This window comes from Aulonocara stuartgranti (assembly GCF_965226115.1).
Source record: "Aulonocara stuartgranti genome assembly, chromosome: 2".
Taxonomy (NCBI): Eukaryota; Metazoa; Chordata; class Actinopteri; order Cichliformes; family Cichlidae; genus Aulonocara; species Aulonocara stuartgranti.
In genome coordinates, this window is record NC_138940.1 from 39,262,201 (window position 1) to 39,334,289 (window position 72,089).

General features: G+C 40.5%; 2 protein-coding genes across 5 annotated transcripts; both read right to left on the reverse strand.

Annotated features, from left to right (window-relative positions):
- Window positions 1–14,144: 14,144 nt before the first annotated feature.
- On the reverse strand, window positions 14,145–48,559 carry rab28 (RAB28, member RAS oncogene family). Of its 4 annotated transcripts, none has more exons than XM_082508562.1 (8): window positions 48,089–48,559; window positions 41,464–41,560; window positions 37,900–37,988; window positions 35,320–35,449; window positions 18,922–19,025; window positions 18,746–18,805; window positions 16,699–16,800; window positions 15,440–15,531 (listed from the first exon to the last, which is right to left on the reverse strand). In XM_082508562.1, exons 1-7 carry the CDS (start codon window positions 48,161–48,163, stop codon window positions 16,705–16,707), a joined length of 651 nt encoding a protein of 216 aa, XP_082364688.1. In that variant the 5' UTR covers window positions 48,164–48,559; the 3' UTR covers window positions 15,440–15,531; window positions 16,699–16,704. The 4 variants fall into 4 exon arrangements, with proteins under 4 accessions (XP_082364689.1, XP_082364687.1, XP_082364688.1 ...); XM_082508560.1 differs by having other exon boundaries at window positions 18,746–18,823; window positions 48,089–48,558; XM_082508563.1 differs by lacking the exon at window positions 16,699–16,800 and having other exon boundaries at window positions 14,145–15,531; window positions 48,089–48,558.
- Window positions 48,560–56,691: 8,132 nt separating this feature from the next.
- nkx3-2 (NK3 homeobox 2) lies at window positions 56,692–59,261 on the reverse strand. The gene is made up of 2 exons (XM_082543283.1): window positions 58,644–59,261; window positions 56,692–57,947 (listed from the first exon to the last, which is right to left on the reverse strand). The coding sequence occupies exons 1-2, from the start codon at window positions 59,014–59,016 to the stop codon at window positions 57,523–57,525; spliced, it is 798 nt and encodes a 265-aa protein (XP_082399409.1). The 5' UTR covers window positions 59,017–59,261; the 3' UTR covers window positions 56,692–57,522.
- Between the last annotated feature and the right edge of the window lie 12,828 nt (window positions 59,262–72,089).

Here is a 72,089-nt window from a genome sequence, read left to right on the forward strand (position 1 = left end):
ATACACCTGAGACAGGTGACTTTTGCGCTGCGAGGATTATCTGTTATGGAGTTTGAAGAGGTTCCCATTGTCCGAGGCCAAGAATATGAATAACCAAAGAGCTGGCGTCGCTAAAGGGGGAAGACATTGGCAGTGAGATGACACGAATACAAGATTAGCTCATCGAAATATATGAATTAGTAACACAGTGAAGACACTTTGGATGGTACCCTGCGGATTCGGCATCGGAGCCGCCCTTGATGATGAAACACTTTAATTGGTCCGTTTATGAAAAAGTGATTGAATTTCTGAAGCCGACTCAATAATTCAGCAGTTAATTGGCGCAGCTTAATTGGCAGTGGAGCATAAAAGATCCAGGGTGGCTCTTAAGTGCAGCACATCAGGTGCCACTTATAATGATGACAGATGGCTGTTTGTTGGGTTGGGTGTCAGATAGGGAAGGCTTTGTCATATTCACACTTCTCTCTTGTTCGGGGGCAGATCAGGTTTTTCCTCCCAGAGCGCTACACAGTTTCTCTTTTACATGCACCAACTGTGACTGTAGTGAATTATTGAAATCCAGCGATCCTCTGCCTGCACGACAGACATTTTGTTCGTTTCTTTAAATCAGCTTAATGGAAAATGTGTCATGTTACAAGAATTATTTTAGTTTAAGCTGTGTATGAGTTGCCCAATGGTTCTTCTATACATTATTTAGTATTCTTCAGACACCTCAACTGTGCAGTGGTTACTACATCACAAAGGGGTCAGCAACAATACTCAGGTAGGCTGTAGTTTAACCACTGTACAAACCACAGGGTGGTCTTCAGCTGTAGTTCACTGTGTCAGGTGCTCAGAGACGCTCTTCTGTATGACTGGTTGGAATGAGTGGTTATCTGAGGTCTTGCCTTCCTATCAGCAGGAAATAGTCTGGCCATTCTTGTATGACCTTTGGCATCAACAAGGTGGTTTCAGTCCACTGCCTACCTGTCTACGTAACTCCTTTATTTTGCAAACTGTAAACAAAGAATGTGAAAGACATTAAATAAACTATTAAAATTAAACATATTTACTTCCACTACCAGGCTTTATGTTATTCTCTCCATTACCTCACTGGTAAATGTTTCAATGTGGCCACTGCATGAGGCAGGTACATCTCTTAACTTCCAGTACTAGTTTACAGAAGCAGTGTCCACATTAAACCCTCACTCACTGACTTTTCAAGTGTTTTTGTTTGGTTTTTACTTTTGATAAAATTTTGCGATCTCATGTGAGCCATTGGAACTAGTTGTTGTCCCTCTTTGTACCACCAGATGTAAAGATTCCCTGATATCCTCATTATTTAGCCTCAGAAATATATAATGGTGAATTGTCTGTGGAGGTTCTCAGTGACTGTGACCCACACCTTGACTTGTGTGATTAGGTAGAGGATTAATAGAGGGTCCATGACCCTCTTGGGGACACTCTCATAGAACTTAAAATCTGGGATTCTCCACTTAGAACTGAAGAAGCTTCTCGGATGAGAGGTGAAACTTAAAGACACTTTAAGTGTCCAGACAATTTTCTTTCCACGCTCCTTATACAATAATGGTGATTACACAGCAGCAGTACATCAGCACAGTATTCAGTGTATCAGAAGCTGCTTGCACTTGTTCCCTATTGAGTTCTCTGTGCTGCAAATAGACATGCTGGGTGAGTGAACCAGTCTGGCCTCTGCTGACAAATAGCTGCAGTTGAACTAAAGGAAAAAACCAATACTGCATTTAGTTTCCCATAAATGTGTTTATTCTTCTTTAACTTTTACCCTACAAATTACAGAAACTCGAAATTAGAGCACCCGCTAACTTATGTTTTTATTCATTAGCACTAAATTAGAAAGAGGTTAATTAACATGAATCAATTTTGAGCAGAACAAACATCATTTTCAACTTTGTCATTTTTCATAATCACTAATGATATATTTAGCACTGAAAATACAAACCGAAAAAGCTTGCTGATTTTCTCCTAAATCACACAAGAAAACTCCCCATTGTACGAGTTAGCAGTGCGTGTACACACACCTAATGTCTTCCTGTGTTCGGTGTTCTCTACATTTCCCGTCCCTAATTGCCTAATAATTTAAGCACACTTAAGTTGGCTCATTAGACCTGTATGAAGACTTAAGGGGGGAAACACCTGTTCATTTACTTAATGAAGTCCAGAAAACACTGCACTGTGTTCCTGGGCAAGAAAACAAACCGAGACATAACATTGCGGTTTCAAGACATACAAACCTTTAATGGAACTGCAACAGTAAAATGTAAATATCAGCACTTATGCTTTTGTTAATCTACCTGCAGAGACATGCTGGAGCGGCGTTCTGGGACTGTAAATCAAGTGTTTCCTCCACTGGAAAAATAATGAAGGGATTCAGGTGACCTGGGGCCAAAATACAAAATGAGGTAAATATCCAAAAGAAACCATTTGGATTGCATTAATGATATTTCCTTGTGCACACACAAGTGAGTGAGTGCTGGTCATGAAAGAGAAAATTTGAACTACTGGAGCAAAGAGTGAAAAAAACTGTAAGGGACAGAGGAAAAGGTAGGCAGGTGCTCCTCATTTAAAGTACATTTAATGCATGTGAAGCCATTTAAAAAGTACACATTCCTGCAACTTTGATCACATGTGGCAACATTTTATTTTTAGTAACTTACTGTATAACTATGACTGACTTGTGCCAGTTGTTATTACAAGGCCTCAACACATTCATGGAATATTTACCATTATTGGGTTTTTTTAATGATACATTAAAACTCCTATAATCAGTTTTTATAATGGATCAGTGTTTACAGGAGGTGTATACACTCTCAGCTTAGATCCTGCAATACTGTTTTATTAACAAAGGATTGCCACATGTTTGATTTTGTTATTTCTTTGCACCTAAAGGGATTTATGTCTTCTCCCGAGACTGAACCAAGGATCTTTCACTTGTTAGGTAAATGTGTATGATGTAGGATGTGACGGTCGGTCAGAGCAGTATTCATTCCACGCCTCCTGCACTATGACACTGATGAGCACAGAGTTTCACCTCAAAATTACAATTTTACAGTTTTCAGCAACTTAAAATAAAATTCTTGCTGCTGTTTTTATTATTTTACAAAAATCACTGACAGACTATTTGGATGCCAACATGTTGGGTGTTTTTTGGAGCCAAAAGTTGGCTTAATTGAAGAAAGTCTTGAGTAAAAAAATATCACTTGCTAGAATTGAACTAATGACTAAATAACCACACAACCTGTGAACTACACAGCAAGCTGTTAAACTGTACTTCATGATAGTCCTTACAGCTGTGCTGATGATGTGCAGCTGTTAAGAACCTCAACAGCCTCTCCTGTCATTACTAGCAGTACAAAAAACACAAAAAACAACCCTTTGCATGCTCTCAAAGTACATACTTTGGTCGTCCTCTGTATCAATTAATGTAACTTACTTTTCACGTGCATTTCTCAGTGCACACCAGAATTCATTAAAATGTTTTATTAATTACATATAAAGCCCTATATGGCCAGGCTTCTATGTAGCAGACCTGCTGAGACCTTAGTCCAGCAGTCAGCCTCTGATCGAGATCCTGCTCCAATATAAAAGCCAGAGGTGCTGATCTGTGGTTTGTTTTAAATGACTGCTCAAAACGTATTTTTGTAGTTTAGCTTTTCCTTGATCTTTCTGAAAATATGAATGAATGCAAGACTGTGTGTTTGCATCTACTGTATCTCAACACACAGTACATGCAAATTCACAGTCTTGCATTTGAGATATGCAAACTTCCTTAACGTATGCTTTATCCATACTTTATAAGTACCTCTTAACAGTGCTAGCTATTATTTTTGTGCTATTTTTCTGTTATTAAAATGATTCAAAAGGCACTAACAGCACAGACGAGTGCAGAGAGGTCAAATTCACTGACTTTAATTAGCAGAGCTGAGGTCTAGTAGACACCAATCTGCTATAGCTACCTGTGACTGGACACCTGTTTAACACCAATATCCAGGCAGATGAGTAATAAAACAGAATTACCCCCCGAATACTTGTTAAGAAGGGGGAAACTATCCATAGAGGCCAATATGTGCACAGGGACATTTTTAATGCTTTTTAATGCTTCAACATGGGAATCTTTGGGGATTGTCTAGTTTTTGGAGCCAGCGTCAAGTTGCCTCAAGTTTCTGACAGATCTGACTTTAGTGTGCACACATGACATAGAACTGTCGCCCAATTCTGCAGCTGTCCCTGGCATGCCACATGCTTTTAGGCTGCTTCTGTGATAACTAAAAATGATGCCGACTGAGACCTAACTGCAATTAGGGCAATATACCATCCTCAAATGGAAATGGAGACTCACTCTGATCACCAGGCTATGCATTAGTCTTCTCTTGGTTTGCACTTGCATGTTCTAACAGTAGGACTGAGCCTGTGACAGCATGGTTTTCACGCAGAACTCACAGCTCCTGTCATCTGGTGATCAACGTGGCGACTTTAGGATGGAACTGGCCCGTGCAGTGTTAGTCTTTGCCATCTTCCAGCACTCTTTGCTCACACCTCTCTGTGCTGGAAACCCAAGACTACAGGACACAAAGGGCTATGTAAAGCATCTCACCCTTCCCTCTCAGTATAGTAATTAACCTGCCTCTCACCTCCCTGTCCAGCAGCGTCCTCAGAACAGCCTGGCAATCACCAGACACTTCACACAACAGCCTGCACACGGGAACTTGACCCTCACGGGTCCCTTTCTTCTTTTGTGACACTTTTCTCTGTGGCACTTCTCTTTCCAAATTACAGCGGCACGGCATACCTCGCACACATGCAATGTCATCACATTCTGTAATGACTTCATGTCTCCATTAAAACAGTTTGACAGATCACCGTGAATTAGTAGCAACTTGTAAGTGATTTCATATGTTTTAATACGAGGGGGAACAAAAAATTTCTTGATGTGCAGCTCAAGCAGCTGAAGTCAGTAAATCACAGGCTCCACTCTGTCCATAGGCAATTTTCAAAGTAGGAAAACATTAAAGACTTATTAACTTTTAGTGGACATTCAATGCAGGTCAAGAAATGGAAATAGACTGAAACAGCCAATGAAAGCATGAGACCTTCTTTGGCGCACGTCATGACAAAAGCAGCCCTTAAATCAGATTTGAACAACTCGGCCTTGTTCATAATGCAGCCTGTCTAGCGACTCAACATCTAGCAAATAAGTGTAAGGGAGAGCCACTGGGGCAGTCCAGCACCTTTATTTCCATCAATAATTTCCTCTCCTTGGCTGATGACCTTTGTGCCCCCACAACGGGCTGGTTTTGATTAGCACTGCTGTGTACCGAAGTGAGACCTGCAGGGTTTGCGATGCTGTGATGGATTCTCTGAAAAAAGTCACACCATCCAGGTTTTCCACACTGCCCACATTGTGTTGGACAGAGAGAGGAATTCTAACGTCACCTCACATTATATCAGCGCTTTCGTGCTTCTAAATATGAGCCAGCCACTTTTTCCATCATACAACTTTCTTACTGGCAATCCAGTGAGAGAACATTGTCTGTTACCACCAAGAAATGGCCCGGGCACTGTCGCAGGACATTTCTTTCAAACATTTCAAGAAATATTCTTTGATTTGAACATTTCGGCGCTGCTCTGTATCGTGCAAGTCCCTCATTTAACCATATATTGTTTTTGGCTGAACCAGCGGGGTGGTGTTGTGATTGGTGTCACAGTACTTCAGCCAGACGGCCTAGGCTCAATTCCCCTTGACAGCCAAAATCCACCCTGCTGAGGTGCCCTTCAGCAAGACTTGGAATTCCTTCCAGCTGCAGAGAGATGCAGCTCTGCAGCAGAACACGGTGGCTTTCCGACTGACAAAATGCAGCTCTCTCCTCCATTTCAGTGGGACCACTCGGTTTAGGGGGAAAAAGTTGGCCAATGAAATACAGCGCCAGTGGATAGCTTTGTAAAGTCAAGCTTTACCCCAGTTTACCTTATAAACAATGCAATGAAACATAAAATAGTTTCTCCCATAACATTCCCGAGCCATATAATCCTCTATTGCTGTCTCATGGGGATTAAAATGCTTAAATCTCTCACTCAAACTAGACTTTCCCGATCTTATCTTATAAAAAAATAGGGCTCTTTCAGTCTAAGGATCCTCTTATGCCGAGATGACATGATGTCAGCCAGACAAAAACCTGATCCAGCAGACAAACGGCATTAAGAGGAAGGGTTAGAATTGGTTGCTATTTAATCCAACGACTAAAGTTTTTAAGTGTGTCACCGAAGGTCACAGAATCTAACAGCATCTTGGACTTGAATGAATTTTTCAGCCACTCACAGTGACTTTGACAGCGTCTATAAATATAAAAGTAGAATGAACCCATTTAAATACACTGAACCCAAGTATTTAAACAAACCCGTGAGCATCTGGCACCCTCAGTTCTTTTTGACAACCATCCATCCACTGAGACCATTTCTGATGGAGCTTCAGTGAAACGCAAATGGGCTCTCAGATCACACAACATGCCTATTTAATTTTATGTTGTCAATCTGTGTGTCAATTTTGGTATTTGGTATTTTCGGTTACTTAATATACACTTACCCAATATTTTTGCACTCATTGTGTACTTTTACTGTTCTTTTGTCTACACTATGTCTTAGGGTGAAGAAAAACTGTGATGGTGCATGTGCTCCTTGTTGCCCCTAGAGGCCAGAATGAAAATGCATATCAGTTGCACCCCTGTGTTGAGTAAAGTCATCATTACATTATTATTATACATTATTATTATTATGTGCATTTATAATGTGCACTGAAATAAAAACCTTTTATTACTTGCTCAAATCTACTTTGAGTTCCTGAACCTGGATGTTTTTTCTGTCTTCTTTTTCACTAACCAAAACCTATTTTTACCAAACAGGGAAATAAAAGTCTGAACCACTCTCACCAAGTTATGACAAATGTGTCTAGATTCAGTTGTCTACATTAACCACAGCTGCATATGTTGTCAGGTGTCAGGGTCAAGTCATGAAATTTGGTGAGCTGTTATTGGTCGAGGTCCAACGTGTCATCCATCAGATATTCTCTGTTCTCAAATATAAATAATGCTGAACAGCATCTCATCACCCTCATACATTACATGTTCAGTTCAGATAGATGTAGCCTTCTATTTATTCATCTTCTCTGGGCTCACAATAATGTCTGACCATATGAAACCCTTTCAAATCCCTTTAGATAACATGAGGAATGCATTTGGCCTCAAGCCTCAAGCGTTTCTTGATTCCTGAAAAGTCGACACTGTGAAGGTTCACTGATGATATCTGCCCTCTGTAAAAATCGCAGGGCACGCCATTTCCAGAAAAACCTAATGGAAAGAAGGCATATTCCTGCACCCTTTGTTCTCTGGAAAAGGGTGGACCACATATGTTCATTCCACTTGAGCAGGGTTTCTGGGTTTGAGCAGTCATCCCTCTAGAGCAACGAACACCTGAAGCAGTCACTCATGGATGTCAATAAACACAGACTTGTTCTATCTTACATGTCATCCTCACACACTATTGTTTCTCCACTGAGGCCTGAACAAGAGGCTCATTTTTTGAGGCTTCGAGCTGAATGAATTTTCCAGTCAAACATGGAGTGAAAGTTCCAGTCCGTCGCATGTTAAATGGGACATAATTAGTGGCAGGCATCAATGTGGAATTATCATACTTGCACAAATCCAGAAGGGATATGCCCTCTGTAACTAACAATATTGCTCAATTCATTTTGGCTGTAACCGTTTTTGGTCCACAAAAGCATTTATTTAATCCAAGGGCCAAACTTTCCCACCTCAAAAAATTCCACAGTGGAAAAAAGTATACATATCTTCACACTTTTCAGCATCTCAAAGCACTGCAACATCTCCTAAGTAGTCTTTTGAAAAGCTTCAAAGAGTTATCTTTGGATAAATGCTATTTTCAGTAGCCTGTAATGAATAGCACTTATAAAAACTGAATGGCTCTCATATCAGGTTTTATAGCCAAAGTATTTTGGGGAACAATGAGGAAGACATTACAAAGCAAACGAGACATAGAGAAGCAGAACTGAGTAATGACTTTGTAATCCACCACCCTCCTTATATTTTCACTGCGATGATTAACTCTTATGTATATATATCTTCCAACAGATGCAGTAAGTACTGACACCCAACTCTAGCCCCACCCAGTCACTGTCTCTTTGTTGAAGGATGGCACAGGTTGGATTCAGGCACTGAGGAGAGGGTAAGTGCTCAGGTGCTGGATCATTGCTGTCATTTTTGCACGATGATATCATTGTGTTTTCTTCTGACTGAGCAGATCCTTTATCAAACATTTGATCTATACAAGCCTGGAAGTCAGGAGAGGTTTCAATTATCAGCACTGAAAAGACCGTGTTCATTCATCATCTGCTCTTTTTTGAAAGAGACGGCCTCTGACATATATTATGATGTGCACACATGTAGCATGTCTGCCGCTCTCACAGTGTTTGAGTAAGTAATCCAGCACATGATTATACTCAAAAGACACAGAACAAACACAGTTGACAATTCGAGGTCGCAAACACGCCTTAATTAAAGACCAATTTACAATTTGAGAATTTTTTTGTCACTGCCTAAAATAAATCTGACATCCATCCATTCGTGTCCGCTTCTCCTTTTCAGGGTCGCGGGGGGCGCTGGAGCCTATCCCAGCTGTCATAGGGCGAGAGGCGGGGTACACCCTGGACAGGTCGCCAGTCTGTCGCAGGGCCAACACACAGGGACAGACAACCATTCGCACTCTCATTCACTCCCACATTCACACCTATGGGCAATTTGGATTATCCAATTAACTTATCCTGACTAAGTGCATGTCTTTGGACGGTGGGAGGAAGCCGGAGTACCCGGAGGGAACCCACACAAACACGGGGAGAACATGCAAACTCCACACAGAAAGACCTGATGGTGGAATTGAACTCAGGACCTTCTTGCTGTGCGGCAACAGTGCGAACCACCGTGCTGCTAAATCTGACATTTCAAAAAAAATTTAAAGAGGCAAGGCTGAGACACTTTGGATTTGTACAGAGGAGAGATGGTGGATATATTGGGGTTAACTGGTGATTCTAAGCTGTTGGTGTGGATGTGAGTGTGAATGCTTATCTGTCTCTCCCTACAGGCCCCGTGATAGACTGCCAGCCTGTTGCTGATGATCATAGTTAGTGAGCAGTAAAGAAAATAGATTTATAGAATTAATAGAATTCATTTGTTGTAATTATTTGAGTATTATGGCAAATATCCTTTGCTTTGACCAAAATGACAACACACCAACCCAATAGTTGTAATCTTTGAAATTTTCACAACATTTAACTGCCAAACCTCAAATCTGATTAAAAAAGCCCTACATTCAACAATATTTCGATACAACTATCATGGCTTTAACCCTCGTAGCCACAGATAACACCGTGTCACAAAAACAGAAACATACAAGCTCAGAGGAGTCTCTGTTCACCTCGTTGATCTCTGGATCCACTTCAAGATAGTCTAACAGCTGTAATTTTGAGCTATTATCCACCTTACTTTCTTACTTACAAATAACCTTTGTTGCACATATAATAATAAAAGTTTTCCTGGGGAACACATAGACTGATCTCAGTTATTTAACAATAAATAAAGAAGCGGTTTAACACGTTTCTCTAGATGACATTTGTTGCCTAACACTTAGCCTCTGTTGGGATTCATTCTGTTGTATGTAAATAGCAAATTTTTCAAAGCTACCTAAAAGAAAATGTGGAATTAGATGCTTAAAAAATGAACTGCACTATTTAAACTGTTTTATTCTGAGGGGATTTAATTAAAGTACAATTTCTTGTTTGACCAACACTCAACTGGCATTTGTAATTTAAAAGGTTATGATTTCCTAATCAAAAGACCCTTTAATGTTTTTAGATTTGAAGACTATAACATGCACTACAAATATGCTTGTTTTGTTATTGTACTGGCTGCACTCCTCCTCTTTGCATCTAAAAGCCAATACTATAGCTATTTAGTTTTACGTGCTATTCACTACAGCCCACTGAAAATAGCATTCATCCATGGCCTCTGTAAAGAGAGAAAGACTTTCAGTTTTCTGTCCCCCGTGCCTCTTTTTCAGAATCTGCTTTTACTGGCAGGTCTTCTCACCAGACCAACAGACTATAAATATGACCCCTCTGAATGCCCACATCCTTGGCCCTAAAATAAATCATGTGCCTCTTGGCTGGAGCAGACACACGGCACCTACCAGGACAGTCCCGCCTGACTACACAAGCTGCAAATGAGACAAGCAGAGTTCTCAGATCACAATCTAACAACACACAGAGAAAACAGAGGAGAGAGCAATCCTCTAAAGCACCATGGGAACTAAGCACTGCTGGCTCACATCAGCGCTCTGATCAAATGGATGCCAGCTCGGGCCCAGAGCAAGCTCTGCCATGCCTTGCCTGTCACTCCAGTTGCTGCTGGCTGGCCGGGTGCACAGCGGCAAAGAATAGGAGCCAGTGTGGGGACCGAGGGGGACTGGAGCTCATCAGAGAGGGTTGACTCAGTCCTGCCTACTCCCTCAATGCTGTGGGTCTGGCACTGTGCACAGGTGGAAAACGGAAGAGGGTGAGTGGGTAATCATGAGGGTGTTGGCCCCATTCTGCCCGCACAAAAAAAGAGCGTAGCCCACAACTATGGCCCTCTTACCAGCTTGTCATATGTGGTTTTTTGAGACTGTCAACACAGAGTTTCAGCAATGAGAAACACAGACGGGGAGGAAGAGGAACGAGAAATACAAAAAAAGGGGGAAAAAGCAGGACTTGTGCCCACGGAGAAGATGTGTTTTGGTTTCTTGGAGGACCGAAACTTCGTCTGAGACGACAAAGTACTGAGCAAATTTAAAGTGTCAGAGTGGTTAACTAAATACCAACAAATACATCGTCCAGTTTGTCTGTTTACTTCTGGATCTTCTGGTATGTGTACCCAAACGGAAAGTGAGCAAACACCGAAACCAACCAACACACAAAGTGATTCACAAGAAGAAACAGTGAAAGCAGGTAGACAAATTCACTTTGACGCAAATCGGCCTTGACTTCTGCCTGTCTGTCAAAAAGCCTCACCCTTCTCAGGCATTATGCACTCCTTCCTTTCCTTTCGTCTTTAGGGGAACATTTGCTGTTGTGAGCGTCTATGATTGAAACAGAGCTGCAGTTGTTTTCTTTGCAAAAACACCTGTCTAAACAGCAGCAAAGCCAAGGGCAAGTCTCGCCTGTCAGCGACGGTGACAGCTCTTGACAAAAATTCAGCAGAGACAATTCCTAAGACGTCTACTCAAGCGAAACAATGCAAGTGCGCTGGAATGACCCCAGCTGGGCTGCCTCGCTCTCCTTTAGTGTTGTTTATAGTAGCTCTGCACCGCACAGTCGCACTTAACAACACCTGGAACAGGACAAAACGGAGGGCATCCCTGTATAGATACAGCATTTGTTTTGTTTGTCTCAGTGGTTTTGAAAGCGCTTAATCCTTCCAACCACGCCAGTGGATTCATTGACAATGACTCAGCAAATAAAAAGGCTAACAAAAGGCCAGAGAATTCAAGTCATTAATTAATAAAGTTTACAACCATTAAAAAGCCATTTGGATCATCTGTTCAGGGTGGATTTAGTCAACAAAGACCAGGTGGCTCATTAGCTACCAGAGACTTAGGTTCGTCTGTATGGATGGGGATCTCTGGGGTGGTCAAGTTTCCATCCTTATACTTAAATTTCAACACATGGGCTCTTACTCTGAACATCTTCATCAGCACTAGCCTTGCTCATATGAGCACCTCCAGGGCGTGTTCCTGTTGGTTTCTGTTAGCAGAATGAGGTGAAAAATTGCAGCGACACCAAGGTCCAAATGTGGTAGCAAGCTAACAAAGCCTGAGTAATGAGAATGTCTGCGCACATTCAGGCAGCTCATTCTGTGGTAACAATATTCCCCTCAAACTCACATCATTTGCTAAATCAGGGTTTCTGCAGGGTAAAGCTAATTACGTTTTAATACCACACATCATGCAGTAATTTCACGGTAATATAGGCCAAAGTACAAATGATGAAAACAACTATTATGATTATATCACATTTTTAGTGGAAGACACAGTAAACATTGGGCTTATTTCTAGCTCCACATTTTCATTCTTGGACTCCACTAGAGTTGTTTTAGCATCATGGTGTTGAAATTATCCTAATTTATCTTATACTGGGTTTCAGTTCATTCTCGTAATCTATACTCTGTTGGAAACAGCCTTTGCCTTTAGAATCAGCCTTTCTTTAACCCAAGGTTTGAATCACAGGTGGGTGGGGCTTATGTGCTCACGAAGCTATGTGTCTAAATTGATAATAGGGATGAGATTAAGGATTAAGAATTATATAAAGTGTCGATTTTCCACAGAAGTATAACTCTCACATTAGTTTTAAGTTCACAGGAATTATTCAAATCAAATCAAACCAAATCAAATCACTTTTATTGTCACATCACATGTGCAGGCACACTGGCACAGCACATGCGAGTGAAATTCTTGTGTGCGAGCCCCACAAGCAACAGAGATGTGCAAACACAACAACACAAACGAGCAAAATACAAGAATGGCCAACCTGAAACTAATAAGTAAGTAAGTAAGTAAAATTTATTTATATAGCACTTTTTAAATATATGTACATATGCAAACATTATTGGGATGTAAAAAAAAAAATTAAAAATTACACTTTCCCACTAATAATGGATTGGATTTATATAGCGCTTACAATGCCACTATTCATTCACTCTCACATTCTCACACTGGTGAAGGCAGCTACAGGTGTAGCCACAGCTGCCCTGGGGCAGACTGACAGAAGCGAGGCTGCCATATCGCGCCATCGGCCCCACTACGAACCATCAAGTGTCCTGCTCCAATTTTTAACTCCACGCTCAGTCCAAATCCCACTCTTTATTCAAGACATTGGCTGCTTTTTTAACTTAATATCAGTTCAGTCTTTGTACCTGACCACTCAGAGCAATGCTTTTTAAAAGCATAAAACTGTAACTAAAGACATGAATCAGTGGTGTGTCTACACATAACAGACGACTTACTAAAGAAGCAATTTTAAATTGTATCCTTGGACAATTTGTTTACTAGCAATCTGTTGGAAATTAGCAGAATCTATGAAAAATATAACAGCTTGACAGGCATTAAATTGTATTCTGCCACCCTCCCAAAAAGCTATAAGTCAAAAAACTTGATCTGAAATTCATGTTCTTAGAAAAAAAGGAGAAAAAAATCTAGCAAAATCTAGGGTCCTTTGTCCCTCTGTGGGGGGAAACTCCCACTAGGTTTAAATCTGGGACTCCCCACCATTTGGACTTAGAGCTGAAGAAGCTTCTCGGATGAGAGGTGAAACGTCTTCAAGCAACTTAAACGGACGCTTTTCTTTGCAAGCTCCTTTGACTAGCAAATACTTGAGAAATAATTTAAGATGTGCATCTGACCTTCAGTTGATCCATCTACTGTTCGTGAAGTGTCATCAGAACTTGTTGTAATGCAGAGGTGCCTGTCAAGAAGCTATTCTTAAGGGAGGCAAATGGGGAGAAAACACTGAGGTTTGCCAAATTACACAAGAACTGGGCTGGAAATCAGCAGTGACAGGTGGAGGCTCTGTAGAGGCTCTGTCATGGTTTGGGGGCTGCATATCAGCCGGTGATGTTGGAGATCTTGTCAAAATTGATGGAATTATGAACCAAGAAAAGTACCATCAGATGGTATCCATCATGTAATACCATCTGGCAATGGCTTCCTTTCTCAGCTTTTCTGACAATGACCCAAACACATTTCTAGCGCACGGAAAGCGGACGTGGACAGAAAAACGCCCAATGCAACACCATCAGTCATGACTCCCCCAGAGCGCAGACCTCAGCATTATTGAAGCAGTGAGGGATCCTCTTGACAGAACAGAAGGCAGCAAATCTAAAGAAGAGTCTCCTTCAGGAATAACTATCCCTGATGACTACCATAAAGACATTTAAATAAAACTTAAATAAATGTCTGTTTCCCATTTTCCAGGCAAGACCTGCAAAGTCTTGCTGTACACACAAGATTAATTAATTAACTTCACAAATCACTTCTTTTTCCATGTAGCATTTATTTAAAAACACAAATATGTGTCACTGTATATCTAAACATTCACTTTTCACTGTACATTTTTTTCATTTCTAAAGAGTACATCTTCTTAGCATGATCAGAATTTACAGTGATGCCTTGTGATGATTTCTAATCATTGAAAGCTGCTTTGAAATGGAGCAGGGATAGCTTTTCATATACAAATACACATTTTACACATATGATGGCTGTTTAGTTGTGACCACCTAAACAAATCTGGTAGTATCTCAGACACACAAACTAAAGAACAGGTTGCTGTGCATCAAACTCATTCTCCAATTCAAACCGCTGTTCTAGACAGTCGAAGAGAAATCTAATCAAAACGTATATTTTTAGCTTAGCTGATGCTCAACTTGATACTCAGAACCTCTTCAGTCATATTCATCTAATGTCATTAACACTTTACCAAAGGAGCATCTAACAAAATTACATGAACTCTAATCATAAATATAAAACTACATTTTCGAAATGGATAATATAATCTACAAGGAACACCTGAAGAAGAGACGCTGTTTAAACAGATGGAAATCATTTGTATGTTTGTTTTGTGGAAAATGTAAATCCTAATTTACGACTAAAATTTAAATATGTCTATGCAAAAATAACACAACATACGGTAGTTCACATCACATTACTGCTAGTGGAGGCCCTTACTTGGCAAAAACAAAGCAGAGATTCATTTCACTCCACTCGCTAAAACATTTTCTACACCTACTTCCCCTCTCTTCAACTGATGAGCACCACAGGCATAAAAAGAAAATCAGAAAATCACATTTGCTTTCATCTTCCCGTTTATGTCCCGTGAACATCCACCCTGCAGTCGTAGTTACAGCCACAGATTAAACAGGGGTTACTGTTTAAACAAACGTCTCTAACAGCAATGGTAGAAGAAAATATGCTCATGTATAAAAATATTCTCAACTAGCAGACTGAAAAACCAGCTTTGTACTAACATAGAGCTAGTAATCGATGTAAGAGTCATTTTTAAATATAAATCTAAGATGAAATGAAAGAATAGCTGCGTGTAAACTTGGAAAAAAAGAAAAGTGAGGTCCCGTATCCTTTTTGGTGAACCACCAATGAAATTATTCGTGCTAAATATCTGAACTACAGACCAAGGCCTCGAAACCGCACGGTCTGTTCTCCTCACCCACAAAGAGAAACACTTTTCATCCAGTCATCAAAAAAATCTGGAAAGAGTAACACTGTAAACAAGCTTTGTGTGTGTTTGTGTGTGTTTGTGTGTTTCGGAGGGGATCACTGCACCACACACATGGAGCTGCGAGGGGGGTTGACTGTCCTGGCTACAGTGTCCTGACTGTAGTTCACAATGTCCGCCTTCACCACGCGCTGAAAAAGATGGAAAGGTGTCTTTTTAGTTTGAAAGCTGCAACAAGAATTCCTTTGAAATACCAGAAACCTCCAGTTAGGCCACAGATTAAATTAAGCCTCGCCTATTAAAGAGTTAAACTGCTGAAAAGTGCGATAAACGACACTGTGAATGAGATCTTGAGAAACAGAAGTGTTTGCTTTCATGCAGCTTTGAATGAAAAGACTGATACGACTCTTATGTCTTGACTATAAATTCAAAGCCACAGCCAGCAGCAGACTAGCTTAATTTAGCCCAAAAACCATTATCAGGAGAAACATCTAATTTTAAAAACTCTGTATGTCCGTCTAAGCCATAGGTGTCAAACTCTGGCCCGTGGGCCAAATTTGGCCCGCAGCCTAATTACACTTGGCCCGCGAAGCCATACCAAATTACTATCAGAGCTGGCCTACTGGTATTACACAGCTAAAATGAAGCGCCTTGAGGAGACTTTTGTTGTGATTTGGCGCTATATAAATAAAATTGAATTGAATTGAAATTGAAATTTATATTGTTTAGTATTAAGCTTTGCTTGTTCCATATTCAGTTTTTCAGCAAAACGTGTTTGAGTCCATAAGAAGAGATTCATTCTTAAATCTGGAGGAATAAATATATTTCAATAAATATTAACGTTAGCCCGCGACTTGGTTCCAGTTTTGAATTTTGGCCCAATGTGTATCTGAGTTTGACACCCCTGGAGCGGTCCCATTACTGGCGGCAGGGTCATGCACAGACATACAAGTTGTAAGGACCTTCTCATCTAGATGGCTGACTGAGATATCTCCCAAATTGTTTCTTTAACATTTCTTGACATGGGCTCAAAGTCCATGCTATGACTGAAGACATTGGTCAAAATGTTTGTGCACCCACGCCCTGAATCTGACAGGAAGCAGATGAAGGTCAGAATGGAGTCATATCTGTTTCATGGTTTTGAGGTTTTTCTCATTACATCACACACGGACAAAAACACACATAGCTTAGAATCCCAAAGTGGACTAAAAAAATAACACTACTACAGAGGACATGTATTTTTATTTGATTCACTACTTTGTAAATTTAAACTCTGAACCAAAACATAACCTCTATTACTAATAGTTGCTACAACTACAAATCTACGGGGATATATCTGTGTAACTGTAGAGACATACTTCCGGCTACTGAATCAAACATATTTTGCTTTGCTGGGCGTTCTCTTGACTAATTGGACCTTCATCCTGTGGGTAGTCCACCAGCTCAGCCTTCACAATCCTCTGAGCAGGTTCAGTGTATCGAGCAGTAGATGAGTGGAAGACAGGAAAAAGAATAGAAAAACAAAACAAAACAGAAAAACAGACAGTTATAAAATCATGAGAGAGCACACGTATGATGAGAGTTAAAAGCGACATTGAGCAAAGTAATGAGTGAATGAGAAAGAATAAATCAGGGAGTGCTAGAGATGAGGAAGAAAAGGAGTGTAGACAGCACACAGAGCTAAGCCAGTTTTCTAATTAAACACACGCTAAAACACACAAAGGAAAAAACCTTAGAACACTGAAAATCTAGTCTTTCATTATTGAGATCGATGCCATGTCAGTACACTTCATCCTAGTTTATGTCTGATGAGACATTTTAAATTGCTGGTTTGTCCAAACCCTAAAAATAATTCATTTATTCAATAGAAAAGGGCAGCTGGACCCTATGGTGATTAACCACCTTCGAGGAGCCCACATGGCTGAATACCAGGCCCTGGTTGGCTGCCTGATTAACGAGCTGCTGAAACCTGGTGTTGGAGTCGGTGAGTGATCCGTAACTTCGCTATCTGATCTTACAGACAGAGGACCATGACGGAGAAGCCTGCCAGGCAGATATAATACTGTCGGGGGTTGTGACCCTCATGTTCAGCTCTCTAAACCTGACAGCTGATAACGACACTTTGCTCGCCCATGGCTACACCCAGAGGCATGACCTGCTGAAAGCCTTCTCTCTGCACCAATTTCCATTTACAACACTGGTCTTTATGAAAATTTATGAACTGTTTCTTGCGTTTTGTTTTTGCTTTGACCAAGTAAAACACATTCCTCCACACCAACCTGCAGAAATCGACAAACACTTTGGACTACTGCGCTGACAAAACATCTGAAAATACCAGCTATGAGAAATTCTGAGCAAACCAACAGACTGAGAAAATAATTATTTGATTAGATTCTTAATTCTTAGATTATTCATAATCAATCAGAACCTCAGATCACAACACATACAGTATCCACTAGATATGTAAATTTCTGGAATGTACCTTTAACTCAGTGGTTTTATAGGAAGTTTAATAAATGTTAAGTAGTTTCTTTTGCTTATACAATATATGTTTTCTTCCCTGTAGAGCTGTGCTGTGTTTTGTGTTTCTGACAACTACTCATCCCTTCTTTATGAGTGGACAGTGGATCTAGCCACCCACCCAGCTTGATTAGCCTGGATTAAAGCACTTTGCTTTACTGACAGAACTATGAAGGGAGGGGGTTAAATGCAAAAGCAGATGGACAGCTACATTAGTCTGTGGTCATTTTCACTTAGTCAGAAGCGGTGTTGGCTGATTGGAGCAGAGCTTGAGAATTTGGCCACTCTTTCACCTACAAGCTCTCCCTTCTCTGGGGTCCTGACCTCTCTGTAGCCCCTCAGGCTCATCAACCACTAGCCAGCCAGTGTGGCTCCAGCCGGTCATATCACACTCAGGATTAATGCCTCTGGGGGAGGTGACCTTGTAAATCCTACAGCTGCCACTATTGGGCATCATGGACTGGCTGGCAAGCCGAGGCTCCGTTTTGTCAAAAAAAACAAAAACAGTGGGAGATAAAACTAATAAATCAGCCAGCCACTCCTAACCTTCTCACCCCAACAACTGCCTACCTTTAACCTCTGACTTCACGCATTAATGTGGTCAATGTGGGTCTATTTACAGATGGGCAGTGTCAGTGGCAGGTATACCATCACAGGAGGCAGACGTAGCAAAATCATGTTTACACAGCAAAAAGTCCTATACAGTGTGTGGTGACCTCCATTGACCTAACGCACTCCCCGTGACCTCGCTTAAGTTCAGGCATAACATTGCACATAGGTGACTGGTGAAGTACTGATGAGACTAAGAGCAAATTATCCATATACGATTAGAAGAACGTTGCATACACAACCTTGATGCTAAACCTTGATGCTGTCACGGCTCACCTGTGACTGCTCTAGCTCTGCTTTGTTTAGTTTTACACCCAGAATCTCAGCAGCCAATCTCTGAAAACAAAGGTACACCTGGAATAAGAAATTCAGAGAAAAATAACACAAGGTGAATCCAATGAAAGCCACTTCCAATTTATTTTCTGACCTACTGAAAATTGGCTGGTACTAACCGAGTCCCCTGTCTTGGCCGATACGAACTGACTGATGAGGCCGTTCTCTTGGCAGAAGCGCTGGTGTTTATCAGACTTCACTGTCCTCATGTGCTCCAGGTCGACTGTGGACAAAACACAGCGAAGACGTGAGAAAAATTACAAGAGACAGACAGATGGATTTATGCGATGGTTACACAGCACTCTCACAGGTTTAACTGTTAAATATCAGAGCATAAACAAAAAAGATAACTGTTTACACTTGCGTTAAGATAGAAGAGGTCTGCCTAGTGTATGAGGATGGCACGCATAGAGGCATGTAAAAACAAAGCGTAATTCAATTGTTATGTTGCTTTCAAAACCCAGCTGCATAGACTGATCGTCGTTAGCTTTCAATTTATGGATGGAGTCATTGAGAGTGGAAATGATCTCCTTCCATTCCCAGCTGGTATTGAAGCTGGATGCGGCACATTCCTCAGCGTTAAGCCGAGTACAGTTGCACCCTGAAGCCACAAACCTGTATTTGACCCGAAACAGACAAACCAGCCCAGCTGTGGAGAAATACTTAAGAAACAATACATGAATGACCAAAGACTTGAGGCTACAATCACAGTGAGAGTGTAGACAGAGAAAGACGTTTGACTTATGAGCGCACCGGGATGTTAAGGTGGGTGCAAGGGCCCGAGATCTGGGACTGTCACCTACACAGTGATTTACTGTGAGCACACAATGACAGCACCTTCCTTTTTTTCACTATTGTAGTGATGTCCCTGTCCATTCGACTCCTGTATAGTGATACTGGGCGCTTTGCTTCTCTCCTTCCTCACTATGGGGTCATGCTGGGGTCGATAAGGAAGGTCACCCAGGGGTCTTGTTGCTGAAAACATTATCTTGGTTCTTTATTTCTGGCTTTGTGCAGGAAGGTGGCCACGCCCGGTATCTGGTGCATGCATGTCTATGTTAGCTGGAAGAGGTCAGGCTACTGTACGGTTTTGCATTTCTCTCACCCCCCCTCGAGTTTTAGTCTTTGTGTGAGGCTTCATTGAATTTGTCAGGATTTACCCTGTTCTCATGCCCCTTAGTGTGCATGTGTGTGTCTGTGTGTGACAGGGAAGAAGGGAGGTGTGGATAAAGCCAGAAGCAGAGAGAGAGAGGGAAATGTAAACACTGCACTAATCCTGTATTATTAATATCTGAGCCTCATGGCATATGACCTAAAAATGCTAAAGGCCAAAAAAATACATTTAGAAAGAATCATTTTAGGCTAACAGGAATATTAGCATCGTCATAAGTGACATATAAACACAAACCTTTCTGGGCAAGGGCAGACTCTTTTACAGCTACTCAATGTCCAGGGCAGACTGTCATGTCTCTCCCTGTACATAAACAGAGCTGTCTCATAGGCGTCAGCAGGTTATTAATTCCAGTCATTTACAGCCAAGGTACCCAGCATGCTACTAGAAGTAAACACTACTAATCCTTTGGATCCTGCACACTTGGGAGAGGCTATCAATCATGTGTCACAGTCAGATTAACCAACATTAACACAGTGGCTCAGAAGCTGTGGAAGACACGTTACTGTTAAGTAAAGAAAAAGGTGTGCAAATTTGGGAGGCTTCTTAATTTGGCCTGTGGGTGTGCGCGTCAAGCCAATGTGAAAACTGGAAGTGAGTAGCTGCACAGACGCATGTCTGGAAACTTCAGGTTTGCTTACATGCAAATTAAAATTTCTGACAAAGCACCAAAAGACTAATCTGTAAAGTATTAGAATTGTCATTAATGTGGAAACACAAATAAAGGCACTTCATGTCTTTTGAAGCCAAATGATTGTATCTTAAGTGCCAGAAATCTATTGTGAAGTGCCAGTTAAAGTGTACAGGCAGCAGATTTACTACTTACAACCTAATGTCTGCCTGGGCTGCTTGGGCACATTAGCATGAATGGTGTGTATGTGTAAGTTTGGTGATGGAGTTTTTATTATGAATGAATGATGAATTTTTATGAATTATTATGTCTATTTTTTATGCTTAAGGACAACAGATGGAAATTAGCCCTTGGCTATAATCTGGTATGTTTACATTCATGTAATTTTTTTTACATTTATGTTCATTAACATGCACTGTCCTAAATAAAATAAATAAATAAACAGCATGAGCACTGCATTTTGTCTAACTATTGTAGAATTGCAGATGTTTTTATATTTTTATCTGAAAATAACTCTTTAAGACGTTTTTTCAATAACTTTTAGATATTTAGATTAATAAATGTTTAAATTTAGATATCAAATTTAGATAAAAACACATGCTGCAATTATTCCATTTTGTTTGACTAACACCAGTGAGATCAGTCACTGTAGCTCTGAAAGCAAAATGGTACGCCTTTTGGTTTTAGAATATGATTGGAGCTGCTAAACAGTTTGGCTCCACCATTGTTGTACTTTTTGATTTATAATTCGCTTGGTTTTTTTAAATGTTGGCCATGTTAGCACCTGTACCCTTTTATTACTCTCTACCAGGGGTGGGCAACTCCTCGAGGTCCGGTGTCCTGCAGGTTTTAGATCTCACCCTGGGTCAACACACCTGAATCACATGATTAGTTCGTTACCAGGCCTCTGGAGAACTTCAGGACATGTTGAGGAGCTAATTTAGCCTTTTTTTTTTTCTTTTTTTTTTGTGTCCCATTTGTTCTGACACAAGCTGTTGGGGAGTTATATAATATTTTTAACCAGTTTATGAAAGAGGGTCCAAAACCAAATTTATGTAAAGTTGCAAATAGAAATTTCCAGTTAACTCTGTCAAATGCTTTTTCTGCATCTAGAGATAATATTATGGTTTCGATGTTTTTATTGTATGAGTAGTCTATTAAATTAAGTAATCTACGAGTGTTTGTTGAGGAGTGCTGACCTTTTATGAAACCAGTTTGGTCAGGATGAATTAAGAGGGGGGTTATTTTCTCTAATCTCTTAGAGAGAGCTTTACAGATTATTTTAAGATCTACATTAATAAGGGATATTGGACGATAGCTTGAAGGAAATACAGGGTCTTTGCCTGGTTTTTGTAAGAGACTGATATTTGCAGAGTTCATATTTGGTGGTAGTCTACCATTTTCTTTGATTTCCTGCAACATCCTGTGAAAAACTGGTGCCAGAATTGTCCAGAATTCTTTGTAAAAATCTGTTGGAAAACCGTCTGGACCAGGAGCATTATTATTGGGCATATGTCTGTGAAGGTTCTCAGTCATCCAGGTCATCGTAGTCAAAGGAGCTTGCAAAGAAAACTGGACTTCTTTAAGTTACTTGAAGACGTTTCACCTCTCATCCGAGAAGCTTCTTCAGTTCTAAGGTCAAATGGTGGAGAGTCCCAGATATAAACCTAGTGGGAGTTTCCCCCCACAGAGGGACAAAAGGACCCCCTGATGATCCTCTAATCGCCTGAGCCAAGGTGTGAAACTGGGTGTGGGTCCCAATCAGCCAGGGTTTCAGGTGTGTTCATTGTGAAACCTGGCCCCACCTTATCATGCGAATTCCTGAGGTCAGATGGCCCAGGATGTGAGTGGGCGTTAAGGCGTCTGGGAAGGATCTCAAAACTGGATTATAGATGGCAGAGAGTTGGTGTCGTAAACCCCGCCTCTGTTCAAAGATGGTCGCTCACAGTGGACATAGATGCTTCTTTCACTCCTCTTTCAAACCATCTGTCCTCTCTGTCCAAAATGTGAACATTGGCATCCTCGAAAGAGTGACCTTTGACCTTTAGATGCAGATGGACTGCTGAGTCTTGTCCTGTGGAGGTGGCTCTTCTGTGTTGTGCCATGCACTTGTGAAGTGGCTGTTTGGTCTCTCCAATGTAGAGGTCTGGGCATTCCTCGCTGCACTGTACAGCATACACCACATTGTTATGTCTGTGTTTTGGCGTTTTTTGTCTTTCGGGTGAACCAGTTTCTGTCTGAGTGTGTTGCTGGGTCTGAAATACACCGGGATGTCGTGCTTGGAGAAAACTCTCCTGAGTTTTTCTGATACACCGGCTACATAGGGGATGACAATGTTGTTGCGTCTGCCCTTCTTATCCTCCCTCGCTGGTGTCTGGTCTTCTTTTCTGTGCCTCTTTGCTGACTTTAAGAACGCCCATTTAGGATAGCCGCACGTTTTGAGTGCTTCCTTTACATGTGTGTGTTCCTTCTTTTTTCCTTCAGGCTTAGAGGGAACATGTTCTGCCCGGTGGTGTAGGGTCCTGATTACTCCAAGTTTGTGTTCCAAAGGGTGATGGGAGTCAAAGAGGAGGTACTGGCACAACACAGAAGAGCCACCTCCACAGGACAAGACTCAGCAGTCCATCTGCATCTTAAGGATAAAGGACACTCTTTCGAGGATGCCAATGTTCACATTTTGGACAGAGAGGACAGATGGTTTGAAAGAGGAGTGAAAGAAGCCATCTATGTCCACTGTGAGCAACCATCTTTGAACAGAGGCGGGGGTTTACGACACCAACTCTCTGCCATCTATAATCCAGTTTTGAGATCCCTTCCCAGACACCTTAACGCCCACTCACATCCTGGGCCATCTGACCTCAGGAATTCGCATGATAAGGTGGGGCCAGGTTTCACAATGAGCTCACCCGAAACTCTGGCTGATTGGGACCCACGCCCAGTTTCACACCTTGGTTCAGGCGATTAGAGGATCATCAGGGGTCCTTTTGTCCCTCTGTGGGGGGAAACTCCCACTAGGTTTATATCTGGGACTCTCCACCGTTTGACCTTAGAACTGAAGAAGCTTCTCGGATGAGAGGTGAAACGTCTTCAAGTAACTTAAAGAAGTCCAGACGCTTTTCTTTGCAAGCTCCTTTGATTATTGGGCATACTTATCAAAGCTTCCTGGAGTTCACCTGGCGTCAGTGGTGAATCCAGTGCCATTGCTTGGGTGTCTAATAATTTTGGAAGAGTTATGTTGTCGAGAAATTGATCAATTTCGTTTTTAGATGGGTTTATTTGTGGTGTATATAAAGTTTCATAGAAATCCCAAAAAATTTTGTTTATTTTTTTAGGATCATATATTGTATTCCCAGATAAATCTTTAACAGCACATATAGTTGTTTTTTCCTTATTGATTTTTAACTGGTTAGCAAGTGGTAATATTAACATAATATACATTATGATAGATAAGCAAACAAGGTAACCCTAAATTCTGTATATGGTAGTAGTGGTTCATGGCTCCTTTAAGTCACAAAATAATACTGTAGGGTAAAGGACCCACTTTCCCACACAAAATAATTTTTCAGCATCTGTCTGTGTAGACTGAATACAAGACTAATCCCACAGTTTTAGTGTTTTGCTCCATTTTTCTCCCTAATGTACCCATTTCTACTTATCAGGTCAAAAGAATCTTTCTCCAATGATCTGGTTTACCTCTGTTTCTGTCAAACTGTACATCAGCTTAACAACCCCGAGGAAGTGACTGCAAACACGAAATAAACTGTTTAGGCCTCCGAGAGCATAGAGATAGCGAGTGGATCATTACTCGTCAAGAGCGATGGCTCTCCCTCGCTGTGGTCACCATCAGTGTTTATTTAAAAGGTCTGCCTGTCATTGGGGTGAATTACAAGACAACAGTTAGAGATTAATATCTGGGGGATAAATTAGGCTTTTACCGTAAATAATTGGTTTGTTATTGCAGTGACCTATTAAATGGGAACACAACCAAATGAGAAGAAAATATGGATGTTCCCCTCCACAATTTAGTGTCTATGTGGATGTCAGCTTTCCTCCTTCATGGAAAGAATCCACTCACTGGCAGACCTGATCATCCTGAAACCAGACAGGCTTGGCGGGGTTTTTTATGTCACTTAAAAACTTGAAATTAGTAAGGAGGTTGGATTTTGTTTGGATGGATCTGCCCAGAGAATGCTTTTAAAGGAGTACCATTTGCTCTGTCACCTTCCCTGAAAGGACAATCACACATTAACTGCCAATGAAACGAAGAAACTGAAAAGCCATTAGTGATGAATCAATATCGTCTTTACTGCTTTGAGTGACTTAAAACTAGAGTTTGTTTTTAGCACAGACCGCAGCTCTACTGGCACACTTGCACTTTCACATACACTGCTTACAACATCCCCATGGCTGGGACTGGAGCCAGGCTGAGATCTCGAAGCTTATCCAGCAGATCATCGTGGCAGTTGGCTATTGAATAATGGCTTGCTGTAGCAGTGTCTGGTGGTTCTTTCTGCATTGAATTATAAGTACCCTTTGAGTCAGTAATAAAGCACAAATAGGTGTATTGTGAAAATGTTGTGAAGTCATGTTGAAGAAAACACAGCAACCTGCTGTAGCAGAGCATTTTGTACACACTGCTCCAATAACAACCGAACAAGATCAAATTCAGTAAAAGACTCAAAAGCATGATACCAATAATCATGTAAACATAATTTGTGCAACTTTTGAAGGAAGAAATAATATGCTCATCTACCTAAAGGCATAACCCCCTTCTTACTTATAACAGTGGAGCTAATTTATAAGAAAAGTATATTTTGTAGTAATACAGCAAGATGATCTAAAGACTTTCTGCCACTGAATTCTATACAACTGCAAGTCTTTTTAAAAATAGAAAGACAATGATCAACCAGCCAGGGGCTTGTACTGGCTGATTTTCAGTGTGTTCAGCACACACTGGCCGTCCAGTCTCACATATTACCTCAGACGATTATAAGTCGGTCTGAGACACTTACATCACCTCCCCAGTTTGAAGAAAGTGACAAAGGGAAAATGGTAAAACTAAAACTAGCCAGAGCTTACAGCCACCCACAATCCACCAGCCACAGTATGGGCAGAGAAAAGACTGAAGCAGTAAGGAGAAAAATTATCAAGATGAGTGAAAAAGAAAAAAAGGGTCAATGTCCTGTTATCTGGTGATTATATAAACATACTGAAAAATGATGTAAGCAGCTGACATTTGTTTTGTTGTACAACTCTATTGCATCTTTGGTAAGGTAAATTATGTCTGCTGGTGGTTGCAGGTTAAGTGCCAGTAAACGTGGTTTGTATTCACTTGTTTAAGTGAAAAAAGATCCTGTAACTTGCTAAAGTTTAGGGAAAAATGAATAATTGCTTTTATTATAATTTTTTATTAGTTAATTTTTGTCTGTATATGCTGTCAGTTACCATCCTTTGAAAGAAAATCAGAACCAGAAATTATAATGAGCCAAGAAAATTACAATTAGTGCATCTCGTCGTCATCCCCTGTTCGCCTTTGCAAAGAATGCAGATTTAAGGTTTTCAATTAAACAGACCCACAAGCTACCTCCATCTTTCATATACGGTCTGGCTTCATTTGCAACAGCTTAAGTTATTAGCACAGTGTAGTCACATATTGCAAGACATTAGGTCAGTTTGATTGCTTTTTTGTCCCATAATAGTAAGTTTTGCCTGATAATTGTCACACATTATAATATGTGACTTTAGCTGGTTTAACATGATACTGTTAAGTACCAGATCTCCTTCAAAACAACTTTGGTAACTTCAACCACCCCAAGCAAAGTTTTTTCCTCTTTTAAACCATCACTTTGCCAATGAGAATACACACCAGACCACAAAGGTTACTGGGCAAGTACCTTCAAGAGACACTGTATGGTTATTGTCACTGTACCCAAATGTGAACAATGTGATAATTCAAGGAGGGATTCCTTGATTGTTGGAGTTCACCGACACATGCTGCCAAGGCAAAACAATCACCTAAAAGGTCTGTGTTGGCTAACCAGCCTGAAATCCTACACTACACTGTCTAATCCTCTCAGGCCTTTTTAAAACCACGCTGTGATAACAGAGACACCTACTTACTGTTTGCCTCAGCCGGCTGCTGGGGACCAATTGGAACAGTTTATCCAGCGAGAAACAGCCAGAGAATAAGCTTGGCATAACACAGTTAATTGGCGACGGCCTCGTTTTAAACCAAACACCAGTCGTGTGTTGGGGAGCATGAGGGCCGAATGTGTGAACTGTGAGTGCGTGTCTATGTATCTGTGTGTGGTAATAATGGCCAGGCATGCGTGTGTTTTCAGAGACTTGGGGCTCTGAGGGGTCATATCCCATTAAGTGAAAGTTACAGGACTGAGCCTAATCAACCCCAGGGGAGAACCTATTACTTCCAACATTACCTCACGCTATGGCTTTAAGACCCTGTTAAAAGGATTTGCCTCAGCTTACCCTCGCTGACCATGAATCGATTCAGACTGTATAGTGAGGGCAAGAAATATCAAACCGAGTCCAGACTTACAACTGTCTGGGCAAATTGTTCTCCATGCACCACTAACTTTAAAAACATCCCAAGACTACTCTGCAGTACTGACATTTAATAGGGTTTTGCTAGCCTCAACTGTTACTTTACCCTTAAAATGACAGAAGAGCAGTGCTGTTCTTATAGGTTTCTGGCATCCTCTGCATATGCACAACATCATTTTACTCAAACCCCTCAACAACATTTTCATATATGTTATTCTTTGTTAAGTACAGCAAAGGTTTGTTATTAAATTAAACTCTCTCAAGTAAAATTAAGCTTTGTACTGTACGCCTGTGTTGGCTGATCATGTGTACTGATCTGCTAACTTATTTGTCCATCTACCATCAGTTTACTTCTGCTTATCCAATTCAGGGTCCCAGTGGGAGTCGAGCCCATCCCACCTGTCATGGGGTGAGAGTTGGGGAACACTCTGGAAAGATCGCCATTTACGCTCGCATTTACACCTACGGCCAATTTGGAATCGCGAATTACCCAAACAAGTATGTCTTTGGGCTGTGGGAGAAACCTGGGGTACCCACATCTGAGCATTACACATGGCTTTTTACTCCTAACAACTTTTGTGAAACCTTTTTGCATTCTGCTTCTTGACTGCTTTGTTTTTAGGCCATCAGATATTCTTTTTTGGAGGACCCCACCTCTACATCGCCCCTGTGCTTATGGCTGCAAATTCAAACAATGCTCACTAGTGCCACCATTGGTAAAAACTTCCACTATCACACTTGCAGTCAAAAACACTCTAAAGCATATATTGCATATTCCACTACTTCCACTTAAAAAAGCCACAAAAAATAACAGAAACTTAAAGGACAGTTAAATATCACTACTAATATTAAACTGCAGGAGTCTGATAGGCGAACAGGTAAAGATTAATCGCACGAGGTATTTTATTTACCCATAAATTTTCTTGCACAAGATTGAGAAAAACGTTTACCAGTTTAAAAAGGTCAGTAAAAGTATAATAAATCATTCTGCGTGATGTTTGATTGAATTAGACACCGATTTAACTTTCATACATACCACGAGTGGCTAATAAAACAGCATAACTAGTTGAATTTATGTGAAGCATTTAAATGATTGGGTCCAACTGGTTTACATGACTCAAAGAGAGCTCATAAAAACTGAGGGTTTGAAATATGAAGGGTGTGATAGTTCTGTACCTGCATCACACACACACACATATACACACACACACACATACATACACACACACATACACATATATATATATATATACACACATACACATATATATATATATACACACATACACATATATATATACACACACACACACACACATATACACATATACACATATACACATAGATAGATAGATAGATAGATAGATAGATAGATAGATAGATAGATAGTGTCATGTTTCGGCCGTGTGGCAGGCAGGATGAGGACCCAAATTGCAAACTCACAGACACGGGGGATAAACTCAAAATGCAGCTTTATTGCTGATAAGTGATAAACAATAATGATGATACAAAAAGCAATACAAAACTACACTAAACTGGGAAAAGCTAAAGAAACATATACTGGAAGACACGGGGAGAACCACACACGGCATGAGGGAGAACGCGACGCCGAACAGAGGAAGACGCAGACAGAAATACACAGAGGGTTAACGAGGAAAGTGGGAACACACGGGGAACACAGGTGACACAGATAACCATAACGAGACAGGGCGGAGTGAACATAACACTGACGGGTACAGGCACAGAGGTTCAGACAGGAGGAGAGAGAGCACGGGGAAAACACAGACATAACAGGCTGGGGAAACATGAAACAACCACAAAGGGAGACGAGGGCTCATAAATATATAGAGGGCACACAGGGGGGAGAGAGCACGGGGAGAACTTAGACATAAAGGGCAGGGGAAACATGGAATAAAACATAAGGAGAGACGAGGGCTCACAGATACACAGAGGGGCACACAGGGGGTAAAAGCCATGAAGGGAAAACACTTAGGGAACAACACAACAGGGCAACTCAGAAAACACGGTCTAAATAAGGAACGAAATACAAAAATACATGGAAACTAAGAATACTGGGCCCACATGGCCCAGGACCATGACAGATAGATAGATAGATAGATAGATAGATAGATAGATAGATAGATAGATAGATAGATAGATAGATAGATAGATAGATAGATAGATAGATAGATAGATAGATAGATCTTTCTCTATACACACACACACACACACACATATGACGTAAATGCAACAATAACTACTTTTTTACTTCCAAAAAACTGCTGGCTTGTCCCCAGTTTCTTTTTCAGAAATACAGTATAATCCATGACTGTTTTCTTTATTTTTTAAACACTATGCAGTCATTCAGGAGGCAAGTAACAGCACTGCTATACATTTCATTAAAACCTGAACAGTGTAGATATTGTTTATAATTGTTGCTGTTTATGTTTTTAAAGCCTGAAACATCTCATTTTAGTGCCAAAGTACTTCAATATTTAAATTTATCAGCTTAATACCTATTACAGCACAGAAAACACATTTCCCGCATCAATATTTCTGCGATTTATTGCTGGCTTTGGACACTGTACAGCTGAATCTAAATGTATGGTTGGATAATTGGAAATAATTATCAGCATATTAAAGCACTGAGGTAAGTTAATAATATTATCATGACTTTTCTGAGTACAGACAGATGAAGTGCTGTTCGTAGCCGGGTGCTGTCGAGGTGAGCGGGGCCTGTGCAGGATTCCTCGGGGGAATCCTGACAGAGACAGAGCGCTCTTTGTGCAGGGGCGCCCCAGCCCCGGTGGCCTGAAATGGGCCAGGACCATCAGGGGACTCGCTTTCCACTAGGTCAGAAGTGTTCTGTCGACAGCTCATTGATCACAGCTCATCTTGTCATTTGATCGTCCTTCATGAAACGATGTGCAGACACACTCATATGCACACATGCATTCACACTTGAAAACATAATCAGGTACTCCAAAGCAGCTAGTAAAACAATATGGTCTTCCCCCTCGGTCAGAGAATGAAAAACAGAGTGTCCAGCGGTAGCTCTGCACGCAGGCTGAGGGCTGGAGTGCCGGCCTGTCACTGCAACAGTAAAACGTGAGGCCGAGAGCCTTGCCGGCTAGGTTAACGGGCTCCCAGGACTCATGAAAAGCGGACAAAAGGCCCAGTTCTGAGCCGACCGCACAAGTCGCTGCCCAGGGTTTCACTGGCCATGTCCTCCAAGCTCTCCTGTCGCTGTTAAACTAAGTGGACTTTTACGAGAGGGCAGTAATACATGCCTCTGTGAGCCGACAGCGTAACTATGAGCTATAACAATTAAACAGAGCACAGGGCAGCCTTCTTAACTGTATATGTTGCTCACTATAACACTATTCATATTTATAAAATCTTCCTGTGAGCAGTGACGCATTAGATTGGCCTTCATATTCAACATCATGCCACAGCAATGAATCATAACATGGTTATGAAGAGTTCTGCTCACAACTGCCTGAACAAACTTGAAACATGAAGCAGAAGCAGAGTGCAAAGACTGTGATGTAATATTTCACACAACTAAAAAGTAAATTTAGCAAAAACGGAGGGAAAAACTGTGTTGATATTTCACATACATTTATAAAATATGCCCCTGGATCTACATCAGTCAGTTATTTACCTAATCCTGTGTCAGCAAGGCCTCTTCCAGGAATTCCTCCATATCAATGTTGTGGAGCAGTGAAGAAATAAAGTATAGCCTGAGTGTGATGAGGGTTCCAGGCTGCACTCCGGTCAGGTGGCTAAGCTGTTCTGTGCAAGTCAAATGGCCCGTGACTTACCACACAAGAAGGTATTCGAAGACTGATCATCTACTGCATGTGCAACAATATTTGCTTTATGGATGGCTAAAATGAATGAGGACTTTCCATGTTTCAACAGGCATGAGAGTCAAAAGACGAGTGCAGGGACCAAAGCTGGGTCAAAAGCTGTTACAATTAAATTTTACCATTTACTTAATTTAGTTCTGTGTCGGTAAGACTGCGAAAAAAAGAACTTAAGTACCTTTTAATCACTGTGTCTGCAATTGCAACTTTACACTGGATTATGAACCACAGTGTAATTCAGCTGTAATTCTTCATTCATCTCTCTCTATATCTAAATCTTGTGACCAGATTCGGTTTCACATCTTTTCCAGACTCACAGCCAGACAGCAGGCTACAGTGAGTGTGGTCATAGAGACAATTTGATACACACATCTAATTTGACTCTTTACCTTAAATAAAATGTGAAGAGAAACAGGAAACACTGGATTTGCTGTAAACTGTAAACATTCCAGATGTCTATCCAACCATACACCGTGCCTAACTGGGTCTATATTCTGTATATATAATGTTTTACAGCGTCGAACCTGTGGTCATGCTACCCACAGTGCAAAACAGACACTGCTGACGTGTTCATCCCTCCTGTCTGGGGAGGGGTGAGGGTGCCGGGGTAAGAGTACTGGGCTTTTGTCCGACCACATGTCTATTGTGGCTAAATCTTTCCCTTGGGGGCAATTAGGACCTTTTAGTTTGTTGTAAGAGGACCTAAGTATGAGTGGGTTGAGCCAGGAAAAACATTTTTGAGCTAAACCAAAAACAGAAGCGCATTGAGCTCCTCTGCACTCCTGGACTTCTGAGCATCTCTCTATTAAGAAACGTGCAGCCCTACACTGAACAGACAGGAACTGTGGCAGCTTTACAGGGGCAAGGAGGTGACAGAGGTGAGAGAGAGAGCTGTGGAGGGGGAGGCTACAACTCCACCCGAGGCCTACCCAAGAGGGCTAAGAGCTTAAGACCAACAATGTTGTTGGGTACGGACATGCTTCAAGAGAATCCAGAGTAAGGAAAGATCCATGTTTCACTTTAACTTTCATATGGTTGGATGGAAAACCGGGGAGAGGGAAGTGCAACGGGTAACGGTATGCAGTGAGATCTGTCGTAGCGTGCAGAAAGCAAACACATGTGTGTTGTTAAACACAACAGAAACGCAGAGCCAATGAAAAGACATTACAGTAACCAAAGGCAGCTACAGCGGAGGTGTTGGTCTACACATGTGAGAGATAAGAGGACTTGTAGGTATAAGTGTGTTTAATTGAAAGAGTCAGTGTTTGCACAGGGCTGAAAATGAAGGCACAAGTATGTTTGAGAGATGGAACAAGATAAGGGCTTAGAAAAGAAAGAAACAGAACACAAGAAGAAAGCAGGAAGGGTTAGATTCCATTCATGCGGGCACCTTATCTTCTTGCAGAAGAGATGTTTCCCAGGGCAGGCCTGAGTGGATCAGCAATGAACAGTGTTAGAACCACAGAGCAAAAGCCCATGAGTGATGAGGCAGGGTTAAGAGAACTGAACCCATTTAAGTCACCCAAATAAGGGCTGTACAAGTCAATGATGGATGCTGTGGAGTTCCTGAGGGAAAGAGCACTGGCAATGGGAACGGTGATGGGTGGGAGGGAGCCATGGTCCTGTGATCCCTACTTAATAAAAACAAATTGGTTTGATAAACGACACAGAGTTAATGCCTACAAAGAAATATGGGTACTAATTTTGAACAGTAACATCAGTTATTTCAACACAACAGCACTGTATGCCAATTTTAACAGCTCTTATTAAGATGCAAAAATATGTGGTAAAGTAAATCCGTTGGGCATCTTTCTTTGCCTTTAGACAACAATTCTGATGGCAAAAGAGCCAAACGGGACTGGCAAAAAAAAAAAAAAAAAAAAAGATGCAAAAATATGGATCAATACTGCCACGGTTTTGTGCTTTTGCTTTGTTAAATCACAGATTTCAGACAATCTCTCGTTTAAAAAGCAAACAGTCACAAACAGGCTCATCGCAGCTGAAGCAGAAAGAGGGAGAATTTATCATCTGGAGCACTTTCAAAACACACAGCACTTGTTACTTCACTAAAAATGAAGCATTCAAGTGTTGGAAGGGATGACCGCATAACAAGCCAACATATCTCTTGAGAGGTTCCTGTGTACCATACGGTATTACGTGAGGATGCACTGTAATAAACATTATAGTGTGTTTAGACAGACCAGAAGCTTAGGATTCTTCCATTACCAATGTTTTCCCAGAAATTCGACTAGTGTGTTCTTTCACCTAAGTGCATGTGTGTGCATGCAACTGCATAAATAATTCTGTGCACATATGTGAGCCCTCAATAAAACATTTCATGGGCTCCCTCTCTGAATTGTTACAAGTGGTGCCATTATTTGACATAAGACTCTGGGCAGCAGGTTGAGGGTTATGGGGTGCAGCATACTGATGCTTAACAAGTACACTTAACCCTAGCTGGTCATTCAAAGCCGAAGAAAGGAAAGGCTGTTTCCCAGCAGCGACATGGCACAGGAGGGCAGCCAGGCCAGGGTAAGGAGAGGAGGGGACGGCATCACTAATGAACCTGTCTGCTTCGACGGCTCAATTACCGTACACGGGGAAAAGAAGACAGTGTTCAAATTAGAGTAGAAGGCAGGAACAGTAGTAGTACTGGATTTTAAAGCTCAGTGTATAGTAGCTGTCACTAAGCCAAATACAGTATTATCTGACTGAAGCATGCATGTTGACTTTTATTAGTATTCAAATCAACTTGTTATAATACTGTTATAGATATTTTTTTATCTGAATATTCTTCCAGCAGTAAACGGCCACTAAAGTAAGTATTACCACAGCCACTGTTCACCTTAAGTTAATCTAAGTGGAACCACTAAAAATATCTGAGTGGTGAAACACCACAATCTCCCCCTAAGACATCACAGAGACATAAATCTGTAGTGTTTTTATAAGCTCCTTGTTATGTCTGTACTTCTATTTTGGTTGTCACAAACATGCTGCCTCATTCAGCCCAACATCATGGGAACTATTCAAAAGCCATCTAAACTCTGCTCACCAAAGAATGCTGTGTTTTCATATGCTCACAACACTGTTAAAGTATTACAATTGGAGGAGGGAAGAGCCACAGTACTACAAAACAGTAGATGTTTTGCAAAATAGATTAAAAGAATATCTAGACTAACTTTGCCGAGCACCCTGGAAAATATAAAATAAAGAAAACGGACACCATGGGAGGGTTCGGGGATTCTTACTCTCGCAAAGTAATTGATTGCTCCTAGTGGGGCAATCTGTGTGGGATTGTGTTTTTCTTTTTTCAGTGTGTAGGAACAGAAAAAACACACATGGACCATTCTCAGCATTAGAGCCATTAGAGGTAAAGTAACTGTGGGGGTGGTGGGTGTGGGGGGGCGTGGATGAGGAGCTTGACAGCGGGATGTACACTACTTAAGTATTACAGTACACACACTCACCAGCACATCCCAAACTCCAGCCTAAATACAGAGGCGCCCACTGTTAAAGCCGGGGCATTAGAAAACGCAACGGATGTGAAGACAAGAGAATCTGCTCTAGACAGGCGAATTAAACCGTGACCTATGATCTGCATTGAGTAACATTAGCGAGTTTCCTGTGTGTAGGCACCGCTCTGTTGACCGTTCATCATTGCCTGGGAAGGTGGACAGTCACCATAACACACACACACAGTGACGCCTCGCTTTAAAATAACACAACGGCAGCCATGACTCCACATCTGTCACGGGGATGTTTAAAAGAGTCATCATTATTGGTCTTTATTTTGGAGATGCTGGGACGGCTGCAGGCTAATAGGAAAAGAGCCGTCTGGTTAATGTCCAGTCCCTCACCTTAACCGATTTGGGACAGGAGAGCAGAATCAGACTGTGGGATGGGTGAGGGGGGCAGATAAGCGGTAGCCTCGGTCTGCTGGCCCATATTAAATCATCATCAGTCACGCCCAGGAGTTCACAAACATCAGCATTCCCATCGCTCTCAAACTTCGCTCTCTTATCACACCAATCAGTTATCTGGTGCTCTAACAAACACGTCTGCTACCATCACATATGCACTCCTCCACACAAACACAGGCACTCAGATGAAAAATGCATCAGGGTAAAATACTCAAACAAAAACCTGTAATAACCTAATTTCATATGCAGCTTCTGAAATAAAAATCCTGCAAATAAAGTTCTTTCAAAGCAGTGTAATCATTCTTATAGTCTGTGTCTATGGTCTTTTTTGTGTGCATTTTATTTTTTGTTCGTGCAATACTTACTTTTGTTGCCTACCAAGGAGATAACTGGCTGAATATCAGATTCCTCGTTGGCCTTCTTGACCATGCTAAACCAATCCTCTAGATTCTCAAAGCTCTGGTAGTTGGTGATATCGTATACCAGTAGAACCCCCTGTATTGGACAAAGAGGAGGCAAACAGTGTTAATGCTAACAAACACCGATTTCAGAAGTTCACATTTATAACAGATGTATACTGATTATTTTCTACCAACAAGGATCATTCTGTAAAAGTAATTGATTGCTCCTAGTGGGGCGACCTGTGTGGGATTGTGTCAAATCTGTAAAATTTTACCTACCTACTCTCCAATACTGTACATATTTTCAGAAGCTCTTGAAGTATACAGGGGCTGGCTGAAATCGTGCTGTTTAAAGATGCAAATACTAATTATATTTTTTTAAAAAGCCAAATAAATTTTTTTCACCACATTTTTTATAGTCAACACTGAGCAATAATATTGTAGGATATATCATAGTTTCAATACAAAGATGCTGCAACGCTTTATCTATTTTTTGAGGAGAACTTTGTAAAAAGTGTATTTTAGGTAAACTTTTAAGGGTCGGGGACATTTAACAAAAAATGTTGACTGATCAATATGTACTTAAAGGGGCTGTGATTTTGAAAATAATCTTAATTCTGCGTGGCATTTTAATGTTAATATATGATAAGTAGCTGGACCGAGAAAAAAATAATAATCAGCTGCTTCTGAGGGAATCAAGTGGGAGGCAGTTACTCATTTTTGACCCACATAGTCACATTCATGAATATAATTGAGCCAGGAAGGCAACAGTAGGTGGCACTGCTCCACTTCTTAGAGTAGGGGTCACACTCATTCACTCAAACATAACTTTAGTACTATCATGAAACTAAAACGAAGCTGAGGATCTTTTTTTATTATGAAAATAGTGATTTGCACATAAATTACTCCCAGTTGTGTAAGCATACTGCAGATTCACTGCAGGATGGAGGTCAGGTTTGGTTATCTGCTGTCTGAGCTAATGAATGAAGGTTGTCTGCTTCGAGACATTTTTTCTCCTCCCTCCATAATCCTAAACGCTCGCTGCACGACAGAAACAGTCATGCAACGATACAAGAGCCGTGTTTGGTTAAACACTCAGGCCAGAAGGAGCTGTTTACATGAACACATAAATTAATCAAAAAGCAAACAGATACAAGAGGTGCTTGCACAGTGCAAGACAAATAATAATCGCATGAGTCAACTATCTCTAACTACACAAGGCTTCGCCTTTTCAAAAGGGTCTAGAAATGAACATGAGCCAGAGTAAATGTCTCTACGTTTACTGCATGATGCAACATGACTGGAGGGGTGTCTGTTGCTTTTTGTCCAACGGACACGCACTGTCACAACACGCATGGTCGGCGACGACAGCTTACCCCTCTTGACAATTACAGCGAGCCTCTCTGAACAGCCATGATTGATTACAGGATGCACAGTGCCGAACAAAAGGTGTGAAACTTCTACACTTCCCTAATGACAAACTCCCAAAGCAGAGTGCCGTAATGGGGCGGTGTGATGCACCAGATTTTTCTCACGAAGGAAGAACACAGAGATAATATTAGAGCAAACATCAAGAGAAAAAATTGACTTTAATTAAGCCAAATAGATTTCTGAAATGAACAAGAATGCTCAACCGTTTATCCAGGTTCTAAGGATAAACATTACAAAAATGTATTCTCGTACTGCTGCATGTTTTTAGAGCTTCAGTACTGGTTTTAGGATTAGGCTTTTCAAACAAGATATGATCTAAAGGTGAACGAGTGTGTCATCTGCTGTAAAACAACACAGCTACCTGCGGGCACTTAAGTTGCGGCGTATAAACTGGTAAGCACCGACACAAACTGTTGTGTTTGTACAAAGCTCGGCTGTCATGTTAATCAACAGCATGTAAAATTTTCCAGTGAACAAGCATTAAATAAAAGGTGAGAGTCAACAGATCATTTAGTCATGTCAGCTTTTGTGCATATGAGGCAAATATTATCAAAACACTGGAAGTTACTTAGCCTACAAAATAAGTCAAATTACTTGCATTTGTCATATAATTGCAAATCCTTTGTGGTTACAACTATACTTATTGCTCACAGTGTTGACCTACAGTATTATCAACATTTTTCAGTTTAACCACCCAAGTCTGGCAGCTCTGTGAAAACTAGAGATATAGGGATTTTTTTAAAGCTCCACTGACCTGCTGCACTTCACTATGAATCCAAATGACAGTTTATTATGATTTCCCTCCACAGGGAGGGAGTGGCAGGCTTTGAATGACTGCTGAGACTGTAATAATAAGCATGCACAGAGTCACCAATACACGGATATTACCAAACTGGAAACTAATTCTTCCTGTGCTTCCCATGACTTTATTCTCCAATGTGACAAATCATGTATTAACATTTGGTTTGCAGATTTACAAATTTCTTTCCTTCCTGAGTTTTTTTCTCTTCATGTTAGAGGGCTTAAGTTCCCAGAGAGGAAGTGGCAGCATAAATAGAGATGTCTACATGTTTGTTATATAGAATAAAAAGCTGGTTCTCTGTGCGCCCTTACATGAGCTCCATATACGTATTTATCCAGCATTTTCCCTCCTAATGTTTGGCCTCCTATGTCCCACACCTGCAGGGTGACGTTCAAATTGCCTGTGGTAAAGAGAAAAAACATAAAAACTCCAATATTAGAAAAAACTGACATTTAAATGACAAAAAATACAAAGGTCTACTCTGTAAGGGAGGCAAAGAGGCTTTTAGAGTTTACATTCGCACTTTCATTTCCTAAAATGCATTTATCTGCTAACCAGTTAAAAAACACAAATAAAAAAAATGATAAGGCCAATTTGCGGGTTTCTACTCCAGATGTTGTATTTCCTTTTAACTTGTTTGTTTTAACAAAGCTCAAGATCCTGTGGAAATGATAAGTAAGCTGTAATTGGAGCCTGTATTTTTGGGTGAGCGATTTCCATAATAAAAGTCAACATTGTTGATTTACATAATGGAAACAATAAATCAGGAATTAATCTTTCATGCTTAGTGCTCTTGAACTGGCAGATCACCTACACCTCACATCCAAGAATATCCAGCCCAGAGATTGAGGGGAGATGAAATAGGTACGCTTACCCTCTAATTTAAACATTCTTAATACACTGGCAGTAAAAAAAAAGACTTCTTATTAGTCTAGGAAGAGCTGTTTGCATTGTGCCATAACCTGCCAAGTAAGGAAAGTGAAGAGAATTATGTGCTGTTAAGAAAAATAGCAATAATTAAACAGAAAATAAGAGGAAAAGAAGACTGTTGTCCTTATGCCTGTGGAAAGAGAAAGGAGGAGTGGATGAGAGGGGGAGAGAGAAAGACGGGCACAAAAACCAAATCCAAATAAATATTTTCTTCCTCTGGAAAATGAAAGGGGTGGTTGAAAAAAAAAGTCAAAAAAAGAGGAGGAGGGAGGACCAGACAGTGAGGAGTTTATGTTGGTGTGATGAAGGCCCAGGAGCAATGGGGAGCTGAGCATACACAGTGGACACGGCTGGACACGGCTGGACGACTCAAACCCTTCACAGGTCCCCTTTTTAAGGTGCGGGAAGGAAACGCTGAGGGTTACAGTCACTTGATCTAGACTATACAGTGTCAATGTAAAGCTACATTGAGAAGTGTGATGAATAATGGCTCCCTGGTGTCTTAAAGACCCATCCCCACCCATCCACTGTGCTCAGACGCTAGCTTTATTTGTGTTTCAAAGATTCATGCTGACTTTGCAGGGCTGACATTTTTCACCTCGCACTTTGGAAAAAGTGAAAACTGCAGACAAGCCTTAAAAACTGATAACAAGGTAAGAAAAACCAGTGTCTTGAAGGTGGCGCAGGATAAAAGCTTCTGAAGGCTGAACTCTGACAGGATTTATCAAGTAAATTTCACCTCTACTCAATCCCCTTCACCGCCTGTACCTCACTGGTTTGGCAGGGACATCTGGAAGAGGTATTGTTATAAAAAGCACACACAGAGGAGGCTGTTGTGTGCCAGTCGGCCTCGCCTCACCTCTCCCCACATTGGAAAATGTACATTAAGTTTGACAAGCTGGGCCTTCATGGTGAGAGGGGCCAACGCTGGCTATAGGCTACTCTCCCCCCTGCTGCAAAAGACCCTTACAGCCCCATAGAGACCCAGAGAACCACACAACCTCTCCAATACAAGGCAAGGTGGGGGTCCTAACAAAGTTTGGGACCACCCAGCTTGTACAGCCACCCTCCTCTTCATCAGCTCATCAACACCCAATTCCCCAGAAAATGGGCCATTTAACAAGTCCGCTGTTGAACCCAGTGTTGTTGCTGCCCCAGTGATACAGACATATGTACACTATATTCAAACAAAGCTTCGAATTTAACGCTAAAAAGATCTGTGATTATTTCAGGAACAAAACTTACTGGAAAGAGAAGTCACACGATCAATAGCGTTTGTTCGAGCTCATATTAAGGAGCCGAGCCCAGCCTATGCTTATGGTTGGTTCTTTTCATCCCGACTCCACCACAGCATTTTTGGGGGTTTAGTTCTCCTAAGTCTCATAAGCTGAAACTGACACAAAGTCAAAATAGAATCCTTCAGCCAAGTCACAAATCAGCATAACTTTTACTTTTAGCACTTAATTTGCCCTCGCTTAATGTTGTTTTATTAGTAATGAAAGAATGGAGCCACTTTGCAAATTTCTGGAGCTTAGGCTTTGGCAGGGCTCAAGAAATGCCATTTAAAATGCTGAAAATCCCCATTTCACATGGTAGGAAGTAAAAACGGAGTGCTTTCGTCTAAATATAGCATTCGTCAATAAACATTTATTTTACAGATCTAAAGGGGAAACAAAGTGTGGCTTTATTTCTGCGCGCTCAACCTAAACAAATAGGAACATCAATGTTTTATGTAGTGCAGGACAAAGATCAGTTGATCTTGGGGGATCAGCGTTATGGATATAAAATGTTAATGTATTTACTCTGTACCGTGCCCACAGAATTATGAGCAAGGCTTGCCCGTTTGGACATAACCTGTCCATTGGCCTTGTGAAACCCCCCAACCCAACTCAAAAAGAAGAGAGGGAGTGTGTGCTGTTTGCTCTGGAGAGAAGACCTTTCAAAGTGAATAAGCCTGAGAAATGACAGACACTCTACAATGAGGAGCTCCCAGAAAAGACACATTCAGCTTCTGAGTTTACCTGAAGTTGTCTGGAAATGGCAGAACAGGAAAACAGAAATAAAAGCGACGGCGAACAACAAGCCTATTTGTCGAACCTTCATTAACTTTTCTATTAATACTCTACTCACCCCTCATAATTTTAAGTAAACACAAGATCTAAAATCTTAAGGCAGATATTAGGGGTGGGGGAACAAATCGATACTGTGTAGTATCGTGATATTTTGTTTGCTAATAATGTATCGATACAGGGACAGCAGAAATCGATATTTTGTTACAAAAAAGGTTTTTGTGCTCTGACTTCAGAGCATGTTGATCCTTTTTCTGAGCAACAATCCTGACATTCCTTCACTGTCCAAATGTGTTTAACTCTTTTTTGGCAGCAATAAACATGAGTGTTTACTTATTTTAATTTAAGACATGTTTTATTTTAATTAAGTTTAAAACTTTTTTATTTTATGTAAAATTATGTTTTGTTTTAATTTACTTTCAAATTCTTCAGTTGCTGAATGGGCTGCATAGTTTTCATAAATTGCATAGTTCAGAATAGCTGTAATTGTACCAGATGGTTGCATTCAGTTCAGTTGGACTAGACTGTAATACAAACCGTTCAGTTTGTCAACAATAAAACTGAAATGAGAGAAAGACTGAGTGCGAGACTTTGATATTAGATAAAATGAATATTGATAAAGTTTACCTTTATGTATGTAGAATCTGAATATCGCAAAATATTTAAAAAAAATTGCAATAATATCATATCATGGGATGTATGGTGATTCCCACCTCTAGCAGATATACAGAATTCAAACAGCCTCTCACAGTTAACACAGTCTGTTGTGTTTTAAGCATTCGCTGTGCATTATCATCAGTCATCATCATTATCATTATCATCATCATCACACTCGTGCAACACACACGTCTCCGAACGATTACAAAGGTGTCTCACCTGGAAGGCTAATTCTCTTCAGAAAGAAATCCAGACCAATGGTTTGTTTGTACTGCTTCCCAAAGGCCTCTTGTGCAAATCTGGTGGCGAGTGATGTCTGAAACAAAAAGACAAAAGGAGAGAGGTGGAGAATGAGTGCCAAACAACTTTCCAGCTATCAGCGAGACTTTAATATACGTCTTTCAAAACAGTTAAAAAGAAAATGCTTTAAGGATTCAGGGACAAACCGTCATTGGGTGCATATTATGTGTCTCATATATTTACACATACACATTCAAATCGCAACATAGACCAAGAAAAATGCAAGACGCTGCAAAATTCCTTCCAGAGAAAATATACGGTATATTACATTAAAGAACTTCTTGAAAAAAGCAACATGTCATTGGAGAGCAGCAGAAGAAAAACTTTGATTTCATTCACACCAACCGAAAGCCAAAATAAGCTTTTCACAATATTTTATTTTCTAAAATGTCTAAAAATACAAGGGTATAATTTATCATATAACAACACTTCTGTGTGATTTTTTTTTTTTTTACCACAATAGCATGGAGCCACAATGAGCATTTCTTTGGAAGCGAAACCTTGAAACTTGTGATCATTCACATCCATTTTAAGCTCCCACAAATACTCTGTGATTGACTAGACGGGTCTGATGTAAATGCCTGCCTCCTCTGCTGGATGTGACAGTGAAAATCAATGCGAATTACCAAAACAGGTGTCAGAGTATGTGTCATGTCTCCGGACTGCAGACCTAATAATTGCCACAAATTATAAAACCTCCATCACTGTCACTGTTGTGTTTTGGGGGGGGGGGGGAATTCATGGGAATTCATAGAGCAGGCCTGACATGCCAAGTTTAATTCATTTTGATGGATGAGGATAGGGGGAAAAATGAGGTGCTGAACATCTATTAGCTATCTTTAGAGCAGTGTGCTTGCATAAACACAACGGAGAAGTGAAGCAGTGGGATTCCCTGAGTGTTCATGTGGCAGAAAATGCATTTTAATGTGGTGCTTGACAATCACTGAGGGTTAGAGGACTTAAAACTAAATTCTCTTTCAATCCATTAAGCTTTCACTTGAGCCCGTGCCCTTATCTACCTCCATTCATGCTCAGCAGCTTTAGGTACAGTCAGATAATGCTTCAAATAACACAGGCTTTTGCCCCTATTTCTCCAGGGTAGGTGCCATTTCAGACACCCCTTATCAAGGTTTACAAAGAATTTCTTAAAGTAAATAGTTTTTGTTTTCTTGTGAATGCCACTATAAGTAAACCTAATCTTTTAATTAACCCTGTTGATTGAGTAATTCTAACCTTTGCCAAAGGCGCTTTTGATTCACACTTCCTTCGGGTGCAGAATAAGGTTTTATCCCCCTAATTCTCTAAAGGTTCAAGACCTGCAGACTTTTTTAATCTCAGCCTGTGAAGTGTGTCACAGACTCAAGAGTGACTGAAAAATTACTAGAGTTGACTGACGCAACAAGGAGAAAATCGGTCATTTAAGTAGCCCAAACAATCACTGACAACACAGGCATAACAAGCTCGGACAGCAAAAATTTATTCCACATGCTCGTGTTGGCCTCGTTGGCCATTTGTCTTGGCATTTCAGTAGCTTGGCTCACTTCCCTCTGCGTAGTCCTTTTTTTTCCACCGTACAATTGGAGCTAACCAGCGAATGTAAAAGCTGGCGTAATCCTGACACTCAAACAGAGAACAGTACAGGGTCAACAGTGATACCAATGCCGGGAAATGGGGGGAAGTTCTACTGAAACAAGAAACAGGGAGGGAGGGGGAAAAAAATATGGCAAGCAATGTGATGCAATTCAAAAGAGGGAGCATGGTATCAAACTGCCTCCTTATTTTCCCTAAACAGTTAAAACCAATATAAATGTTGGTGTTGTATAATATCCATTAATGTACAGGGCCTGTGCCTAAAGCTCCTTTTTAGCCTATGGGTCAGAGAACAGCAAATATTTAGGAAAAACCGAGTGGCTTATAACTCAGGTTGAAAAATGGACCTGTGTGTAAGTCAGACCCAGCACCTTAAGAGCCTGGCTAAATGTGAGACTCCATATTTTAAAAACATCTCGCTCAGGTGGACAAGCCTCCCCACATCTCGCTGTACTTCTGAATGGACAACCAACCACAAGCAAAAATATCGCTGAAAATGCTGTCCAAGAAAAACGGATCCGATTGCAATTTGCTGAGCAAATTGACATTAATAAGGGGGGAAACGGCATTCAAGATGTCAGTCAGCGATGCCTACTCAAAAACGGGGGGCAGGGCTCCTGTTTTCTGCCCAAAACAGACAAGCAGGTAAGTCATTCAGACAGTGACGAGCTGACACCTGGCAGCAGCGTGAGGAGGGTTATTAATGTAGCGTATCTACTGGGAACTGAGTTGAGTTGTGTGTTCTCTGCACACACACCCCAAAAGAAAAAAAATGTCGACTTTCCAGAATGAGAACATTCATTTTTCTCATTGGGTCTCACCATTACTGCTACATTCATTTTCTTTCTCCCAGAGGACCAAGAAATCAGTTTTGAAAGGGGATGTGTAGCCGACAGGCACTTGACATCCCTGCATTACATTCATGTTCACTCTGGGATTCGAGATGCGGTGAAGAAGAAGACGACGAAACATAGCCGAATTGTCATGACAACCTCCATGCACTGCTGCAAATGATTGTTTGGTGTAACTAGGAAAAAATCCACTGTTGTTGATGTAAGTTAGGCCTTTTTATTCCAAGTCTTTTTAAGTGACTTTAATGAATATGATTCAGTCCAGTGCCTTTGAAAGGGGACAGGAACTAACTAGCTTGTGTAGGTTTAGCAATGCAACAACTATATTACAAGTCTTCATATGTGTTTTTCTTCCCACTGTTATTTTATTCTATCAACTGAGAAAACAGCAACATTTCTCAAAAGGGCTTCCAGGCATAATTTTCTTAAATAGGGCCTCTCTCTGGAGCCAAATGAGAGTCCTTGGCCAGAAGAGAAAAGGCATACTGATGGAAAACAACCAGCAGCTGCAAAAGCCAGGCAAAGCAAATTGCAGTCTTTATCAACTGTTATACCCTCTATGTTCCTACACAGTGCCGAGTTTTAGACGCGAGAACAACAGCAGTTTAATATAAAGGGACTTGGAGAATTCATCATCATGCTTTGATTATTATTCAGAAAAATGAAAATATGCATTTCACTGAAACAAGGTGGTCAGAAAAAGATTTTTTAAGCATAAATGATATGTTTTGTTGAAATATTTTAATTTGGAACAAGCTTTTTCATTTAACGCCTATATTTGTGTTTATCATACCTGTAATGTTTATGTTATCTCTCGCAAGTTTTAAAACATTTTAATGTAATAAACTATAGTTTCCAATCATTTTTATGCAATAAGTTAAGGATTGTCCTCCAGTTTCTGTTGAAGTAAATTTTATTTTAGTATGACTATGAAAAGTTATAGAATAAGCAGACTGATAAAATTCTGGCAGGAAAGATTTTTACAAATAAAAATACTTTAACAGGACACGTGAAGTCCCAGAGTCTACACATCATACTGATAAACAGCTCTGGATGAAAACAGAATTTAAAACAAAATCCTTTAAATCCAGGTACTGTATTATGTGGCTCAAGTATAACGATAAAAAATAACCAACGTGATATTTTAACTTTTTTTTTCAAGCACACACGCACAAAAAAGAAACAACATAACAGACCAACACATTATCATCTAGAAGCCTTCATCAGGGTCTGACATAGACATAATCCTCCTGAACTGAAATACAAGCTGTGGGTGGCAATTAGACTGTGGATAAATGCATAAACAAATATTTTTTCATGGCATAAATTCAATCTCAGCGCTACATTACAGGACCAAACCACAGGCACATGTCCTAAAACTATGTTCAGCAGCACATGCAACATGGATTAAGGGCTGGGTAGACTTAATAGGTTTAGAACAACAGATTGCTTCTGGTTTAAGTCCATCAGCTATCTTTGAGATAGAATCAAAACTACAGTCCATGAACTCTGTAAAAACAGACCCCTGGATTTTCTTATTGGGCAAAAAGAAACATTGATAAACTCCTTTTTTTTTAAGTTGGAACACCAGTGAATAACTTTTGGAGGAAATTTGTGTATTTGCATTAAGATAAAGATTATCTTCTTACATCCAGAAAAACCCGGTTTAGATTTCTCAAACTTTTACAGGATTTAGTTCATGCTGCTGTTTATTGTACCCCTATGTCCGTTCTGTGGTAATTAGGTTTTATCCTTATTTCCTCATAGTAAATATAAAATGTAAACGCACAGTTCCCCAGTGTTGTAGGGCTCACTCATGTGCCAAGCTTTTAGACAGGCATAATGACAGTCATTAAATCGTCACATCACTGATTTTCAGTAGATTATTTGTACTGAAATAGGTTGTTCAACAGCCGCTAACAACGCTGCACTTTCATTAATGTTATGCAAAGATTTACCATAAGTATAGGAAAACTCTGACAACAAAAGGAGTACAGTGCAAAGCTTGTTGCTCACTTGTAACATCTTCATTCTATTATCCTCTCCCTGCAAACGAGAGTACTGTGCAGAAGATAAGAGATAAGATAAGATAGAACTTTATTAATCCACAGTCCCCCCCCACTGAAGTCTCGAGCCATCCTTTATTTCTTTATATTTTTCTTCCAAACAGCATGACTTTATTGTATTTATTAAAGGGGTTTTGAGCAGTAGTTCTCCTGGCTTGCTGAAAGGATTTCCAAGTTTTTCTTTGGACACTAGCTGCTTTTTCCATCTATTTTCAGTCCAATCCTCCTACCTTAGATTTTTCATTGTTAAGCCACTGACTTTATAATTTAAAAATAAAAAGGGATCTAACTCAGGGAAGAACCAGTGTTATATTATATACCCTTGGGCATTTTTTACTAGCAGCATCTCACAATGCTGCTAGTAAAAACTATTTTTCACAATGTTTCCATTTCTTTAGTTGAATCTGTAAAAAGCCATTCTTAAGGAAGGGAAACAGGGAGAAATGCTGCTATCCTAAATATACAAGAACCGCATTGAAAATCATGCATTAAGTATTATGAAGTGATGACTCCAAATTTTAAATGTTTGTAGGCACGTACTGAGGTCAGCAGAGAGGCACAACACTGACTGCAGTCATCTGAAAAACACAGTGGAAGCTCTTTTATGGTTTGGGGCTGCACTGCTGCCAACAAGTGTTGGGGATCTTGTCAAAATTGATAAAATTACGATTGCAGAAAAGTACAAGTATCAGATTTTATCCACTATGCAATACCATCTGGAAAGCATCTCAGTGGCAGCGGCTTTATTTTCAAGCATGACAATAATCCTAAACACACTGCCAATGCTGTGCATAGTGTAGCATCTTAGGAGCGACTGCACGGGATATTCCAGCATGCTCCATGACATTGTGTTAGTTGAAATGAAATTAGGGAGCTTTAACATATCTGTTATGGTTACATATCTGTTCTAGCTGTGTTACTGGTTTACAATGTAGGAGTGAAGTGACGTCGAGGATTAGTTACCCCCTGTAAACACAAAGTCACGGGTGGGATTAAATACTAAACAAACTATCATTCTCCTGTAGCTGTGTGGTTTGTGGAGCACAAGGGCTGACAATTTATTCACACGCTTTAATTGAATTTAAAGTGCTGCTCAAAAATAGTCAAAAAAGGCAAAAAAAGCTTCCAACCATACAGCTGAAACTACAGCCTTAATATACCAATATATTGAATAAAACAAAATACATCCTGTGGCTGTGTGGGTGGAAGACTGGGTCGTCCACCAAGCAGAAATTCGGTGGATTGATCCATGACTCCTCTAGTCTGCATGCCAAAGTATTCATGGGTGAGACACTAAAGCCCAAGTTACCCACCCCACGGAACCACTGGAGTGTGTGAATGTTAGAAAGCGCTTGGACATGAATAAATGTGGTGTATGAACTGCTCAGAGGTTGGGGCAGTTCAGTAGAAAGTCACCGTACTAGTCCAGTTGCCATTTTCCTGATCCACAAGCCTAAACGTAGCAACTCAATGGCTGAGGGGGAAATTTGATTTTTATTAGTCACTGTAATTTACTTGTACTTTACAGATTAGCCGTATGGTATGAAATTGGTTAAATATGAAAATGTAAAAATGACAAATAAAAATCCGAAAGATAAATTATACCCTTTGAACATCATCTGAAGTTGACTGTCTTTAGCGTCAGCTTTCGTTTTGTGTGTCCTTGGCTAGCCTGTTAGCCCTACAGGTGCTGAATAACAGCTAGAAGTGGGCTAAAATTTATTGAGAACCTAAAGTGACACGTGGACTGAGGCGTTTATTTGACCGTGTAAACGTCAGCTTTAATCATAATCGCCCCGGGTTACGTTGATGTTGTTGTGATTTACCTCTGTCGTTGTTGTTAGCTAATTAGCAGCCGTGGCTACAGTAGCGTCGGTCGCCATGGTTACTGCGTGGACAGCACAGTGTCAGCAGAAAGTGACTGAGTAGGCAAAAATGGTGTGCAGTGTGGACAAGTTACATTTTCTCGAGCATTACCTCTTAATTAACGTTGAGTAGGTGTCCGTTTTTGTGTTTGTGTCTGTGTGGTGGTCTCACCTTCCCACTCGCTCCGTCTCCCACAACTACGATTTTTAGCTGCTTGTCCTGGCTCTCCTCCTCGGAGTCCGACATGGCGCTACAAAATAATTTTTAAAAGCACTTAGTGCTTGAAACCGAAACGGTAGAAACGAATCAAGGGTGGATGTATGGAGCTGTCACGCTAATAATCACAAACGGATTAGACGAGAGCTGAGTGGGCACGCAGACGCCATTTTGACTCCACTAAGAAGACTTGACTGGCTGCAGCAGCTCTCAATACGATCCACTCCACGCGCCGCTGACTCCACTTGCACCGATTTTTCCAGTTAAAGCGAGAGTACCGGACAGTCCTCGGGATTTGGCATTTCAGTCTTTAAATATCCTCTTTACCGCCATGAAGCCCTTCTCTGCAGGAGAAAGACCCGAACCGGAAACCGATTCACCGGCGTGTGTGTGTGTGTGTGTGTGGTGGAGTCCTGTGTGTGACGCGTTGCCGTTGCCGTGGTAACACGGGGTTAAAGTGCAGGTGTAAAACATGACAAATGTAACAAAGTGCATCTGAAGTGCACTTTTACTGAAGTGATACAGTATAAACAAAAAAAACCAAATAATTTTTAATTTTATACTGTTGTGTCGGTGCTTCACATTTTTTATCTGTTGATGCGGATTTTAGATCAACCACTGTGACTCAAATCAAAGAAAATGTTTGTTTTAGGTCACATTGAAACTGTCTTGTCTGTGACTTGTTTTTTCTTTTTGTTATTGTTGTTTTTATTTTCTTTCTGTGATGAGACAGTGGTGATGGAGTTCAAGCGAGACTTTGCCATTGTCACAAGAACTGTGTGTGTCTCCATATGATACCATTTCAGAAAGTGTGGGGAACACGTGCAAATGCCACGCATGCAAGGTTTTGTAAAATTGCTTTGAGTGCACAGACTAGTTACTATAAGTATAGTTTTTTGTGTGTGTCTAAGAGAAAGAGACATGAAACAGAAGTGAGGTCAGTGTTTAATGGCTGTAATGATTATACATGGGATAATGAATTCCCAACAGTTCCAGAATGTTATAATGTTATGTTATAACAAAAAAACCCTATGATGATTGCGGGGAAAACAAATCAAAGGTCCAGTTTACTCTGCCCTGGACAGAGTTACTGGGATCCCACCCTGGAGCCAGTCCTGAAGTAGGAGCTCGAGGGTGAGCACTTGGTGGCCAGGCCTTAGCCCATGGAATCTGACTGGGCTTAGCTCAAAGAAGCTATATGGGTCTGCTCTTCTGTGGAACCACCACCCACAGGAGGGGCTATAGGGGTTCAGTAACTTGTGGACTGAACAACAGTTAGGTGCAATGGTCCTGGTAGTCTGATTCCAGGCCACCATGTCACTCCAATGTTGTGTGGTTTGCCTGTTCAAGGAGAGGGCATGCTTTCAACTAAAGGGAGATCAGGAGCCTTCCCGGGAAGGGTATTAGAGAGGTCTGATTGTCTGTTTGTCACACTTTGGATGCAGCAGGAACAATGCGGTTTTCAGAGTATGGAGTATCTTGACTGTTGTTATGTGCCATTCAGTACCTGTATAGCTGCAGCATGAGTTTGGTCTGTATTCCAGGAGTGAGTTAGACACATTTCTGGTGGGTGTTGAACTCCACGAGGGCTGCCCTTTACCCATTCTGTTCATAAACTTTTATGTTTTTTTAATATTTATAATTCTGTTGGCTTCATCAACCACTTCAGCTTGTACTAGAGTGGTTTACGACCAAGAATGAAGTGGTGGGAATGACAGTAAGCACCTACAAGTCTGAGACCATGTTTCTTAGCCAGAAAATCTGTAGAGTGCCCGCTCTGAGACAAGTTTCTTCTCCCACTGGCTCCCAGTTGCGGAGTTTAAGTATCTCAGGATCTTGTTCATGAGTGAGAGGAGAATGGACAGATGAACTGAGTCAGTGCAGTGTTATGGACAGTTTACTAATCTGTTGTGGGGAAGAAAGAGCTTCAGGTCAGTCTACGTTACTACCCTCACCTGTGGTCATGAGCTCTGGGTGGTGATCAAAAGAAAGAGCTTCCTGATATAAATCAGTTGAGAAATGAGTTTCCTTTGAAGGGTAGTACCTGTGACAGCGAGGAGCTCGTTCATTTGAGAAGGACTGAGTAGAGCCATTGCTTCTCCATATTGCAAAAAGCCAGTTGAGGTGGTCCAGGCATCTGACTAATTAAGATGCCTCTCGGTCCCTTCCTAGGTAAGGCATTTCAGGCACGTCCTACCAGGAGGAGACCCAGGACTCACTGGAGGAATTATGTCTTGGCTTGTCTGGGAACAACTTGGTTTTTATAATGGATAAGCTAGAAAAGCTGGCCAGGTTTGGGCTTCTCAGCGTAGACTGTTGCCCTCACAATCTGAACCCATATGAGCAGTAAAAAGAAGACGGATGGATGGATGATTAAAATATAGTAAATTATAAATGTATTTTAGGTAAAACAGTATATGATATTGTGTGAAACCTGGTGTTTTTCTCCAAAAATGAGTGCTGTAAAGCCTTAAAAAAATACTTTCTATGAGTAGTATGTAAAGATTAAACAAAGTGGCACAAGGGGAGACAAAGACTAGTCAGGAGGTGAGGGGGATTTGGGAATGCAAAAATTATATCAGTGACTAAAAGAAGCAACCCAACTTAACCTCCTAGGACCTGCGTCCACATATGTGGACATCACATTTTGGGTTATGTAGACCAAAATACTCAATTTTGCTCTGCAAGGGCCTGATATCCACTTATGAGGACCTTATATTGCAACTGTTCTATTGAAATTTTAAATGTATATGCTCATATGTGGCTCTCATTTTTCTTATAAACAAAAATTAGGTAAAAAAAAAAAATCTGGTAATTCTTTGTTTTTACATTCTTCAGGTCCCAATCAGCCCAAATATCAAAGAGAAATGAAAAATGCATGTCATGGAAGAGTTTGGGTCTTAGGAGGTTAAGTAAAAGTGCAAATGTATTATCTTCCCAAGACACCTAAAGTAAAATCTGTTTATTATAAGGAGAGAATTATGCAAGAGTGAATATGGTAGTAGAAGTATATTTTCCAAAGGAAACATGATTTTTAAAACTATATTTTGTTGCTGTATTCATTTTTATCAGATTTTACTGGTGATTCAATTCAATGTTATTTATGTAGTGCCAATTCACAACAATAGTTGCCTCAAGGTGTTGTCTGTGTGTTTCAAGATAGCTGCCAAATGTTAGAATATACATATTATTGTCATTTTACTTCAGTCAAATGGTAAATAAGAAGAAGAAATTCATGCTTTTGAAATAATATAGCAGAGTACAAAGTACATTATTTCCTTTTAAAAATAGAAAGTGGTACTGCAGTATTTAAATGGGACCTACAATATGAATTTCCAACTAATTTTTTTCTTTTTTTTCTGTGAGAATAGCTTTGCTTGAACCACAGTTCAAAATAAACAACGCATTTCAGCTCTCCCCTGTCCTTTATAGTTAAATTCTTCTGATTTATTGCCTCTCACAAACAGAAGGTTTGAAAACCAGGTGTGTGGAGCTCCTGTGTTTTGTGTCTGAGATGCCTGTATTATACGGATGAAAGATTAGAGTCCAGACATTTAGAGCTCCATATACTCTGCTAAGGTACTGTTTTCATGTACTTTCAGTACTTCCATTGTCAGCTTCTTTGTATGTCACATTGCCTTTCCAAATATTGGGTTATTTGTTCCACTGCTTTAACTCGATCATTAATAATAATGTTGTGCACAAACATATAATTATCTTTTGAAATATGTTACAATGCAATACGACACACCGTCAAAGGGCCTAGGTGCCTAAAAAGCTCCAGCTCAACCACTCATTGAAATGATCATACATTAGCAGTACAGTAACATGAAAGCAGCCATTCTTTGAGTATGCTGACTTTTACAGCTTATTATGGCTTAAGTCAAGTTTTGAATGAAGACCTTGTATTTATAATGAGTTCTTCTGAAAAGCTTTGTTCTGGATTGCTTCTTTCAGTCAGTCTCAGTACTTCCACCACTAAGCTGAAGCGTCTCTTCATTCATATCTGTGTGTACTTTATGCATTGTCTGGAAATCCCCATTGACTGAGTACTGATAAAGACCTACACTTCAAACAAACAAAATAGCAGAGATTGGTCTATTGAGCACAATAATATTAGTTTTAATGGGGTAAATAAAGTGTTGGCTATAAACCAATATCTATATCATCTCTACCACAAAAGATTTAGAACAGACTTTTCATGAAGTTGCCATTTAATGCCTGATCACATCTCACATTCAGACGGTAAAGGGGATTCTTGGAGTGCAGATTGTGATGACTAATTATAACAGCTGTAACGGTACAAAGGCTCGAAAGAACTATTTAAAGTTATAGAACCACCTTACTCGCTTTTCTTTTCAATATGTATTATTTTGTTTTTGATGATAAACACTTTTGTGCACCACGTGTTAAATATCTGTATTAATAACTACATTTCAGCAGTCTGCTCTTCATAGATAGACAAATATGTCTTTTTTTTAACATTACACTATTTGAATTTTTTACCAGTTAAATATAAATTATATCTTTACTCCAATTGTTGACACTGAAAAAAAAAACAAGAAAATAGTAATTCTGTTAGGCATTAAAAGAAATATGATTCATTCATGTTTTACATGAACGCTTTAGGCTTCATTCCTAACTTTTTTTTTTATTCAGTTTACAAATATGCACCATTACTTACTCAACAAAATAAACAGAAATTACAAGAATGTCTTAAACTATTGTCTGGATATTAATGCTGAATCTGTCAACCATGGGGAGACACACAAAATATTTTATAGCCTACAACTTTACCATTGAAACCTATAATCTACAAACTATGGAATTACAGCTATGTCCCAGATATCTCACTGCATAGTTTTTTGTTTTTTCCCCCACGACTGCTGGAGCTAGATGCGCACAGTGTAACTTAATATAAACGAGCAAGTTCCATTTACTGTATGGAAGAAAAAGAAAACATTTCATGTGATTGGTCTTTGTCACAACTTACATCTTCTATCAACTGTTTTTGTATGTTTTCTTGAAAATGTCACATTGCCTTTTCAGTGCAGGGGAAGGATGGCACTGGGAATAGGGGATAACGAGGAATCTGCACCTGAGCCACTTTGAAGCAAGTGGCAGTGAATGGCAGCTCGGTATATCCCAAAGTCCTTATAAGGGTGTGATTGACAGATTCCTTGGTGAGACAGAAAGCTACAGAGAAAAAGATTGTCTAATTGTTTTGGTTTTTTGTTTTGTTTTTTTAAAAAGGGTTTTGTAAGAAGAGAAGCACAATTTGAGGACGGCGAAGAAACAGCAGTTTGAAAAAAAAACATCCAGAGAGCTACTTTGAATTTCACTGTTTATTTTGCATTGCAAGTTCAGTCTGCTGTGTGTTTGATCTGCAAAGAATTTAAAGTTGCAGAGTGAATGTGCTCCAAGAAGGTCTCGGATCTTTTGTATGTCAGGATTAAAGCTCGACTCTTCAAATGCTTAAAAACACGGAAATACAAAGATCAGTATGTCTTTGGAAATTTCCGGTGATTGCTGGCTTGTGATCATTATGTGGTAAAATCATCAATGTCGTGAAAAATCTGGTGTCACAAAACTGGCATGTTGAATATAATGTTGCAGCGTTAGTCCTTAAAACATGGGGATTAAAGTTCATGCAAAAATAATAACTGTTAAAGCACTATTCAACATGCAAATTATAATAATAATCATAATAATAATAATAATAATGAGAACGCTACTTGGTGTCCCTCGAACCATCGGTGAAAAAAGACAAATGGAAAGAATTGTGACCGGAAAAACAGCTTAAAATATCCAAGTTCGGGCACTCGGGAAAGGTGGTTGTTCAAAGCGCTACGCTGAGTGCCTGGAATTGTGTGGTTTGAGACATTTTTCCAGTTTTTCTTTGTATGAAAAAGAATAAAAAACAAAAAAAAATAGTTGTAATAAAAAGGGGGGGGGGGGTCCTCTAATTAATTTTTTTTTTTTAAATCCAAATCCAATATGAGAGTATATTATTATTTTAAATCACACAGACACACACACATAGGCAGATTAAATATCCCTGCTGATAACCGTTATATAATGTTCTCGTATACGATGGTAAAAATATCTTGAAGTAAATGAAGCCGTGACTGATTGTTCACAGTTTGACTTGTTTCACGGGGGAAATAAGATTTGACAAAGGTGATTGTTGAAATCGCGTGTTATGGTGAGATTTAAACATTCAACGATTCGCTAAGTGACTTTGAGAATACACAGGGGGATTTTATTATCCCGTTTACTTTTTCTTCCTTCTGTACTTCACGCGGAAAAAAACTCAAAAGCAGACTAAAGTTAGATTGGGTAATATGGGATAAGTGTTCATAATCACAAACTTAAATCCACCCTTTGATGATCTTTTACTGATCCTTTATAAGATGGAAACATGTCAGTTTTCTGTCATCGGTACTGTAACTCAGTATATAATAATAGGTGCGGCGTTCCTGTGAAAATCTAATTTATTTTTGCTCTGTACAAAAATCTAGAAAGACGATGGAATTTTCCGTGACTTCCAGATCAATTAAAGCCAGGTTTGGAGAAAAAAAAGGAAATTATTTTTCACAGAACGACCAAAAATAGATTAAATAAAGTGGCTGGTTTGGACTTATCTTGGTCATAATCCGAAGTCCTGCTTTTCCAGAAGAATATTCGATTAAGCATTCGAAACTACATCTCCTTTGATGTAGTCAAAGATATTACTTTTTCACGATAACCTTTTAAAGAAGAGAAGCTGCTGCTTGTGCGTAAAATCTAAATAAAATTTAAATTCTGATTTTAACATATTAATACATTTGTTTGTTTAGGGGAAACTGTAGAGAATATTTGCTGTAAAAGTCAAATCTTAACTGCAATACTACAAAAACAAAACAATAATATTGCAACGTACGAAGCATCAGCTATGGGGAAATAACGGGGAGTAGTTGGAATGGGTGTAATGTACACCGATGGGGGTGTTTGCATTTCAAGTCGCTGAGGTTAAAAGGAAATAGAGCCGCGATATGTCCCTCTATATCAGATATCTCCACATGCAGGTAGGAAAGGAAGCAATGTGGGACGGTCCACTCCCCAATATCCCTCTCTGTCCTTCAAGCTCCAAAGGAGCCAATGAGCATCATCACTGCTCCTGGCGATGGCCTAGGTGACAAGTATACCTGCATCAAGTAGATTAGATTTGAGGACATACAGGCGCCTTACTATATAGGGTGAAAAAGAATGGTGCAATGATCAACTGAGACACTACATATACCCATTTGTCCGTGCGTAAAACGCATTGCAATTGTAACTTGTGTCCCAATAAACGGAGTCTGCAGGGTTGACGGTCTTGATTCCTTTTCGCGTCCATGTGTCCCACGCGATAACTTGGATGTTCAGTGTATCTTTAATCATTCACGCTGATCTTCCTGTCCAACAGCCAACACCTCATGATACACCCCCTGATGGCTGCGTTAGGGTCCGTAAGTAATGGAAGTATTTTGAAAGGTAAGAGATGGATGTTTAATGTACGACAGCTCCCTGTTGACCCTGACTTAACACTTAGGCCGTTATTGGATACAAAATAACAGCTTGTACGACCCCCTCATATTTCAGTTGCACCATTCAGCCGGAAGTTAGCGAAGCTTCGTGTTTTGTTTCATTTTTTTCTTTTAAGATATTGTCTTCCATCTGCTAAAAGTAGCAAATGAGAACCCCCTTTTTATTCTCTGACAGCAGTGACATCGGCCTCCTTAACCCCAGAATACTCCTCTCCTCGTGCTGACATACGGCCCTAAAGGTAGCTGTCAGTTTGCCCTGTCCGGGAATTACACAGCCATTCATCACTGTCTGACAGGTGTGTTTAGGAAGAAAGCCATAGTGGCCCAGCTGACGGGGTCTCAGTGTCTGACAGTAACACCATAGTAAACAGAAGGAAAGTGAAACGAGACACAAAATTTAAGCACAATAATGTTTACAGTGGTAGGTGTATAAATAATAATTTAATTGAAATTAAATAGACTAGATTTTTTTTTAAACAACTATATTTAATTTTTGGTTTACTGCGTCTGTGTGTGTGTGTTTGTGTGCGTGTGTGTGTCCACTGTTGATTTAGTAGGATATTATCCGAGTTTCAATCGTTCAGATCTCAAAGCACAGAAAAGTCACCTTTTCAATTAATTAATGTAATTATTGGTATAAGTTAAGATCCACGTTAATCCGATTTAACGACAATTTATGATTATTGTTAAGCTTCGAGAGGACTTTTGATGATAAAAAACCAAAACAAAATAAAACACAAAAAGGAGGGGCGCGGTACAGCATTGTACCTGGACCTGTAACTATTCTGAAATTTCTAGAAAAGCTTATAATTAATATCAACAATAATTCAGTGGGGGGGGTGCATTTATTTTCTTTTTGGCCATTAAGTTAAAAAGAGAGAAAGAGAGCCTATTTGTATTTGTCGGACAAAAAGGGGTTAAATTGTTTTAATTATTGGTAAAAAAGTTTGATTGCTTTGTGGATATTTATATTTAATGTTCCAATACTAAACGTAACCCTTAAAAAATAAAATTGCATCCCAAATGAAAGTAATGCCTGATATGTTTTAATGTTTTTCGATCTAAACAGTCACTTAACACAAATAAAACATGTACATTTTAATAGGAGGTCGGCTTGTTTTAGCCTGCTTCCTGCTATAGGCCAGTAACTCAACAAACCGCCTCTTTTCAGTCTAACAGCGAACCACACTATAATGCATTGAAATAAAGTAACGTATATGCTCAAAAGTGCTGAATTATCTTACCTTTACAAACACAGCAAGAGAAAAAAAATACACAACCTGCAACAGAGACAGCTGTTTGAGAAGTTAATGGAATATGCCTATTTCCAATCACTGCAGAGGTAGGAAGGCGCATGTAAAATATAAATCGACATTAAGGTGACATTTTCAGTCTGCTCAGGCCTCCGGTTTCCAAAACAGGTTCCGGGGGCTTCGGAAGTCCTTGAGGGAGTCCAAGCAAAGACACAAATACTTTAATATTATTGCTGTGTCACTCCTCAGAGGATAACATAGTGACATTTTTAGGAGGTCCTGTCTCTCCGCTTATGATTTTAGGGTCTAAACCATGAGAAACTGTTTCTTTAACGGGTCCCTGGAGGGGGGAAACCTTACTACATACATGAAGGAGTCGCTTTAAAGTATTTCAGGATGTGAAAAGCCATGAAAAGTTTTTGCTGTCTTGCCTGGACAACATGGTGAGGAAATTCAATCAGAGACGTTGAGCAGTCCCCTCGGACCTCTTCCTCTTGTCAGAAGTAAAGCTATTTGGGCTTCCTGGGAGCAAAAATAATAAAAATGAATAAATACAGTCACCGAGTTTTCACTGGTTCCCCGCACACGCAGAGAGCGTCCATGCAGGGAGGCAGTAGGCGTAGGGGTAATAGTAGGACGGTTGTAGGGAGAGCAGCGGGGGCCGTAAGATCTCTCCCGGGCTGTACTGTCTCTGGTCGTCCCGCACCAAAACTTTCACTGCCACCTTCTTGGCTGCTGGGGTCGAAGCCATCAGATCGGCGGCCATCTGGCGGCGTTTCGTCTTGTACCGGCGGTTCTGGAACCAGATCTTCACCTGAGTCTCTGTGAGCTTCAGGGAGGCCGCCAGGTCCGCCCGCTCCGGCCCGGAAAGGTACCGCTGGTGGTTGAAACGGCGCTCCAGCTCGAAGACCTGTGCGTGAGAGAAGGCAGCTCTGGAGCGCTTTTTCCGCTGTTTAGGTTGATCCAGACTCTTCTCGTCCAGGTTGCTGGAATCTGGAAGAGGAGGGCACACAGATGGACGATGCATTTGAATCTCTTATTTGTCTCACATTTCGGGGCATTACGTTCATACTTGTCGATTATTTCATGGTTGCTTTGAGTTTTGAATCAGTGAAACGAAAAGGCGAAAAATTAAACTTAGAGAAATGTGCAAACTTATACGAAGGTATGTTTATTTTCACTTTTTATTAAAAACAAACTGCGTTTACCTTTCTTTTTTATTTTAGATTAAACAAAAAAGTTCGATTTTCATTTAGGCCTCATTTAAAATTATTTCATTTAAGATCATTACTCCTGACATTAAACCAGCCGTGTGTTGCTGGTCGATTATACCGTCAGTCAAAACATAAACGTGCCAAATCATCAACGTTATCGTGACAAAGTCTAAAATTAAGCCAGGAATGCATATATACTCATGCGTAACGAGAGGACTTTGTGCATAAAAGCTATCAGGATGTGAAGAAGTTTTGAAAATAGGGCCTATGCCCTGCAATAACACCTGGCAGCTCTTCTTGTGATTCCACACAGCTGTAACAGCAGTGTAAACATCTAAATTAAAAGAGCACTTGGCTCTTTCAGACTGAACTCTGTATTAAAGCGAAGAGTTTTGCGGAGTCTTATTGTTGTACTTAAACCAGTCACGCTTTCCCCCCTGAGTTATAGTTATTCGGATCTTTCTGGCCTACTTACCCGTGCCATTACCGGGCTCCGTGTCACTCTTGGAGTTTTCCGCAGCTGCAGACTCGTGGTCCGTCTCCTCTTGCATGCTTTCCTCCGGCACATCCGACGCAGGGTCTCCGTCTTTCTCCGATTTACATGGGGCTGGAGTCTTGCTGTCGTTGTCCTCACTGAGTCCCGAATCCGAGTCGTAGCTCTTCTGGTCGGTCGGCTCACAAGCTTCACTCTCGTTTCTCCTGGATCCGCCGTCCATCTCTCCGAATATTTTCCAGCAGGCAGTCTTTGAGAAGCACATGTCCAAATCTGGCAAGTGTCGACTGTCGTCTTTTTTGTTCAGGATGGCTTGGATTGAGAAAGGCATCAGTGAGTTGCCACGAACGGCCATTTTTCAAAGAAGCGAAGATTGCTCTGACTTCAGGTTCAGTAATTACCCGGCCCAGATAGTGGAGTAAATGTCAGTTCATCCACATTTTATTTTACTCCCTCCGTCGATCGCTGCTGGCTCTTAACTTTGCCCCTCCAGTGTTGGTTTCTAGTCGCATCCCTCGGGAGAAGCCGTAAAAAGTTTCTGCTACATCCGCAGAAGCGATGCTGCTCCGCTGCATAGCTCTACCATCAACCCGGGCTCACTACAATCTCCAGCTCTTTTCACCCAATTTTTTCACCATACGCCCTCACCTGTGACTGACAGGCAGCCTTTTCGCGTCCGATTGGCCTAGAGAAGAGGAAAGTCGTTTTATGATTGGCCACTGTAAACGACGTCATGCTGCTTTTAACCAGCTGGGGGAAGAAAAAACTTTCTTTGGTCAGAGCTTGAGAAGCAAATGTCAACCAACGCATTTATTTTAACCGAAACTTCATCCAAAACAAAAGGACAGTCTTTGTGCATGTATGACTCCTGTGTATAGGATTGCTTTTTGGTAATGTTTTATTATGTAAAAAAACGTATGGTTAATTTAGCAAAAGACCAGATTTCCTTGCGTTGCTAAAGTTTTTTTTTTTTAATCCTGCAGTAAGAAAAACGAGGATGGCATGCGCAAATGTCCGAGATCACAAGATAGTAGAATTCACCAGCAACATCATTCAGAACTGTATAGTAGAAAGCATTGTCTCCGGTTTTCCTCAAATCACTTAAATGCACCATCAGGACTGAATTTGTAGGAAATTTAATCATTAAAAAAACCTTAACCCTTCATCAACCCTCAGATCTGTCTGGGAATCCTGTGCGTCCCGCGCGTCATGTGATGGTTGTTGCCTTCAGGGTTGACCAGCGAGTGACAGGCTATTCGCGCCGTCTACCTTTAATTAAGTTAACACAATGTATCGCCTTCTTTACACCCAGGATGTTGAATCGTTAAAACCTCAGCATATCCGCAAACTTCTTCAACTATATAAATAGACTACGAGTAAAAAATAAAAGGCACCACATTTCTGAAGTCTTATTAGATTCAGTAGAGGCTGTTTTTACAGATTTCAGTTCAACGCCCTTTAAACAATGAATTCCTTTTTCCCTGATGAATAAGAATCAAAACTGATTTTACTTCCATTTAAAATAACACGTGACTCTTTTAAAAATCGCCTTTTTTGCGGATAATTATTTTTTGCGTAAAATGAACGTTTGCCTTTTTTTTAAGCCAAGTTTTGTTGAAACGCTCTAAATATCAGATATACTGAATGTATGACCACTTTTAGGCACTACTATGGTGCTGGGTATAAAGTGTGATAGTCCACCCTGTCCCAAAGTTTAAGTGGACAACCATCTGAGCTGCAGGTCCGGATCTTGACCTTTGTGGCGTTTTACACGTCGCTCGCCTAAAAAAACGGATCTCAGCGCTTTTCTGCTGTTTTTATTTATCACTAACTTGGATTAAATAGTAAACATAATGACCTCGTCGTCGTCTTAACGCACAGGTCAGAGGATAACATGGACATAACATAGTTATTAGGATTAAAAAGAACTTTTTAGATGACCTAGACACCTCACACGATCCTAATGAAAAGGTATTAAAACCTTTGCTTTTAAGACATATTTGTCTATGGAACTGTTTGACGCGTTTAATTCAGTTTATTCTTATCAATGCTGGTAAGAAATCGTGTCAATTAAGATAAACAGGGACAAAACGTATTATTATTATTATTATTATTATTATTATTATAGCACGAATACCTGTTAAACTTTTTTCCTAATTTTACTACATATTTATATTTTGTTTCCTTTGCGCTTTTGAGCCTCATTTCATTTTCTGCGCTTGACTTTCGCTGCCGGCTTTAATCTACAGTTAAACGCAGAATCGATTATTTGAAAAAATACCAGATGAAAAGTTTCGTTCAAATAATCTTGAACTGTGAAATCAAGATCAAGAAAAGCTCAAGTTTCAGTCAGTGTTCTCGATCCAGATGCTTTTTGGACATATTTTCTGTTCTGAAAAATCAGAGGACCTGAATAAATATTAGCTTTAAATGCTGAGCTGGATGATAAATCTAAATATGCCCTTTCTTGCGAGCGCCTTTTTTGTGCATCCTGAAAGCAGCTGGTGCGGCTGTGTAATACACCCACAACTCTGCTAAACGAACCCAGCATCCTGTGAATAACAGGTAGAAAAAGTGTGAAAATTCGCCCCAGCTGAGTGGAGTTAATCAGTGCTGCTGTCATCTGGTCCAAACCCTGTTGCGTGCATATATTATACCATCTAGTGGTCAGTGAAAATACCTCTTAACATTTTGACATCTGGTGTCTTTGGGGTCATCCCAGCCATTGGAAAAGTTAAAAACACGCTTTGCTTTTTTTCAGTGAACACATCTCCACAAGAAGTTACTCTCCCCAAAAAATTCAACGACATGGGAAGCCGCACGTCTGAAGTTTCTTTTAAAAATCACTCGGTGCAACCGCATGTCCCTGCCCCGTGAAAATGAATTAAATGAAATTAAGTGGCATTGTCTCAGGCCTGGATGTGACCTTGCGGATGAAAGTCTGCATCACCGCAAGCAATGAAAACACAACTGAAAAAAGGAAAAGCACAAAACCGCCGACACATCTGGATATTTTCACACACTCTGCCCTTGTTCTTTTAGAAACTGCTCATTCCACCCAAGGCCAACAACACACAGAGTGGTATATCACACACTTCAAAAATCTCTTGTATTGTAGAAACTTTCTCTCTCTCCCTCTTTCTCATACCACACGGTTTTCTTTAGTCCTAAACAAGCCTCGTTGACCCGTACACTGCGCTTCATCCTGGGAAAAATGGAAAATAAATAGAAAAGTCTGCCAATTCTCCAGCAGAGTCAGCCAGTGTGCAGCCTATCACTGTGATGTCGAGCAGAGCTCCGCGGGTTACTCTGTGTTTTTGGTAACCACGCTGCGGGAAACAGCAATAAGCGGCACGTAACTGTAAGTGGCAGGAAATGTAAACAGCTGATTTGACTCACAAAAAAGGGACGATCATTTGAACAACTGGAATCAATACCTCATAACAATTTTAGGTAAATTAGGCCCTTTCCCCAGCATTCAACACCCTTTGCTACATTTAGTCTTGAAAATGTGCCATAAATCATCGAAAGGAACGATCAGAAAATTATTTTCTTATTATCGTTTCTCTTTTCTTTATACCTTTTTCTTTCAAGTGTGATGGACTCCTAAAAACAGCCATTTCAGGCCGTGATGATGAAATGTTACGTTATTACCTGTAAATGCCGATTAGAGCACTTTTTTAATGAATGATATACAGAATAATCCCATTAGCGTCATATTTTCTAATCGATTACAACAATATTTCAGTACAAATCTTTCTCCGTAGTTTATTCTGTAACGTTCTTATGTAACCCTCTTATTTTATGATTAAGTCGTTTTTCGTTTCGTTTTGTTTTTCTAATCTCTTGTTTTGTTAATAAAATAATATGTATCATAAAATACCCAGATAACGTAGTTGCCCCAATAACTGTATTTAAATACAATACTTGGAAAATGAATTACTTACCTAATTATTTTGCTGGAGATATAACCATATGACACAGTTATAGCATTTTAATAGTTTCTAATATAAATATAATATTTTAATAGACTTGATAGATAATAGATTTTTCCCTAAATGACAACACTCTAAACATCTTCGTCCTCCTAAAATAAAAGACGTTATTGTCTTGTTGTATCCTTAGATATCTTAATAGGACAATATGGTGGTACCCGTCTAAGGTAATACCTTTGTACTCTTCACAGCTTGTGGAGACCAGTCTTTTCTGTGGTTTCTATAATAAAATAAGGTATAAACTTGATTTTAGAGGTACACATTCAATTAATTTATGTACTTTTGATTATTAATTATTCATGCACTTGAATATGGACTGGCATTTGTATGAGCACTTTTCTACTCAGGCTAACCACTTTAATCTTTTTTTGTTCATGCATGTTTCAACACCTGCACCTAAGGCAAACTCATAATCACAGATTAACCTGACAAGCACGCATTCGGGTTGTGGCAGGAAACCAGAGAAACCAAAACGCTCAAGGAGAACAAAGACCCCAGGGAAGTTCAAACCCAGAACCTTCTTACTGTCAGGTGACAATGCTAACTGCTCCACCATTATGCTTCCAATACAAATGACAGAAACTGAGTGAAACATGTCAGATTGGATTAAATTCTTATGTTTAACCCTGAAATTTTAGAGTAAAATAAAAAATGTCACCTAACATTGTTTGTATTTGCACCTTAAAACTGAAAAAGAACTGAAAAACTCCCATCTATAGATACAGAAAATGATTTTTACTGTACTTTTTTTTTAGCATGAACTGGGGTATTATGTGTAAAACTGTGAACAACGTTAGGCAAAATGTATTTTATTTACCAAAGCATATAGGAGGATTGTGAATTTCATAAGTGAAAAAAACAACAACTTTTGGCCATTTGCACTTAAAAACAGGGGGAATAAGCCAAAAAACGAGGTACATGTACTCTGAGACAAAGATAAGAACAGTATGCTGCTTCTTTTCGTCCAGCCAGCAATTCAAAACTCAAAACTATTTAGTTTAAATCAGAAAGACAACCAATCATCGCATTTGAGAAGCTGAAACTTGTCAATTTTCTTGGTGTTTTGCTTTAATACTTAAATAATTAATAGATTTTTTAAAATTATGTTTTTGGATAACATGTGAAAAAAGATCAAACCAATTAAAAAAAAAAAATTCAATTTTGCATTTAAAAGACGTTTCACTCTTTGCCAACACCCCACGCTTTATCTGTTCACGGTCAACATTAACCTTAAAGGGCTGCTTTTGGCACAGGATGGCCCCCTCTGCTGGTGAAAATAAGAAACTGCCTACCTTAGAAAATGCTAACGTTAAAAACATGAGATGACCATGCCTGGAAAAGGTATATTCAGTCTGTTTTTTTCTACATTGACACAGTTAATTAATGCAGCTCCCCTCCAGTGAAATTCCTGCTTTCTTTCCAGTACAGAAATAAACTTTCACAGCATATTAGGCAGTTAATTCACCACCACCATCCTGCCCGTTCTTTGAATTTAATCTCATGTTTTAAACAGAAATCCTGCACCATGCAGTAACATACCAGTTGCTGTGGTAACATCTCTGTTTCCCCTCCTCCGCAGGATGTGTTTATGACAGGTCTTGATTTTTTCTTTTTTTCCTCGTGCCCTGGTATGAAGGAGGAGGCTCGCAGCACGCCATGCCCCCACGCCCCCTCCTTAGAGCTGCCAAATTGTGTTCAGATGGAGCAATACATGAGAGGGCACTGCCAAGAGTCATTTGCAGTAAATGCTCCCAAACACCTTCTAGATTTCCCACCAAATATCAGGTCCACCGTGATAGCATCCTTAATCAACCTCAACATTGGAAAGTGGTAGGAAAGGGACAGAGAGAGGGGGGTTACTGCCAGCTTTAAGTATGCTTTTAGTCCCCTAAGTTACAACTGAACCCACTTTCCCAAAGAAAAATTATCCTTGCATGCGATGGAGCACTAAATGGAAGAGCCCTGGGGACAGAACACAGAATACAGTAAATGGAACCAAGAGACAAGAAAAAAAAGTTCCTCCACCTCTTGGAAGCTGTTCAAAACTTCTAGGCTACAATACTGCAGACACCAGGGCAGAAGTGGGGGGATAGCCCGCTGTTACACTCCAATTAATGTGTGTAGATAGTGCAGACGTGATTTATAGTTTATTTTCGGCTCTGCTGTGCTGACAAACGAGCTCCCATCCACCCCTGGCATGCAACAGATAATGCATGCAGCTCAAGCACATCATGAAAGGCTTCTCAGGTTTGAAGGGCCTTTTCGCTGCCTCCTCAGGGCTCAGTGACCGTCTCTTTTCTCCTCTGCTCACGCCTAAATAAAGATGTCCTTCAAAGCTGTGGACCCCTTTCAGTGGTTTCCTGTCACATGCAAAATACCACTTTTGAACATACAAGTTGATGTAGTTATGAAAACGTCAAGGACCATTTAGAAATTCTTGAGATATTATGGGACTTTTTCTTTTTCAGACTGCAGCTGCACCTACCGGTTCACTTATACTTTGCATTTACCTCCTCTCTGGGTGCTGTTTACAACTTAGAGAACAAAAGCGTGATAGTTATTAACGCATATATGATATATGATATTATATTAAACTGTTCAAATGTCTGAAAAGCAGTTCACAACATAAAGACAATCAGCCATGAGGATGAATAACAGCGAAATGGAGGAACTCAAAACTTTGTGGACAAGATATTGTAGAAAGCATGCCATAGAAACAAAAAAAATGTGCACTGACGCCCCCCCTCTAGAATCAGCTTTTCTTTTATACAAGAACTTGAATGTAAGAAATTTAGCACTTCAATCTTTTTCACAATTTATTTAAAGTCCAGGAGATGGACTTATGAAGGCTTGTGAAATGTTCCTGGCTAAAGAAGACAAAAAACATTAGACCCACTTTACTTGTTACCATGTAAAAGCCAAAATCATGGCATATCTCACAGCAGAAAACTGCAACAGGTTAATGTCTATAATTTAGAGCAGCAGGAACCCTGGTACACTGGATTTTTTTTTCTGTTTTCTCATAATTTGGGGTAACACTATATAAAAGGTCTAGTTTTACTTACCTTTTAGCACAAGTATAATCCAAGGTAGCATTAGTTATTTCCACTAATTTAAGTAACTAAATTGATGCAGTTTTGCTGCTGGAATCATAAAATGTTCTCTGATATTGATGCTTAAATGTGTTTTCTGCCTTGAAAATGTCACATGGTAGCTTCTGAAATAAAAAGGTTATAAGGGGATCACAGGTATAAACAGCCAGAGCCAACCTATATGTACTTAGAGGGTTATTGTACAAAAAGCCGAGCTGATCCTGAGAGAGCAAGGTTGGAGGCACTGACTGATTTTCGCATGACAAAAACTGAATCTATTTTTCTTTAACTTCAGATCCACAGAGGAAATAGTTAATCACACACAGACCTTTAGTGTGGGAAGCAAATAGCACCAATGTGTGAAAGCAAAAAGAAATTTGCTCTATTTGAGATTGAATTTAAACCGATTACAATAGTTTTCTCAATTATATGGTGACTGTGTGCACGTGAAAGCATTAGCCTTGTTGCTTTAGAAATTATTGAATCATTAAATCAAACCATTGTTGGTAATTCTTTTTTTATCCACTCATTATGCAGCTCGTCATGATAGTTTTTGGATGACAGCACAAGCACGGTGGTGGTGTGGTTAGCACTGTCGCTTCACAGCAAAAAGGCTCCCTAGTGTAAGCCTGGCCTGGAGCCTTTCTAATCAAATAAGTACAATTTATTTATTATTTTTCACGACAACAACGAACAAATAAAAAGACACAAAAATAATATCTACTAGTTAAAGGCTAAATAAGTCTTGAGCTACAGGTTTTGGTCAGAAGAAATCAGTGACCTGGATGTTATAAAGGGGTGCAAGAGTCCAGTAATGAAACCACTTGTTTCATCACGCGCAGCTCTGAAAGAGATGACCTGAAACTGTCTGAACTGTTGTGTGTGGCCTGTTCTCCCTGGCACTGCATGGGTTTCCAGTCCAAAGGCATGCATGTTAGGTTAACAGGTAATTCCATATTGTCCGTGCAGAAAGGTAAAGTGTGTGTATAACACTGCTAAATTGAGACTTGCAGTCTAAAGGGCTTTGGGGTGATATGAATGCAAATACATTACAGGAATGAGAGGTGCAATGCAAAGTTCTGAATGTGCAGAAAATATGTTGGAATCAAGCTCAGTTAATTGTGTGGCTTTTTTATGAGCTTTCTTGGTGGTCAAACAAATGTAGAATATCAACAAGATCATAGTTTAAAAGTTCTGCTTCGTAGCATCAGCAGAAATGTAATTTCTAATCTGATTAAACCAAACCCACACAGTGAGGGATGGAACTGCAGTAACTGTGGTAGGGGGAAAATAGTCAGAAAAACAGTTTTCACTGGAGGAAATTCCCGTGAATATTAGATAAAATGCTCGTTCAGGACTTGCCAAATTGTTGACGTCAAAGACAAAGCACGGGAGGAGAAGCTAACGTTTTATTAAAGGTGTGAATTCACATACTGATGATTTATTTTTTGCTGACACTTTATTTGTAAGACCGAGATTAGTAGAAACAGTTTGAATAAACAGTGCCCCTGATAAGTCCGGTAAAGCATTTAATTACTGGAAACAGGTATCAGCTACAATCTGATAAATAAAGTAGGCTACAACACATCCCCCGTCATTATTAATTAATCTGCTGAATATTCTTTCATACAATGCATAGTGGCTTTTCATGTTGCTTGACATACACTGTATTGCCAAAAGTATTCACTCACCCATCAAAACCATTGAATTCAGGTGTTCCAATCACTTCCATGGCCACCTAGGCATGCCGACTGCCTCTACAAACATTTGTGAAAGAATGGATTGCTCACAGAAGCGCCGTGAATTCCAGCACAGTACCGTGATAGGTTGATACCTGTGCAACAAGTCCAGTCCTGAAATTTCCTCACTACTACCTCAACCCGACAGAACACCTCTGGGATAAATTAAAGCAGCGACTGCGAGGCCTTCTCGTCCAACATCAGTGTCTGACCTCACAAATGTGCTTCTGGAAGAATGGTCAACAATTCCCATAAACACACTCCTAAAACTTCTGTAAAGCCTTCCCAGACGAGCTGAAGCTGTCATAGCTGCAAAGGGTGGGCCGACATCATATTAAACTCTATGGATTCAGAATGGGATGTCACTCAAGTTCATATTTGTGCGCAGGAAGACGAGTGAATACTTCTGACAATATAGTGTAGCGGCTTACCCAGCGGTTCAAAAACCTGAGCAGCTGGAATCAGGAAAAATAAACACAAGTTAGTAACTAGTTAATTTCCTCCCATCCGTACTCGCACACCTACTCTGCACATGGTCCAGGTGAGGCACAGCTTTGCCTGCTAACATCTTATAAACAAATATAATGTGCTTGTTCTATGTTATTTGGGGGAATTGTAATGCTTTAACATACACAGTGTAACAATGTAGCATCTTCTCTGAGGTTTTTCAGCTTGTAGCAGAGTTTTTGTTTTCTTCTGCCAGCGCACAGGAGCAGTATGTTTTCAGCTGCCAGCAAGAAGAAAAAAAAAATGCAAGGACTGGATTTCAGGAAACCAAAAAGAGAGATGGAGAATGGGCAAATTAAGAACCTATTAAATTATAGTGTAGATCCAGATACTGATAGGGCATAAACCTCAGAGTAGGACAAGCTCCCGAGTGCCTGAGTGACCTTCTTGTTTTCCTTTCTTAATGTACTCTGGAAGCAAACCCCAGTCATCACAGCACTACAGAAAAAAAGACCTACAATCTATCTACTTGTCACAGTAAAGCTAAGCGTCAGTTAGTTTAGTAAAAACATGTGGTGTTTTTTTAAACTTCACACAGTGCTGACATACTGCAAACAATCCTTTGGACCCCAAAATGTAGGAAAGAAAACTAAATATTAGTAACATTTCTGCACTCCAGTGTGTATTTGTTGCAGCTTCAGATGCCAAAACTGATCCAAATTTCTGCTCAGCCACAGGGGCAATTTAAATACTGCAAAAGCATTAAAAAAAAAACCCATAAAGACTGTAAGCCACCACCCCTCCCTGCTGTCTGTCACAGACTATTTCTATGACTCTTGTATGAAACACTTCTGACATTAAACACCTGTTAACTTTTATGTCTTGTGAGAGGAGTGGCTGAATGGGAGAGCATTATATTCAGTGCCAGTCGGCCTGGCCTAATCCCCAGTAGAGGAAAGACCACTCCCAGTGCGGAGAGGCAGCAGTGGGAGTGAGTGAGCCCCCTTACCTCTGCCACAGCCTGAGAGGATCCCCTCTGCTCAAACCCAGTAGTTACTTCTATTCCATTTGACAGCTGTGTGAAACCGCCATCTTTCCACAGCTCTCTGCTCCACAAACTGAACAGCTACCCACCAGCAGGCACGCGTAGGGGGGAACGAAGGGAGACGTGAGGCAGTTTACGTTGTTGTTGTTGTCCTGGATCGAGTTTTCTGTTCTACCTGTCAGATTCAGATGCCAGCGCTGAGGTCAAGGTGGTGCAGCGTGTCCTGCCAGAGCCCAGAGGTCCTGTACCACCCAGTGTGAAAAATCCCAAACTGCTTTAAAGAAAGTCAAAAACACATTGTGCAACCTTTTTCCAGCACACCGAGCTTCATTCACAAAACCAGAAAACTGTTTTGGCTTTTTAACCTTTTGCAGGGTCAGTCTTCTCTGTGCATCACTAAAGTAGGTAAATCCCTTTTTGTTGTACTTCCTCATGCTTTACTCTACATTTTGGAGTAAATCTACACCTTACTCCTCCACCTTTATCCACAGCTTTGGACGCCTCATATACGATTAATATTGGAAACAATAATTGTGTCCACTGCTAATTTTACACACCGTCTCTCATAATTTTTAAATTAAGTTTTAATGCAAGATTTACTACTTGGGATTTCTGCTTTGTTTTTACTGTTATAGTAAAAGATGAGTACAGATCAGCACCAGTTCTAACATCACCCTTTTCAAAAACTATACAGTCATGGCCACTTTATTGGGTACATGTGTTAAGCTTTTTATTGCTGCAAATATCTCATTAGCCAATCATGTGGCAGCGACTCAGTGCATTTAGCCAGGTAGACATGGTCAAGATGACCTGGTGAAGTTAAATGAGAAAGAAAGGCATTTTTTTCCATCACAACCATCTTTAGGGTTTTTAGAGAATGGTCCAAAAAAGAGAAACTATCTGGTGAGCAGCAGTTCTCTGGCTGAAAAAGTCTCACTGATGGCAGAGGTCAGAGGTGAATGGCTAGGCTGTTTTGAGCTGATAGGAAAACAATACTGACTCAAATAACCACTCTTTACAGCCAAGGTGCAGAAGAGCATGAATGCACAGCATGTCAAACCTTAAAGCAGATGGGCTACAGCAGCAGGAAACCACACCAGGTGCTGTCAGCTAAGAACAGGAAACCGAGGCTACAGTTCACACGGGCTCACCAAAATTGGACAACAGTAATTGGAAAAATGTTGATTTTTTTTTTTTTTTTTGTTCAATTTCTGATGGGACATTCAGGTGGTAGAGTCAGAGTTTTCCATGGATCCATCCTGTCCTGTTCAGGCTGCCAGTGTAATGCTGTGGAAGATATTTTATAGTCAGAGTTTTAGAATAGAATAGAATAGAATAGAATAGCCTTTATTGTCATTGTACAGAGTACAACGAAATTGGAGTGCCACTCCCTTGGTGCAAGTTTCAATAATAAATATAAATGTAAAATATAAAAAGTACAAAAAAAACAATCGTAAGTACTCAAACAATAGTATGTACAATATATACAGGATAGCAGCATTAATATAATGACAGTATGAATAGCAGCATAATATAATGACAGTGACGGTATGGAATAGGTTCAATTGTTTTTGTGCTTATTTACTACGGTGGTAGCTCTGGGAAAGAAGCTATCCCTGAATCTGTTTGTCCTGGTTTTATGTGACCTGTACCGTCGGCCTGACGGTAATAGTTCAAACAGTTGGTTGCTGGGGTGAGAGTGGTCCTTGATGATATTGCCAGCTCTGCTGAGGTACCGAGAGTTTGCAGTGACCTCCAGGCTGGGCAGAGAGCAGCCAGTGATCTTCTGGGCTGTGTTGATGACCCTCTGCAGTACTTTCCTGTCCGCAGCTGAGCACCCTGCATACCATGTTGTTATGCCGTACGTTAGGATGCTCTCTATGGTGGCTCTGTAAAATGTCACCAGCAGCCTCTCCTCCAGGTTGTTCCTCCTGAGCACTCTCAGAAAGTGGAGACGCTGCTGGGCCTTTTTAACCACCGCTGTAGTATTTGCAGTCCAGGAGAGGTCATCAGATATCTGCACGCCCAGAAACCTCATGGAGTGTACCCTCTCCACACAGCTCCCGTGAATGTAAAGTGGGGCCGGGTCTGCTCTGCCCTTCCTGAAGTCCAAGATAAGTTCTTTAGTTTTCGTGGTGTTCAGTTGGAGGTTGTTAACTGAACACCACTCAGTCAGTCTGTTGACCTCATCTCTGTAGTCCGACTCATCCCCCCTTGAGATGAGTCCAACCACTGTGGTGTCATCCGCGAACTTTATGATGGTGTTTGAGAGATGGGTAGGGGAGCAGTTGGATGTGTAGAGCGTAAACAGGAGGGGACTCAAAACACATCCTTGTGGAGACCCGGTGCTGAGTGTGATGGTGCTGGACCGGTGGGGGCCGAGTCTGACAGACTGTGGTCTATTTGTCAGGAAGTCCTTGATCCAGAGGCAGATGGGGGTGGAGAGTCCCAGGTGAGACAGTTTCTGGACCAGGATCCTCCGGGATGATATGATTGAATGCTGAGCTGAAGTCCAGAAAGAGCATTCTCACATAGCTTCCTCGGTGCTCCAGGTGACTCAGCGCAGTGTGGAGTGCTATGGTGATGGCGTCCTCGGTGGAACGATTTGTCCTGTAGGCAAATTGGTGGGGGTCCAGAGTGGGAGGCAGACCGGCCCTGATGTGCTGACAGACCAGTCTCTCAAAGCACTTCATCACTACAGGCGTAAGTGCAACAGGCCTGTAGTCATTTGGGCTGGCCACAGCTGTCTTCTTGGCGATGGGGATGATGGTGGAGGTTTTGAGGCAGGGCGGGACGGTGTTTGATGACAAGGAGAGGTTGAAGATTTTAGTGAAGACTCCGGTCAGTTCGTCAGCACATGCTCTGAGAACCTTTCCATGTATTCCATCAGGACCTGCCGCCTTCCTGGGATTCACTGACCTTAGAACACAGTTTTAGTACCCAGTGGGCATTGTTTAAAGCCCAAAGACTACCTGAGCATTGTTGCTGACCGTGTCCACATGGTCTGATGTCTGCTTCCAGCAGGACAATGAGTCATGTCACAAAGCTCAAACTAGTTTCTTCACTGGACTTAGTTGGCCTCCCAAGTAACCAGATCTCAATCAAACGGA

Bases quoted from the DNA above. Each gene is read 5' to 3' on its own strand.
- nkx3-2 (XM_082543283.1), bottom strand. From the start codon at position 59,016: ATGGCCGTTCGTGGCAACTCACTGATGCCTTTCTCAATCCAAGCCATC. The intron at 57,948-58,643 runs GTAAGTAGGCCA...CTCCTCTTCCAG, and splicing joins GGAGCCCGGTAATGGCACGG to ATTCCAGCAACCTGGACGAG.
- rab28 (XM_082508560.1), bottom strand. From the start codon at position 48,163: ATGTCGGACTCCGAGGAGGAGAGCCAGGACAAGCAGCTAAAAATCGTA. The intron at 41,561-48,088 runs GTGAGACCACCA...TTTTTGTTTCAG, and splicing joins GAGACGGAGCGAGTGGGAAG to ACATCACTCGCCACCAGATT. The intron at 16,801-18,745 runs GTGAGCCGTGAC...GAACCTGCTCAG, and splicing joins CAGAGCTAGAGCAGTCACAG to AGGATTGTGAAGGCTGAGCT.